This window comes from Chanodichthys erythropterus, chromosome 20, assembly GCF_024489055.1.
Source record: "Chanodichthys erythropterus isolate Z2021 chromosome 20, ASM2448905v1, whole genome shotgun sequence".
NCBI lineage: Eukaryota > Metazoa > Chordata > Actinopteri > Cypriniformes > Xenocyprididae > Chanodichthys > Chanodichthys erythropterus.
The window spans coordinates 36,484,529-36,547,291 of NC_090240.1; the positions used below are offsets into that span (position 1 = coordinate 36,484,529).

General features: G+C 40.4%; 1 protein-coding gene and 3 long non-coding RNA genes across 5 annotated transcripts; 3 read left to right on the forward strand and 1 right to left on the reverse strand.

Annotated features, from left to right (window-relative positions):
* Positions 1-10,891: 10,891 nt before the first annotated feature.
* LOC137009614 (E3 ubiquitin-protein ligase TRIM39-like) lies at positions 10,892-42,172 on the reverse strand. Of its 2 annotated transcripts, XM_067371957.1 has the most exons (10): positions 42,113-42,171; positions 40,904-40,945; positions 38,945-39,646; positions 35,295-35,845; positions 34,882-34,962; positions 34,446-34,568; positions 29,773-30,354; positions 29,579-29,696; positions 12,007-12,033; positions 10,894-11,896 (listed from the first exon to the last, which is right to left on the reverse strand). In XM_067371957.1, exons 1-10 carry the CDS (start codon positions 42,126-42,128, stop codon positions 11,358-11,360), a joined length of 2,781 nt encoding a protein of 926 aa, XP_067228058.1. In that variant the 5' UTR covers positions 42,129-42,171; the 3' UTR covers positions 10,894-11,357. The 2 variants fall into 2 exon arrangements, with proteins under 2 accessions (XP_067228060.1, XP_067228058.1); XM_067371959.1 differs by lacking the exon at positions 34,446-34,568 and having other exon boundaries at positions 10,892-11,896; positions 42,113-42,172.
* LOC137009615 (uncharacterized) lies at positions 26,263-29,542 on the forward strand. The gene is made up of 3 exons (XR_010892933.1): positions 26,263-26,310; positions 26,979-27,051; positions 27,435-29,542. It is a non-coding gene; the product is annotated as an uncharacterized lncRNA (long non-coding RNA).
* LOC137009616 (uncharacterized) lies at positions 39,671-42,194 on the forward strand. Its single transcript, XR_010892934.1, has 3 exons — positions 39,671-39,722; positions 41,097-41,130; positions 42,122-42,194. It is a non-coding gene; the product is annotated as an uncharacterized lncRNA (long non-coding RNA).
* Positions 42,195-49,610: 7,416 nt separating this feature from the next.
* On the forward strand, positions 49,611-59,978 carry LOC137009472 (uncharacterized). Its single transcript, XR_010892899.1, has 3 exons — positions 49,611-50,018; positions 50,186-50,256; positions 59,845-59,978. It is a non-coding gene; the product is annotated as an uncharacterized lncRNA (long non-coding RNA).
* Positions 59,979-62,763: the final 2,785 nt, after the last annotated feature.

The following is a 62,763-nucleotide window of genomic DNA, read 5'->3' on the forward strand; positions in this document are numbered from 1 at the left end:
CTCTCTTTTACAATTATAATTACAGAATTATGAATTAATTACACATACAGATTATCACACATTATATTTTTTTATATTATGTATGTGTGCAGGTATAATTATATATATATATATATATATATATATATATATATATATATATATATATATATATATATTATATATAAAATATAAATAATACATATATACACAATATATAAATAATATACACTATAATATATATATATATATATATATATATATATATATATATATATATATATATATATGTAATATTTATATGTAAATGATATAAATGATATATAAATACATACACATAAATTATATAATATATCTATATCTATATCTCTATATATCTATATATATATCTATATATATATATATATATATATATATATCTCACATGAAAATTCCTTCAAATCTTCTGAAATTTCACCCCCCGACTCTTAATGCATCGTGTTTCCTTCTGGAGCATCAGTGAATGTTTGAACCTTTTTTAATAGTTGAGTTTGAGTCCCTCAGTTGTCCTCAGTGTGAAAAGATGAATCTCAAAATCATTCAGTCACTGCTGGAAAGGGTTCAAATGCAAAAATGCTTGAAAACTGAAGAATCTGCAGGAGCTGGAGGATTTTTCTGAAGAACAGAGCTCAGTTTAACTGCTCAGGACAAACAAGAGACTCATGAACAACCATCACAAAACATAAAAACAGTCGTGGATCATCAGGTAACCACACACAGTATTGAGAATCAATGGTTCACATACTTATGAATGGGGTTATTTTAATAAATTCAGCTATTGTTTTGTCTTGTGAACTAAATGCAAACATCTTTTATGTAAAATATCTTACTCAGGACAGTACTAAACAAAAAATAACATGCATTTTGTATGATCTCTCTTGTTTTGTTAAAAATTCACATTTTCACAGATTCTGAAAGGGGTTCCCAAACTTTCGATCCCCACTGTAAGATATACTAAAAAAGGAAACTGATAGATTGATAGGAGTTTATACTGTACTTACCTTGGTCAAGTAATCAACAGGCAGGGGGGTTTTCATCACCTCTAAATTGAAAAGTAAAAATAAGAGTAGAATTATTTTTAAAACAGTGTTATTTGTGCTGTTCAAGAAATAAAGTGAAACCAATACCAACTCTCTCTACTCTTCTCTTTTTCTGTTCAAGGACTGCCCACCTGGGTATGTTGGTGATGGCAGAAGGGGAGTCCTGCGAGGATTTTATTCAGTTAAGGAAGTTGAGGGCTATTGCTCTGTTGACTGTTTTTTAATGATGGAGGGGAATTTCAGAAGATTTGAAGGAATTTTCATGTGAGATATATATATATATATATATATATATATATATATATAGAGAGAGAGAGAGAGAGAGAGAGAGATATAGATATATTATATAATTTATGTGTATGTATTTATATATCATTTATATCATTTACATATAAATATTACATATGTATATATATATATATTATAGTGTATATTATTTATATATTGTTTATATATTTTTTTTTTATATATATATATATATATATATATATATATATATATATATATTATACCCGCACACAAAAGAAAGTTATCACTGTTATCAGTTTGATTATTTTTTTGGTTTAGTTGGTAGAGACTGAAAATATACTTTATGTAGTCAGTTTAACTTCTAACTACTTCATTAGCATAAATGTTTTACATGCAGTATTGCCAAAGCGACAGAAACTGTCCAAAAATATAGTACACAAAAATAAACAACCATGACAGAGGAACTATTAAAATAAGTATATAAGGTGCCATTAATTAACATGCGTATTATATACAAGACGATACGTCATTCTTTGCGCATGCGCGGTAACACATACGTGACGTCAAAATACGTGACGTCATCGCGCTACAGTCTGCAGCGAGGAGTATTTGGACTGTTGACGCTCTCGCCGGCGGCGGTGTGAACGCAAGGAGGCGCTTTCGTCGCACATTTTAAATGCTGTTGTTTTTTTGTTGTTGTTGTTGTTGTTGTTTTTAAATAGACATTATTCAAATACAAACATTTAAAGCATATTTAACAATCATATGTCAAATCAAATGTTTCGTGTACAGCATTTAAAGAAAAACAGAACAAAAAAAGAGCAAGAAAAAGGGGGTGAGGGTTTTAATCAACATATACAAGTCCAAAGCCGAATGAAGTTTCAGGGCATTTCTGTCCATGATCCACTGAAGGGATTTTGCAAATAACTTAAAATAATTTTTCCATCCAGTGAAATGGGGTTTAACCTTTAAATACTTGCATCTGTGGATAAAGTGTTTTCCTAACACAATCAGTTTATTTATTAAAAAGTCTGTATTTTTATAATCTATAAACACTTTAATTGAGGTCATATTCAAAGGATGTGTCAATATACCTTTAGATTGTATCCAATTTTGAAATGAAAGCCAAAATTCATTTACAAATTCACACTGAAAGAAAATATGTTCTACCGTTTCAATGTCTTTCTCACAAAATCCACATGAATTGTTTTCCCAATTAAATCTTGTTGGAGTTGGATGGATAAATGTCATTTAAGATTTTGAATGTCACTTCTTTGGCCTTAGGAAGAATTGGGTATGATAAATATTGTTTCCTTATTTTTTTTTTCCCCACTAAAGTCTGGAAGAACATATTTTCTTTTCAGTTTATTAAGATAATACTGTTTAGATAAGACATATTTTATGCTGGTTGAACCCCCCAAAAAACACTCTGAACAATGAGTAGATTGTGCAAGCTGTGCCTTTTGTTTAACGATAGTTTGTTTATTTGTTTATTTATTTATTGTTCATCGCACCATATTTTATATTGTGTCTATTTAAAACATTTGAATGGACTGATAAAGGGAGCTGTAAAGTACTTTTGTTGAAGTACAATGTCGTTTTCACCATAATAATGTACCAAATCTAACTAGTAGTATTACAATAGGCTAGTATAGAAAAATACTATACATACATTTATAGGTAAAATCGAATTCCGAGCCTCCTGTACACATTCTGTGACGACAAACAACTTCCCTGTGCAAAGGATCATGGGGTCCGAAGTGTCCATCAGTTGTACCCTTCGAAATCCTTCATTGCGAAGAGCCCTTTGAAGTGGCCAGTTTTGAGCACTTCGGTTTGGAGAGACCCTTCAATATGGCGGCCATGATTGTTTTCACTCCGAAGTGCCCTTCTGAGAGCGATATATCCCGTTTGGAACGCACCGTGTGTGTCGAGAAGATTGAGAAGTTTGATGAAGGACAGTGTAGCCCTAATGACCCAACAAAAATATAAAATAAATAAATAACACCAGAAAATTTCAGTATTTTTCTTTTCTTAGCTGAACGTAACAGCAAAAACTGACAAAAATATTTGCTTGCTCGATGCGAAATACGGGGAGTTTAGGCTAATGTATATTTTAATGAATATGTCTCTTTATATTTATTTCTCTGACTGATATATCTTCAATTTGTAAAGTGTTATTTGGCTGCCATTACAGTGAGAATGGATCAATTCTGAGCAGTTGAAACACGCTAGAAAACCTCAAGTGCTTATTTGAGAACGTGTATTATTGCATAGAGCAAGAAAATAGATACGTTCATGCAGTGGAACCAGCTTGTCGTGATCACGGTTGGTGATCATTGTAGTGATATTAAGTCAGAATCATTTCTATGCACATGCTTGAATTCTGCTTATCTAACCATTACAGTTTCATCTGTATGGATGTGCTCACTATAAGAGGATTCTGCATCATAATCAATTAAACATCTAGACTTGTTACTCAGTTTTCATAAGAACAATGCATGTATTTACTTTTCTGGAAAGAGACAGTGTCATGCTGTGGTATGACAGGAACTATGAAACTATATATAAAAAATGCATCCATAATGTGGCTGATCTAATTAACTAAATGATAAACTCAAATGATTTATTCAGACATTCTGATTGTTTCAATGATTTTCCTCTCACAGGGAACACCTGGAGTCTGATGGCAATGAGCTCCCTCAGAGCCTGCAGGAGCTCAACACCAGAATCAAGAGGGGAAAGGGGGCGAAAAAAAAGTTGTGGGAGGAAATGGCCGGTAGGCTGACTGCAAAATTTGGCCTGGTTTTCTCTCCAGCCAAAGTGGCCCACAAATGGCAGACCCTTGTCGATGGCTACAAAGGTGTCAAGGACAACAATAATAGCACAGGGAGGGGGGTAGTTCGGTTTAAGTTTTTTGATCAGATGGATTCACTTCTAGGAGGGCAGCATGACATTGAATTCCCAGTTGTGGGAGATAATGAGGGTGGCCTAAATGTCTGTAGGCTAGAGGTGCTGAGTGCAGGGGGGGAACAGGGACAGCCATCAAGCGCAGGGGAGGTTTGTCCAGAGAATTGTGCAGGTACCAGCAGAGCAGGGGGTACATGGACACCAAACAGACGTAGACTGAGGGGGACTTGGTCACCGGCAAACCAACTTGTAGATGTTATCCAGGACTTAGAACAAGCTAGCCAGAGGAGACACTGTGAAATACTTGAGGAAATAAGAGCTCAGTGGATTTCGTTTGAGAATTTAATGAGAGAGTATCTCAGCAAGCAATAGATTGTCCCATTTGTCTCTTCTGTGGCTGTTCTGATTGCCTAGAAAGGTCCTCAATTACTTCACACATCCTCACATAAGCATTCTTCCTTTACACACCCCTCCTCTCCTCTCTTCCTCCCAAAAGGCTATTGTTCTTTGACTGCATTCAGTGCATTCAATTGTATTTTTCAAGCATTGTTCCACTTGTTTAAACATTTGAAATTGTTGTCCTTAATAAATATAGTTTTGTGTTCATATATTTGCAGTTATTGTCTATTTTGCTTTTTGATAAATGCACAATGCCCCATAATAATACTTGTATGTCCATGTGCCTTAACAGCCCCAAGCGTCATCCATGTGATGGTCAAGTAGACATTACAACAGTGATTACTCTTGCATCCATTGCTGCTAGAAGAACGATTAACAGAGACACACTACTGCAACACTGTATTCAATGGGTAAAATTTGAAAAATTTAATAACATCAAGTACAAAAGTACATCAAGAAGAGAAAAATAGTGAAAAAGGAACTGAAATTATCAACATGGTACAAGAAGTTAATATTTCATTAAATATTTAATTCTAAGAACAATTGCCTTGAATGTGCAGCAACAGGAAACTTGGAAAAAGTAGATCTATTTTTGAAAATTAACTCTAAATTAACTCAAATGTTCTCATCCTCATGACGAAGGCACCCAGTGGGATGGTCCTCACACATGTCTGTGGGTCCGGTGCAGAGATTGTGGAGCATGCAGGCTGATATGATCAGCATGACCACCACATCTAGCCTGGTGTTTTGCAGATCTCTTATTCTCCTCCACTTGCATTTAACCCTGTTAAAAGATTACAGTACACAAAGACAGCTCACACACCAGGAAACAGGAGATACTTACCTGCCAAAAGCTTGTTCCACCACAACACGTCCTTTGCAGATCTGCGTGTTTCTCAGCTGGTTCCCAACTGATGTAGGCGCTGTCGCCAAGTAGCATGTACCTTAAAATAAGAGGACAGATTCCCAAGGTGGGAAATTTACATTTTCAGAGCAGCTATGACATTTGAAGAAAGTGGGATTCTGGGTGTATTGTGAAGAGTTTTGACAGAAAGGTGGGTAAACTGACACACCAATTTCAGGATTAATTAGGACCTTTCTGTCAAGACTGCAGCTGTGCACAGAGCCTATACAGGGAGTAGTGCAAATGACATACTTCTATAACAAAATAATCTGTTTATTCTAGAAGACTGACATCGGTAGAAGAGGAGGGTTTAAGCAAAATGTTCTCATCCCAGCATATACAGGGTGTACTGAAAATTACATACTTGTAAACACATAGCATCAGTCTTCTCCAAGATGCTACAAAATACTCACCTCCCCATTTTTTTTCTGGCCATCTCGCAAAGAAGGTGGATTTCCTGGAGTCATGTACCCTGCCTGAATATCAGAAGTGGTTTACTGCTGTGTATGCTATGCCTCAAAGGAATGTGCTTGTGGTATATTGATGCATGACAGTTACAGGATTCAATATACAATTACCAGGTGCTCCTACAAAGATGTCCCGAAACCTCCCTTTTCCATCCACAATACCCTGGAGGACTACAGAATAGTAGCCTTTTCTATTGAGGTAGTCCCCTCCTCTGACAGGGGGCGCTGTAGCTTTATGTGACATCCATCTATGGCACCTGCAATACACAATAACAGTTTTTGACTCAGATATACAATTTGACTAGTGGTATTTTTTGATTGATTGATCCTACAATACAGTATATATTAATGCTCTGAGTATTTAGATCTTAAATATATTTATTTATTTATTTGGAAGGGACAGTGCGAGTTGATGAACCCAGCAGACGTTATGATTTAGACTCTTAGAGTGCTGCTTTGTGTGCCCTATATTGTGTGTGAGCATGTCTATAACAGAGTGCACTGACATGACATGTTTGTAATTTTGTTACCCTTTACAATGCTATGTCTTCTGTGTGTACCTTAAAATTTCCCTATCCCCAAGGGATGAATAAAAGCTATAATAATGATGCTGTCAATGCCACACATCGCCCTGAAGGCAGCAGAGGTTATCATTTTTTCACACTCGGTGAACCAGCTGACAAAAGTTGGAACCACAGTGCAAAAGGTTCTCAGCACTTCAACCACACATCTGTAAAATAGGATACAATAGAATAGCACTGAAAATTAATTTTTATGAGCATAACACAATCCATTATCAATCAGGATATTTCAAACAGTTTATTCTTCACATTCTAGCAGCAGTCTGTTAATCAGTTTTCTAGCAGCAATGTAACACCTAAACTTTCTACCTGTGTGCAGATGACTGGGACAAATTGAACTTGTCTGAAATTTCGTGAAAGCTATTCTGGTTTGCCATGTACCAGAGGAAGAGTGCAACCTGTAAACAGAGAATGTACACAGCAAAATCCCCAGAGTTAAATCAACTCTGCTCAGATTACATATGGTCCCTCTCTACTTAGTGTTAAAGTAACACTGAAGCAGAGTTAAAGTTAATGAGATAATTAAGTGATCAATTAAGTTATGATTGAGCATTAGTGATGAACGCCTGCTGTTAACAAGCAGAATCACTGAAGAAACACAAGAACTACAACTGACTTCAGCCACAGCCTTAGATGAAATCAACTGAAGATAAAAGACATTAAATCTCTCATGATCTGATTAAACAACTCCACAAACAGCATATTATCTCATTAACTTTAACTCTGCTTCAGTGTTATTTTAACTCTATGTAGAGAGGGACCATATGTTCTCTGAGCAGAGTTGATTTAACTCTGGAGATTTTGCTGTGTATCTCAGACACTCAACAAATTATCACAAAGGGAGGAACGTATTTGATGTATTTAACTGTGGTATGGCTATTAAAACGGCAGCATTTTCAAACAACCAGTCTTTAATCAGGGCATAGACTTACCTTTTGCTTGAGAGGAATCTCAACACCTCCATCATGCTGGTCCCCTTTCAGACCATGCTGTGTCAGGACCTCAATGAGGTAGACAAACTGTGAATGGCTGACCCGGAGATGGCGGTAAAATGTCTGCTCATCCATATGGAACAGAAGCTCCCATTCTACGCCAGTCTTCAAAATTGTTGTCTGTGTCAGGACAAAATGAGCAATTGCATTTCTGAAAAGTAAGATAAAACAGGCTTAATGAATGAATAGCAAAATCTTCATAATGGGATTCATCCTTTAGGAGCTAGGCCATTCACTTCACTGTAGGATATTGAATTTTTGGTCTCCACCTTATGTGCCGTTTTTTCTCCTCCATTTCCCTCAGATAAGCAAGCAATAGGCATCGTTGGCGATAGAAATGATTATAAATTAACATAAGCCGCGTACGGTCCGCCATGCTTTGTTTACATCTAGCTACCACAATTCCTTGTGCTCAGGCAGTTTGGTGTGACTTTGCCTGGAACGCTACAAAATGTCTGGTTGGGCCACTGAAGTTTTAAAAAGACACATGGGATTCAACATCTTCTGTGGCGCAGCAGTAGAGCGTAAGGCTTTTACCGTGATTGATGCAGGTTTGAATCCGCATATTTGTTGAGCTTGCATTTATTTTCAATAAAAATTAAAATAATGTTCTAAAAGTGGAAATAAACTGCGAATGAGTGTTTAATAATATTAAAAGTGTTTATTGGGTAGTGTTAGGAGAAGGTGTAGGGTTTTTATTCTCCCAATAAGGAAGCATCAATTTAATAATTTTAATAAATATAATCATTTACACTCTATGATATTATTGCATCCTGTTAATGTACAAAAATACTGATGTGCAAATAGTATCTGCCAATATAAAGTATAGATATCATCTAATTACTATTTACTCTTATTGCAAAGAACTGATACTTTTACATGGTGTAAATAGAATATATCACTATTTTCATGTAGTGTAAATGACAAATCTCTAAGAAAATGCTGCTATTGTCACTTAATGTAAATAGAATATATTGATATTTTCACTTGTACTGTAAATAGCTGCTGCCATTAAAAAAGGAGTGGGTGGATTTTTATCATTATAGGGTGGTTGTGTTCACACACTGCCAACACATCTATGTTCAAATACCATGTAAAAGTGAATTTTGCATAACAGGTGCCCTTTAATGTATTCTCTCATTCACTGACATAAAAACCACTGGAGTCATTGTAAACTTTTGAGGTTTTTGTACAGTTTTGTACAGTAATTCCTTCTGATGTATTTGGTAACACTTCAGTCATTTCTACTGGGTTCCCATGATCTTCACTTTTGAATACTGATCCAAACAAGCTGTAGTTCCTTTAGAATAATACAGTAACTCTTGAGTAATTACTATCCAATACTATCATCTTTTCCAAGTGACATTTAAATCACACATATTTCACTGTATCTGCTGTTTTTGACATCCATCAGCTCCTGCAGCAATAGTTCAGAAAAGTGTTTGGGACTGTGTGACTCTTGTTCTGCTTTCCAGTTCAGTTCCAGTTATGATTGGAGTTGTTTTACTTCATCTCCAAACATAAAATGATCTTATTGTGTTGGATTTATGGGTGTTTGCATGATTTTAATAAATATAATCATTTACACTCTATGATATTATTGCATCCTGTTAATGTACAAAAATACTGATGTGCAAATAGTATCTGCCAATATAAAGTATAGATATCATCTAATTACTATTTACTCTTATTGCAAAGAACTGATACTTTTACATGGTGTAAATAGAATATATCACTATTTTCATGTAGTGTAAATGACAAATCTCTAAGAAAATGCTGCTATTGTCACTTAATGTAAATAGAATATATTGATATTTTCACTTGTACTGTAAATAGCTGCTGCCATCCAGTTATGATTGGAGTTGTTTTACTTCATCTCCAAACATAAAATGATCTTATTGTGTTGGATTTATGGGTGTTTGCATGACAGAAAACATGGATATGAACAAAAACTAACTCTAATCTACACAATAACAGCACTTCAGCAGCTAAATTCTTATCATTCAGTCTTATAAACTGATATAACTTATGCATTTCCTCTTCAAAAACCTGAAATTCAATGTTTGTATCCATGCTCATGTTTTATATCAAACAAACACTCACTTTGAAAAACAAAAACAAAATACTGAATATCTCTCCTGCAGACAGCTGTCTTTATATAAAACTGATTCATGTTTGCTTTATTAAAAACACTCAAAGCTATTAAACTTTAAATCACTATTTTAAACCAGGAAACCATCAGGACTCTTTCACACAACTCTTTCATATAGCAAATCAGGAAAGTAAATCATTATAAACTTGTCTTCTTCAATCCTAAAACACTAGTGAACTTCTGCATGATTTACTCTAAAGTTACTAATGTTATAGATATCTAATTGAACAACATTAATTGGACAGTAAACATTTGATCATTTTACTAACCTTTTCAGTAAATAAAAGAGAGTCTTCAGTCGAACAGTGTTTACTGGAGATGTGCTGCAGTCGTCATGGCAACTCTGTCCTCATCTGTCACTCAGTGTTTTAGGAAATGCAGCTCCATTCACTTTTATTAATATACACTCATTATAATATATTAGAGTCATTAAAAAACTATATAAATACATGAACATAATAAAATATATACAATTAATTTAATGTTTTTGTGACCTTAGCTCCATGTAGGAAGGTCACACTCTCCCAGACAAATCTCCCAATTTTCTTAAAACACATTTTCTCTTTGATTACTCTTTTCTCAGTATTCACACACAGGGTAAGGTCTGGTTTGGCATTAAAGATTCAGATGGAGATGTGTATTAAGGAGGTGAGTATGTTGAGAGCAGCTGGTGATCCTGATTTAAACTGGATTATTCAGATGTGATCTTTCAACAGCTCGGTTTGTCATCTCTTCAGGTTCAACACATTCACTATCTGCACCATCATCATTATCCATGGCAAGATCTGATCCAGTGTTGGTTCTGTTCTCTGAACTCCTGGTTCCTCTCTGACTGGTGCTGATGAAGTTTGTTCCCACCGTCTCCGGCTCTCAGAAGCTCCTGGCATCGATGGACTGCCGTCAGCTCACTCAGGTTCACGGATTCACCGATATTGTGCTCAAACCAAAGTGAAAAACACTTTCATTGTGAAGCTTTCTAATGCTCTCACTTCTCTTGAAGAATATTTACTAGATTTAATGATCATCTACACTAAATAATAATTCAATATTTTCATTCACAACTGATGAAAGTCAATAAAGATCCTGTTTTATTCATATTCTGTCTGTTGTTTCTGTGAGCAGATGTTCATGAACTCAAATCATTCTCAAATGTGTATTTACATATTTATTAGCAAGTAATTTAGTTTACAATCAGTATCAGTTATAGAATTGAACTCTTGTCTTTATTCAGATATTACAATATAAACCAAAAATCACAATATTTCACAAGTAATTCAATATTAACAGCTGGAGAGGGGAGAGAAAATGGCTTCAGAGATTTCCTCACAAAATATCATGTAGAAACAATTTCATAGTAGATTTGAAAATCACAATATTAATGAAAGACAAAAGAAATATATAGATGTGTAACAAATTGGACATTTACATGTACATATAACTCACAAATATTTCATTATAGTTTTCTAAATGCCTGAATTTACATTTCTTTTTTGCACTTGTGTTACATTTTAATTTTCTTTATATTTGTAAGTAAAATCTACTTGATTGTGCAAATTCTTATTTGGATTTTATTTACATATTCTAAAAACATCACATCCATATTTCATCAGATTTTATGTTTTTTTTTTTTGTTTGTTTGTTTGTTTCAGTTGACAGGTGTGATGATCAGTGGCTTTGAGTTTTTACCTTTATCATTAAGGCATGGGCTGAAATATGGATAGAGTTTGTCAGTGAAAGTCTGACCAGTGAAAGAGTAGATATGAGATCTGGAGTCCACGTCATAAAAAGAGACCAGACCCTCCTCATAATCCACAAACACTCCCACCTTCTCAGGTTTCACTCTCTGAGATAAAGAGACAAGAGGATTACCACGAGCTGAATATTGATTCTCATTCCAATGAGTCACAGCCCAGTATCCATTCTCAGGACTCAGCCATGTATGCTTCTTCCTGTTAATGGATTCTCTGGCCACTCCTAAAGTCCACCCAGTCTTTCCCTTCACCTGCACCTCATAGTAAAATCTCCCTGAACTGAATCCCTGCTTTACCAGAACACAAAACCAGGCATCAAATCTCTTTGGGTTTTCTGGGACGTCCAGGTGAATGCCTCCATCACTGACTTGTTTTCCATCATCAGACAGGATGAGACGTGGATAAGCCGTATCAGGATCCAGAGTCACATCCACTGAGAGAGATCAGACATTATCAATCAACTTCAGAACAAACATTTTCATGTGTATAAAACACATTATGATCAAAAGTATTGTGAGTGTATTGATGTCAATCTCACTGTACCTGCAAACTTCTGCACAAACTTCAACTCTGTGAACACAGATGACAATATAATGATGAATTATTTATAGGAATAATCTCAGATTAACAGAGAGTTTCTCTCTATTAACAGCATCAGTTGAATGTAAATGCTGATCGTTCATCAGTTTGTAAAACAGAATGTGTTTAACATTAATGCACTTACAATGAAGGTCTATGAGACGATCATAACAGAGGGTTTAAAAGCAGAAATGTCAAGTCTGTGTTTTTATTAAAGCTGTAACAATAATTATTCAGTGTAAAAAATGTTATTTTTGCTGTTAAATTCTCCCTGTAGTTAATAATTTTATCCCTTTAACTCATCTTGATCACCAAAATGACATTTTTCTGTTTAAAAAACAGGCATGAATAGAGGAGGAACGAGACACAGACTGGAAACACCAGAACATGTTTCTTTTCCCGTCATTATCCTGTCAAACGTGCATTCGGTAAGCAACAAACTAGATGAACTTACGCTAAGAGCTGATCATGACTGTGAATTCAGAGCAAACTCATTTTCCCTACAGAAACTTGACTCGAAGATCATCATAAACCCCAGGCCTAACGAGACGAGCTCATTTCAATCCACTGGAGGAGCTGTGTGTGTTTGACAATAGCTGGTCACACAATACTGTGTTCAGGTGGAAGTGAGCACACTGGACTTTATATTTTAACTATTTCAGATCATTTGATCTCCTGCTGGAGTTCAGTCAGATCTGTCATATGTTCCCGGACCGAACGTTGATGCTGCAGCGGAGAGAATAGTGAAGAACAATGATGCTCTCACTCGCTCTGCAGATCAACCTGATTTAATTTCTTTAATTGATGTGATTTATCTGAATATCTGCATTATCTTCAGCAATAGATGGACTGTCCCACTCGTTTAAACTGGAATATTGATCGCTGTCAGGGGAATATTCCTGAAAATCTGACCACTATGTAATCAGGGATGTGATTATTCTGGATTAAACTGGAATTCCATTTTTTTCAGCCAAAAATCCTGAAAATGTGATTTATTTCGATCATTTAGTAACCAGCAGAACCCCCGGTGGTCAGAGTTATGTACTGTATGATGACTGAAATCGAGAAATGGCCTAAAACAATTAACTAACCCAGATAACAAATTTTATAAATGTATATTTATTCTATATTATTTTTACAGTTAAAAAGAAAGCACTGAATAAAAATAGTGAGACTGATGTAATATATCAAAAGCAAAGTGTTGGTATAAAAAATGGCCTTTGAGCATGATTTCAAATGCAATAAGGCGGCTGAATGTTTGCAAAAACAACAATAAAAAATAAGTTATAAAAGTTATTAATTAAGTTATAAAATTGACACAATTGTCCCACTATCACATGCAGGTGTAGCATTTTGCTGCCTTGAACGGGTCACTGAAACACAATAAGAGTTTTAAATTCATGATTTAATATTAATTAGATTTTATTTATAAGATAAATTTATAAGATTAATTATTTTTGTAATGTTTTAATTCTAGATGTTTATTTATGTAAATGCTGCATTTATTATGTGTTGATCATTCAAACCATATTTCAAGGTGATTCTGGCTCACGCTAAAGCCCCTGAAACATGCTATTGCTCTAGCCAGTTGCCAAGACAAAGGAATTAATTATTTGCACAAAACAAGATATAATAATTGAGCCAATTTTACTTAATGGACAAAATGTTAAGAGAATATAGAGAAATAGAGGAGATGGGGAGGAGGAGGGATGCTGGAAGAACTGTTGCTGGGATGACGCAGTGACTGCTGCTTATATACGCTCATAATCCAACTCCAACTTTATTTATAGAGCACATAATAAAACAACATAGTTGACCATAGTGCTGTAAAATAAAAATAAATGAAATAAATAAAATAAAAATGACAAAAATGAAAAACCACAACAAAAGCCTCACACCCAACATTCAGCTACAGCGACAATACCTCAATACTCATACCTGATCAAAAGCCAATAAAAAAAAAAAATGTTTTTAACTGTTTTTAACCCTCTGGAGTCTGAAGCTGATTTGGGGGTTGGAGAAGTTTTGACATGCCCTGACATTTGTGCTTTTTTTAGTTGTTCATAAACATATAAATGACAAAAGCGTCATTACACTGTATTCAGCACAAACTAGGCTACAATAATATATGAGGAACATGTATGTACATGTTTGTGTTTTTGAAGGAATAATGTTTATGCGTGGTTACTGAAAAAACAAAAAACTTAAGTCACTGAAATAAGGCCAAAAAAAGTATAGTAAATCTGTGTTCACAAGACTTTTGGGTATTGGAGGTTGTAGACTAGAGTTTTTGCTTCAGAATTATGTAAAACTTATGCTGCCTACTCCTTCATATAAAACAATATATTGATTTAGTTTTTGTAAGACACTTTTTGCCAAGAAACACAGTATGCGAGGAGGCGTGAATCACCACTGAAAATGGGCCATTCTCACCTGAGAAGACAAAAGAATTGGATAGTAATGAGCTGAAATGACTTGCATATTAATGAGGCATTTCAGTCAGGTAGGCTGTGAAAAAAACCTTCTGTGATGTCTCAAGCTCATTATGATATATGAAACATACAGAAAAATATTATTACAATATAAAGTAATGGTTTTATATTATACTTTAAAATATAATGTATTTCTGTGATGCAAAGAGTCTGAATATAGGCTTTTAGTTTAAAAGCATGCACATTTGGAGAAATATTGGATTCTCATATGTTTATGTCAATTTTCTATACAGAGGAGTTATATTTATTTAATATTCATTGTCATTACTATGAGCGCTGGTGTTTTCAATTCATCCTTGAAGTCGGAGGGCGCTCTGTGCATTTTTAGTCCACAAATTCATCTAAAAGAAGAAGAGGCTATTCCATGAATGGAGTTTCCAATTCATACTGCAGCCGGAGGGCGCTAAAGAAACAAAAACTCATCTAAAATTCATCTATAGAAGAAAAGAAAACAGGAACTAACTGCATGTCTTCTAGAGCTCCCTAACCATGACTTTTACATCCAGATAAACACTTTTCAAGACAATAAATACACGATTGAGACGATGAATGCATGTATTGCCTCTGAATTTGCGTCTGAATAGCGCTGGCTCCGTGGGCGTGGCCGCATTAGCGGATAATGAGCTGAATCACGGACTTCTGACATGGCTCTCTTTTCATACAGATTACATAAACACAGAAGGTTTGTTTTCGATTTGACTTACATAATTTAAAACCTGACATCTTAACGTTTTTTTAGACATAAGTTTAATTTTTCTGTGATTAGTATTCACTAAGTTACAGTTCATTTTCTGAGAACTATCAGATTGGACTTCGTTCAGAGGGAGAGGAGAGATCACGCATCATGTTAGTTTTCTTTATTTTACAAAAAGCACAACATTGTGTTTTTACTCTGAGTGTATACAAATAAAAGAAGACATTCCATAGTTTCAATTGATATATTACTTATGTCTCTATGACAAAAAATGACGGAGTATTTTAAGTCTGTTTTGCTGCAATGTGAAAAAAAACCTGCAAAACGCGCCGGCGCGTTTTCAGACCTCAGAGTGTTAAAATCATTTAGAGATGACAATTGTCTCAAATACACTGGTAAACTGTTGGATTTGGAGCATCTACCGCAAATGCACGGTCACCTCTGGACTTTAGTTTAGATCGAGGAACATGTAGGAGATTTTGTGCATTGGAATCGTCTCGGTTACAAAGGTAACCCTCGTTCCCTGAAGGAGGGAACGGAGACGTACGTCGAACAGACCGACGAATAGGAATCTCGCTAGAGAGGCCAAACTACTTCGAGTGTAACTAAAACGAGCCAATGCACATTGGTATGCAATCATATGCATCAGCTGCTCGCCTCGCAGCGCGGGTATATAATGAGCAGCAGGTGCGTTGCATCTTCAGGTTTTCGCTGAGGAGCCGAACCGGATAGGTGCAGGCTCACTACCTGGTCCCTGAAGGGAGTGGTAGGAACCTTGGGCACACAGCCAGGCCGGGGTCTCAGTACCACGTGGCTGTCACCCAGCCCGAACTCTAGGCACGATTCGTCGACCGAAAATGACTGCAGGTCCCCTGCCCTCTTGATGGAGGCCAATGCACCCAGCAGCAAAGTCTTCATAGACAGAATGTTTAAGTCTGCTGATTGCAAGGGCTCAAAGGGAGCAATCTGGAGTGCTCTTAGCACCAGAGCAAGGTCCCAAGAGGGTATGGAGGGAGGACAAGGAGGATTTAACCGACTCGCCCCCCTAAGGAGCCTGACGACCAGGTCGTGCTGACCAACAGACTTGCCATCTATGTGGTCGTGATATGCGGAGATAGCAGCAGTATGGACTTTGAGGGTGGAAGGGGACAGCCTATGCTCCAACCCTTGCTGCAAGAAGGAAAGCACGACTCCGATCAAGCATCTTCGGGGGTCTTCTCGGCGAGAAGAACCCCACTCGACGAACAGGTTCCACTTCGAGGCGTAAGCACGTCTCGTAGACTGTGCATGTGTCGAAGTGATGGTGTTAAGTACCTCGGGGGTTAAGTCACCTAGAACCTCCGCGTCCCGTCCAGGGACCAGACATGGAGTTTCCAGAGGTCTGGACGCGGGTGCCAAAGAGTGCCCCGTCTCTGAGAAAGAAGGTCCTTCCTCAGAGGAATGGGCCAGGGAGGGCTGTCGCAAGGAGTGAAAGTTCTGGGAACCAGGTCTGGTTGGGCCAATAGGGCACAACTAAGAGGACCTGCTCCTCGTCCTCCCTGACTTTGCACAGGGTCTGTGCAAGTAGGCTCACTGGGGGAAACGCATATTTGCGAAGGCCCCGGGGCCAGCTGAGTACCAGTGCGTCTGTCCCGAGTGTTCCCTCGGACAGGGAGTAAAACAACTGGCAGTGGGAGGTTTCCGGTGAGGCAAACAGGTCTACCTGAGCCTCTCCGAACTCTCTCCAGATCAGCTGGACCACCTGGGGGTGGAGTCGCCACTCTCCTGGCAGCTCAGCTCGTGATAGCTCGTCGGCCATATGGTTGAGCACACCAGGGACAAGAATGGCACGAAGTGACCTCAGACGCTTCTGACTCCAGAGGAGGAGATGGCGGGCGAGTTGCGACATGCGACGGGAGCGTAGACCACCTTGACGGTTGATGTACGCAACGGTCACAGTGTTGTCCGTACAGACCAGTACCAATGTAGATGGGGTCCCGTCCAAACCCCTGACACTGCATGCCCGTTGTACGTGGCACCCCAGCCGGTGGCAGAAGCATCTGTGAATACCACAGCATGCGGGGACACTTGTTCTAGGGGCACTCCTGCCCGGAGAAACAAAGGGTCCGACCACGGACTGAAGGCTAGGCGGCACTCCTGAGTGATTGGCACCCGGAACGTGCTGCATTGCCACGCCCATCTCGGGACTCGGCCGTGAAGCCAGTGTTGAAGCGGTCTCATATGAAGCAGACCGAGCGGGGTTACTGCCGCCGCGGCCGCCATATGCCCCAGGAGCCTCTGAAAGAATTTCAGTGGGACCGCTGTCCTGCCATTGAACGTATTCAGGCAGTTCAACACCGACTGAACGTTCCTCTGTGAGGCGTGCTATCTGTTCGACCGAATCCAGCTCCATACCGAGAAAAGAGATCCTCTGCACAGGGGAGAGTTTGCTCTTTTCCCAGTTGACCTGAAGACCCAACTGGCTGAGGTGTCTGAGCACCAAATCCCTGTGTTCGCACAACTGACCCCGGGACTGTGCTAGAATGAGCCAGTCGTCGAGGTAGTTGAGAATGCGAACACCCTGTTCTCTCATGGGAACAAGGGCTCCCTCTACGACTTTCGTAAAGACGCGGGGAGACAGGGCCAGCCCGAAGGGTAGGATTCTGTACTGATATGCTCGACCTTCGAACGCAAAGCGCAGGAATGGCCTGTGTCGCGGAAGAATCGAGACATGGAAGTACGCGTCCTTCAGGTCGATCGCTGCAAACCAATCTCGGGGACGGATGCACTCAAAAATGCGCTTCTGCGTAAGCATTTTGAACGGTAGCTTGTACAGGCTCCGATTCAAAACTTGCAGGTCCAAGATCGGTCGTAACCCACCGCTCTTCTTGGGTACAATGAAGTAGGGACTGTAGAACCCTGACCTCATATCGGCTGGAGGGGCCGTCTCTATCGCGTCCTTCGCCAGTAGGACTGCGATCTCCGCACGCAAGACAGGGGCAACGACATCACTGTAGTGAAGAGGACGCCCCTGAACTTGGGGGGACGCCGGGCGAACTGAATCGCATAGCTGAGCCTGATGGTCCGAATGAGCCAGCGAGACGCACTGGGGAGAGCTAACCAGGCTCGCAGAGACCGTACAAGCGGGAACAAAGGGACCACCGGCGTACCCGCAGCGGGGCAGCGAGGTGGAACACAGGGACGCGGCTTGGGGGCTCTCTTTGTGAGGCGGCCCGAAGCGGCGTAACAGTGTGCTAGGCAACACTTACCTGGTTCCACGGATGGACAGAGGGAGCAGTCGAGGCTTTGGCTGCCCGCTGCTCGCTGCTGTCCGCTGGCGACAGAAGAGGGGGATGTGAGTGGTGAGGTTTTTCTCCTCCCACTGCTCTCCAAACCCTCTTCAGACCTGGAAATGGAGGAACTGCTCTTTTTTTTTTAAATTTGGGTACCGCTGCCTCTTGGGTCAGTGGCGGAACAGAAACAAACCCAATAAAAGGATTTACCACCCGGCCCTCCTCCAGGGGTGGAAAGAGCAGCCCCACCCATCTCTGGGTCGCCCGTCTCAGGGGTGATTCTCACCAACCACTTAAACAGCTGCAGAGACGGCATGCTGGGTCGGAGTTTCTTGCAGGGGACGACACCCTTGGCGATGAGCAGACTGAGGGGCGGCCCAAGAGGAACTCAATGGTTTGTCATGGGAAGCTCCCCGATCTGCTACTAACTGAGGAGAACCGCTGGGCTCAGTCCTCGACAGTGTCACCGAAAAGGCCACCTCGTAAGATGGGAGCATTGAGAAAGCATTTAGCTTGACAACCTCTCGCACCTCACAAGGTAAGCCAGGGGGCACTTCTGGACCACTGAGGTGGACATCGTCTGGCTGAGGGCCTGCTCTATGACTTTTATCATGGTTAGTCAACAAGCGCAGCTCAACCCCAGCACAAAACTACCCTCATGCATAAAAAGTGCCTTGGCCTCACATGCAGGGTGGGTGTGGTCTGTGTACAGCCACCCCATCCAAGAGGGTAGTGAGAGAGGAAAAACTTATGCAGATTTTGGCACTTTTGGCATTCCATATTTATGGCACCAATATACCTCCATACTGCCAAGTTTTCCATGCACATCTGGAAGACCCAGGAAAGCATGGCTGTAAACTCTGAATCTGAGTCTGCATAAGCACACACCATTACAGTGGGCAGCGTCACCCTCATTTCCAGAGCATAACAGCACTCTCTCTGATGCTGCAATCGACGTCTGTCCCTCAGCTGGAGCTCTGAATGAAATGCTAGGTTCCCCTATGAGAAGGACCAGCAATCCAATCCAGAAACTGCACAGCTTGCAATGCGCTAGAGAGGGAGGGGCCCTAGGGGGTTGGTTCCCCGAAGGAACCCCTCAACCTCATGTCACCCAAGCCATATCAGCAAAGTAGACCTCTTCTGGTGCACCAGAGAGGGCGCTACAATGGAGATTAGGCAAGGGAACCACGCATCTAGAGCGCCGAGCGAGCGCTGGGTTGCCGTGACAACCCGCGCTGCAGCCCGGCAGCTCGACGGCACACGACACGCAAAGGAGCGAGAGGTTTGCTCTCGCTGATCTCCACGGTCTCCCAGAGTGTCGGGCAGACCCGCGGCTGTGCTTTTACACACAAGCGGCAGCTGGCCAGCAACAGAGGGGACTCAAGCTTCCCGGAGAAAGAAGAGTCACGACCGGCGTGTCGACGTGATCATGTTCTCATATGAAAACATGAAACACCCACGAACATCGTTTCAGCACGCGCCCAGACATGTGAAACAGTGATCGTGGCCGTCAGTGAGGACAGGAACGACCGCATCCAGAAACACAAGTAGGATGTCATCTTTAAAAAGACGCGAATCTACTTGTGTAAGCTCTTTCAGGGACTTTACTCTTTTAAAAGTGCTGAAGCACGCAGGGGAACGGCCGCCGCAACACAGACAGGGATTGTGTGCAGCCTGTCGTGTGCTCTCTCTCTCTCTCTTTAATGGCGCTCACTCTTACCAGCCATAAAAACGGCTTTTCAGCGCTCAAAAGCGCACCGTACCGGCCGTGAGAACAGCCTTCTGACACTGTCAAAACAGCTATTTGCTCAATAACGGCAAACGAAACAAAAAACAGAAAAAGAGAGGACTTCGACCCCGCTGCTGTGCTGTTCGCCCGCACTCGGAAAAAAAGAGAAGTTCAACCAAAAAGCTTGACTCATCTTCTAGCAGACACTCGCTTGCAGAGAACAGGAACAAAAATCGTTCGGCTCCGAAGCGAAAAGCTGAAGATGCAACGCACCTGCTGCTCATTATATACCCACGCTGCGAGGCGAGCAGCTGATGCATATGATTGCATGCCAATGTGCATTGGCTCGTTTTAGTTACACTCGAAGTAGATTGGCCTCTCTAGCGAGATTCCTATTCGTCGGTCTGTCCGATGTACGTCAAACGTGACCGACTGAATGGGAAGTAATGTTCTCTTTGACTCCTGAACATGAATTAGATCAGCAATGTATGGAGGGGCTGTGCCATGCTGAGATTTAAACACAAAAAGTAGAATCTTAAAATTAATTCTATAAGGTACAGGTAAACAATGCAATGCTCTCAAGACAGGAGCAATATGGTTGTTAAGACTTTTAGCTTGTTTATAAAAAAAAAAAAAAAAAATGTATATGCAAATAGATAAATGAGACGCAAATGGGAAATGAGTGATTTCTTAAGTTTGTTTACATGCTCAGATGTGTTACAGTATGTGCGCATGCGCAGCTTTACTAGAGACTTTAAAGTCATGGCAGCTGGTAATCACTTCATCACGGTCATGAGGGCTGTTTGTTGGGTCGGCGTGACTTTGAGCTCGGACATTCGGTGTGTGGAAAGATTCTACTCGTGCGCAAATGTACTCAACGAGTGGAGGTAGGTGATCAGTTGGTGTTTTGTGCTGGAAAAGTCCCTTTTTTTTTTTTTTTTTTTTTTTTTTTTAATAAGTAGGATTAATAATAATAGTTACATTAGTGTTGGGAAAGGAAGGGGATATTGAAGGCTCATGGCTTCTGGGATTGGAGGGGATGAGGGTGGTGGTGGGTGGCAGAAGGTGGTTAGGGAAAAGGGGAGATCTAAGAGGGAGGCATCGAGCGAAAGACCTGAAATGTCAGAAGATGAAGGAAATAAAGTTAGGAGAACTGGAAATACCGAAGAGTTAGTCGTGCTATTTAAAGTTAAGGGAGCTAATCAGGGTGATGCAGGATTCAGAGCAGTGAACCCATTAAAGGTTACTAATGCTTTGGAGAGTCAAATAGGCAAGGATTTTCAGGCCAAGATATTGTATAATGGAATGCTAAGAGTGTGCTGCAAAAATAAGAAACAGTATGATGACGCTAGAGGTGTAGGGAAGTTGGTGGTTAAGGTGGAAAGTTTGGTTCCTAGAGGAAGCAAGCAGGGAGTCAAGGGAGTGGTATATGGAGTGTTTGCTGGCTTGTCTGAGAAGGAAATCTTTGAAAACGTTAAGGGGGCTCAAGTAACTGATGTAATGAGATTTAAGCGTAGAGATGGAACTGGGGATGCGCCTGTCCTGCTAACGTTTAAAGATGGTACACTGCCACAGAGAGTGTTTCTTGGGAATATGGCATATAATGTGAAGGAGTACATTAAACCACCATTGCGATGCTATAATTGTCAGAAATTTGGACACGTTGCTGGGGTATGTCGGGGTAAAAGAAAGTGTGCTAAGTGTGGTGGAGATCATATAATACAAAATTGTAAAGCAGAGGCTCCTAAGTGCCCTAACTGTGATGGGGATCATGCAGCAGGGTTTCATGGCTGTGAGTGCTTTGGTCAAGCTAGACGGGTGCAGGTAGTGAAGGATCAGAATAAGGTGACGTACGCAGAAGCAGTTCAAAGAGTGGCTATAGAAAGTGGAAATGAAAGATCTGGGGATAGAGCGGTGCTAGGAAGCCAGCTAATTGTGCCAAATTTGGCGCATGTAACTCCATCTGACATGTTGATTTTTAATAAAGAATCATTTCTGTCTTTTGTTTCTGATGTTTTGGTGGGAGCTAAGAAAACAGCTAACCGGTCAGATGTTATCAAGTTAGTGGTGGGGGCAGCTGAAAGGTATCTGAATATTAAACAGTTGCCAGAAAAGTTACATCAACACATGATGGAGAGTCAGTGTATGGGGAGATCACAGTTGTTGAGGGCTAGCAGTATGGAGGATGTTAATGAGGTGGATGATGAGGAACCTAATTAACATTTTAATGTGGTATATTCTTCAATGGAATGCCCGGAGTCTGATTGGAAATGGTCAGGAGTTAAAGAAGTTTGTTGAGGAATTTAAAGAAGCACCAGAATTGATATGTATTCAAGAGACGTGGTTAAAGCCGTGTTTGGATTTTGTAATTCCAGGTTATGAATGTTTGAGATTAGATAGGCCTGATAGATCAGGTGGGGGTTGTGCAACCTTTGTCAAGACTGGGTTACAGTATAGAAAAGTTGAGATTAATTCTAATCTTGAATGCTTGGCTGTGGAGGTTTGGAGCAGTCTCAATTCTATTACTGTGATAAATTATTATAACCCCTGTCAATCTTTGCTATTGTCAGATTTTGATGATATAATGGAGAGGGTAAGGTATCCAGTTATATGGATTGGAGATTTTAATGCGCATAATCCAATATGGGGGAGTGATCACAGGGATAAAAATGCTATTGTTGTAGAAGAATTTCTAGATAAATATGAATTGGTAGTGTTAAATGATGGAAGGCCGACTAGGTATCATATTGTGAATAATACCTGCAGCCATATAAATTTATCAATTGCTTCATCAAATTTAGCTAGAATTGGTGAATGGAATGTTATAGATTTCTACACACTGGGTAGTGATCATTATCCAATTTTATGCAGGTTTGGTAGGGATTTGAGAAGAGAAGTTGAAAAGAAAGTCCCTAGATATAACTTTTCTCAGGCCAAATGGGATAAATTTCAGGAGAAAGCTCAAAGCTTAGTAGGAGAGGTTGATAGTGAGGGTTCTGTAGATAGCTGGAACACTTCCATTAGTCTCATGATGCACAAAGCTGCTTGTTATACCATTCCTATGAAACGGGAACTTAGGTCCCATATGATGGTTCCTTGGTGGAATAAAGAATGTGATGAAGCTGTAAGGAATAGGAATAAAGCATATAGAAGAGTAAGAAAGTATCCAATGTTGGTCAATGTAATGGAGTACAAGTGTCTAAGAGCAGTAGCAAGAAGAGTTATCAAGGATGCAAAGAGAAATAGTTGGAGGAAGTTCTGTGGTACGTTAGGTCCTGAGACTCCAGTAAGGCATTTGTGGTCAGCTGTACGTAGAATGTCAGGGGTGAATAAAAGAAGACCAATGCCAGTATTACAGAAGGGTGAAGTGGTAGCAGTTTCCAATAAGGAAAAAGCTGATATGTGTGTTCAGAGTTTTCAAGCAGTGCATAGATCAGAGAGAATGGGGATTGAGAGATGTAGGAAGAGGGCTGAGTTGTTGGCAGTTAATCAGTGGAAGTTGGAGAGGAGTTTAGAAAATGAAAATCCTATTAATTTGTTTTTTAATATTAAAGAATTGAAGGATGCAATTATGTCTGGGGCAAATACTACTCCGGGGAGAGATAGGCTGTCTTATGAGTTATTTAAACATCTGGATGATATTGTACTTGAAGAAATTTTAGCTTTGTTTAACACTGTGTGGGCAGAGGGTAATTTGCCCAAGGAGTGGAAACATGCAGTTGTGGTCCCTATATTGAAGCCAGGCAAAGAGGCATCTGACCCTAGCTCATATCGTCCTATAGCACTCACAGCAGTGATCTGTAAGATTATGGAGAGGATGGTAACTAATAGATTGGTATATTTTTTAGAATCTAGAGGACTCTTAGTTGATGTACAGAATGGCTTTAGGAATGGAAGATCTACAATGGAATCAATTGCAGTTTTAGATCAGGATATTAAAAGGGCATTTAGAAATAAGGAAATAGTAGTGAGTGTATTCCTAGATATTGAGAAGGCTTATGATTCTTTGTGGAAAGAGGGTTTAATGATTAAAATTTTTGACTTGGGAGTTAGGGGACGAATGTTTAATTGGATTAAGGATTTTTTAATGAAAAGAACAATTCAAGTGAAGGTTGGTAGTGATAGTTCAAAAACTGTGGAAATAGAGAATGGAACCCCACAGGGTAGTGTTATCAGTCCAGTTTTATTCAACATAATGATTAATGATATATTTGGTAATATAGAGAAAGGATTCGGGTTATCTTTATTTGCAGATGACAGGGCCATTTGGAAAAGAGGGCGAAATGTAAAGTTTGTTTTAAAAAAGATTCAAAGAGCATTAGTCACAGTAGAGGAATGGGGGGATACATGGGGCTTTAAAATCTCTGCTTCTAAGACTAAATATATGGTATTTGGTTTTAAAAGAAAGTTACCTAAATTGGGGCTGTGTATGTATGGGTCTCCATTGGAGAAGGTGAAGGTTTTTAAATTTTTAGGTATTTGGTTTGAAGAGCGCATGACTTGGGCTGTGCATGTAGGTAAAATTGTGTTGAAGTGTGAAAAGGTTTTGAATGTTATGAGAAGCCTGGCTGGGTGTGAATGGGGGGCAAATAGGGAGACGATGGTGTTAATTTTTCAGGCCATGATCAGATCTGTTCTGGATTATGGGTGCTTTGTGTATGGGTCTGCTTCTAAATCCGTTTTGGATAAGTTAGATGTGTTGCAGGCAAAGGCTTTGAGGCTTTGTTGTGGAGCTTTCAGAACTTCCCCAGTCCCTGCCCTGCTTATTGAAATGGGAGAAATGCCCTTATGGTTAAGGCGCATTAAGTTAGGGTTACAGTACTGGGTAAAACTTAGTGGGTGTAATCATACCTTCCCAGCAAGGTGTCTGTTACAAGAGTTTACAGGAGATAGTAAATACAATATATTTTTTGTCAAAGTAAACCAGTGGGCTAGGAAGATGAGCATGGAACAGGGAGGTATTGTAGAGCATGCAAGATGGTTACCTATGCCCTATTGGATGCTGCCCGAAATGAATATTGATTTTGCTTTCCTTCAGGAAAAAGATAAGTGGAAGGTTACACCAACAATAGTGGAATATCTTAATTTAATCAGTGAGAGTACTATGATTGTTTTTACAGATGGATCTAGAGATCCAGTTAGTGGGAGAGCAGGATTTGGGGTGTATGTGGAGCAGCTAGGGTTGAAGATTGGACGGCGCATTTCTAACGGAAGCTCTGTTCTCACTACTGAATTAATGGCCATTCTATGGGCTCTATGGTGGATTGAGGAAGTCAGACCTAGAGAAGTCATGATCTGCTCTGATTCTGCCACTGCCCTTGAAAATTTAAAAGCGGGAAGATCTAAAGCTCGTCCTGATATTGTAAATGATATCTTGAATGTGATTTTTAGAATTAGGTTTGCTTGCAATATCAGTTTCATCTGGGTTCCTGGGCATGGTGGGGTGAGAGGGAATGAGCAGGTGGATATCATCGCAAAGGAGAGCTTAGGAAGAGAAGTAGATGTTCATGTATTATTGGGGAGAGTGGAAATGAGAGGAAAAATTAAAGAAGACTTAATAAAAGAATGGCAAATTGGGTGGGAAAAGGAAATTAGGGGTAGACACTACTTTTCTATACAACCTGAAGTTAAGAAAATATGTTCCTGTGGTTTGAAGTCCCGCAGGAATTCAGTGAAACTGTGTAGATTGAGGTTGGGGCACTGTGGGTTAAATGACTCTTTATACATTGTAGGAAAACATGTTTCTGGCTTATGTGAATGTGGGAGTCTGGAAACAGTAAGGCATGTTTTCCTGGAATGTAGAAAATATAGGGCACAAAGGAATATATTTTTTATTAAATTAGCAGAACTTGGAGTTGAGGCTTTTTCTGTTTTATCTTTGTTTGGACACAGTAACAAGCATGAACTGGTCACCGAGGAAATTCTTCAGTTCTTGCATAACACAGGACTGTATGTAAGAATTTAGTTTAAATTTTGACCTGTGGAGGGCAGTAATACGCTTAGCAGCGTCTACACTGCCGGAATCCTACACAAGAAGAATCACTTCATCACAGACATTCAGCAGGAGCACACAGCCCGTTGGTATGTAACCGCTAACTTTTCACACAATCTAGTAACATTAAGGCAATTATATATGAATGCACTAAACGTTTACTTTATTATGTCTGTATTAATTGGATAAGAGTAACTTGTAGCGGTAGTTTAGCGTCCTGGATGTTGTAAAGCATTAGGCATCATTATTAGCCATTAGCTTTGTGCTGATTATTCAGAGCACTTTATTGGTTTCTTGTGGCGGTAGTGATAGCGGTGGTTTTAATCGGTGGTCTATGGTAGAGTGCATTTATGCGTGTACGAATCATTTGAACGAGGATTGTGGTAGCATGGGTTTTGTATACGGAGACAGCGTCCATAGCTACCAGTGACGGTAGAGTCACTGTGCGCATGCTCCTCTGGCGCTAGGCATTCTGGGTAATGTAGTCAATGTAGTTTTTAAGCTAGATTCGTCACATTTGATGGTGTTGCAGGCTTTTGATTTCATTATTTACATTATTGTTATATTATGTTATTTGATTAACTTATATGATGTATTTAAATAATATTTGCCATTGTTTAAATAATATTTTGTCATTATTTAAATAATATTTGCCATTGTTTAATATTTTGCCATTATTTAAATAATATTTTGCCATTATTTAAATAATATTTTGTCATTATTTAAATAATATTTGTTATTGTTTGTTGCATTTCAGGTTTATGACCTGTGGTCATTTGATTTAAATAAAATTGAAGACGAACACGAGTCATGACATTGTGTGCTTCCTGGTGAGTCTTTTCGGAGGGCTAAATAACTGAAAATCCGAACAATGGTCATATTTCCGAGTAGCCTTGGTCCAAAAGTTTCTTTGGGAACCATTATAAAATGAGTTGCAAAAATCTAGTCAGGAAAAAATAAAAACATTAATGATCTTCTCCAAGTCTGTATGTGTTAAGAAAGGCTTAATCTTAGCAATCATTCTAAGTTTATAAAAACTAGCTTTAACAACTTTGCTTATTTGAGAGTTACATTTTAAAGCACTGTCACAGATCATGCCTTAATTTTTTACTTGATGTTTCCTAAAAGGGCTCAATGTACCTAGATTAATTCCAGCTGTATCACTCATTTCGGAGAGCCTAAATATAATCACCTCTGTTTTCAATTCATTCAGACTCAAAAAGTTTGCAGTCATCCATGACTTCATCTCATCTATCAGGCCAACAAGTGCCCCAGGACACTGGAAGAATTTGGGATAAAGGACATAAAATTGAGCATCATCAGCGTCAGAATGAAATGACACACCGTATTTACACAAAATCACTCCTAATAGCAGCATATAAAGAGAAAAGAAAAAGGGTGCCGAGATCGAACCTTGCGGGATACCACATGTTAGGGGTGCTGAGGCTGATGCAAACTCTCCCATGCAGACCGAGAAACTCCTATTTTGAAAGTAAGACTTTGTCCATCTTAGGGCATTTCCACAAATACCCACATATGTTTCAAGACATGATATAAGAATCTGATTGTACAAACGCTGCTGTCTAAGAGTAAAAGTACTGTAAAATTACAATGGTCGGTCGCAAGAAAAACATTGCTAAAAACTCTCAGCAAAGCTGATTCCGTACTATGATGTTTTTAAAGCCAGATTGAAACACTTCACCAATCTTGTTTGCATCAATAAATGACTGAAGTTGAATGAGGACGCTCTTCTTCATAATTTTAGCCAAGAATGGAAGTTTCAAAATAGTCCTAAAATTAGATGACACACTCTTATCCAAGTTTGATTTCTTCAAAAGGGCTGAAATACTCCATGTTTACAGTAATCAGGCTCAACTCCTGAAAGCAAACTCTTGTTAATTATAGACTCTAAAAATGGGCCAACTGATTCAAAAACTTGCTTTAACAAATGGGTCGGAACAATATCCTGAGGAGAACTTGTGAACTTTAGTTTATGCACAATGTCCTCAAGGATAGAAAGAGAGATCGGCTCAAAATTGGAGAAAGTAACACCAGATATAGATTGCTGTACAACCGTATATGAACAATGACTAATGTTACTACATATATGATATTCAATTCATGAAAAAGTTAAAAAAAACTCTCACATAAATCAACAGTCATTTCTTCTGCCACCTCTAATTTAGGATGATAATCGAATCTTTCATCGAGAATTGAACACTAGGCTTATATCGATTTTTCTCAATCAGTTTTGCAAAGTGTCTCGATCTCGCAGTTCTTACAGCCCTCTGGAATTTAGACAGAGAATCTCTTCACATTTCAAACTAAACTTTTGTCTTTTTTCTATTTCATTCCCATCTTCTACAAACCTGTCTTAGGGAACGAATATTCTCATTAAACCATGGAGCTGATTTATGCTTTATGCTTTATATATGCTTATATAATGATGATGGACAGGACTGAATGTTTAGGCTCCTCCTGAACCTGCGTTTGGAGCTACATATAAATCTGTTAAGAGTCTTCTGACCTTTCATCTCCTTGCCTAGCTGGTATGGTCACATCAATTGTAGATTTGAGAAAAATCTTTATAGAATTGTGTCAATGGCAAGTAAAATAGTTGGTAAACCCCAGAAGTCCTTAACATGACTTTTCACAGAAAGGGCATGGAAGGAGGCAAGGAGTTTTCTAGAAAATCGCTCCCATCTTCTCTTCAGCCAGTTTGAGCTCCTGAAATCTAGGAGGCGCTAGAGTCCCTCGGGCAAATAATATTAATAGTTGTTGTTAATAATAATAATAAAAATGTGTTCAAGAAGTCCTTCATCCCAAATGCCATTAAAATTCAAAAATGACATTAACTGTACTTTTCTATGTAATATGAACTGATCTGTGTATTGTTTTATTATTGCCTGTTAGTTTCTCAGTAGATGTTTAGGTGTTGGAGAGCCAAAGACAAATTTCCACTCTGGTGAATAAAATTTGAGTTTGTACAGGGATAGTTACGTCATGTGCCTTACATCGCACTAAAGTTCACATTATACTTCTTTAAAGCTGCAGTCCATAACTTTTGGCGCTCTAGCGGTTGATAAACAGAACTGCATGCGTCTTGTGGAGGAACATTGGTTTGGAAAATGTATTCATGATGTACTCGTTTATTATATAAATTTGTAAATTTTGAACACACAAAAAAAAGTTAAGGACTGCAGCTTTAAATGATTATGACAAGAGTTGAACAAAACTTTTAGTGATTTTATAATGTGGTAATAAGCAACATCACAGAACCTTAAAATTAATTTAACACTTTTTTTCTTAGTATTTTTTTAGTGAATGACAAAAACACTGTATTTGATATTCACATACCAGTTTGAATGAGTTTTTCATTTAGTTGTTTATTCAGTAGATTCAGAGCTCTTTTCAGAGATTTCTCGTCCACATCAGAGTTCTTGTTGTGTAAAATAATGTTCAGGGATGAGTACATCTACAGCAGGAGAGAAAAGACTATTAAATATTAATTATATTCCACATTATCGCTGATGAGACAGATGTTCACAGACCTGTATGACATGGAGATGATCGTCAGTGTGTGAGATCTGCTCCAGCTCAGTGTTTCTACTTTTCAGCTCAGTGATTTCCTGCTGCAGCTCTTTATTGAGATCTTCAGCCTGTTTCTCTGCTGCTTTCTGCTGTTCCTCCATCATCTTCAGCTCTTTATTGAGATCTTCAGCCTGTTTCTCTGCTGCTTTCTGCTGTTCCTCCATCATCTTCAGCTCTTTATTGAGATCTTCAGCCTGTTTCTCTGCTGCTTTCTGCTGTTCCTCCATCTTCAGCTCTTTATTGAGATCTTCAGCCTGTTTCTCTGCTGCTTTCTGCTGTTCCTCCATCATCTTCAGCTCTTTATTGAGATCTTCAGCCTGTTTCTCTGCTGCTTTCTGCTGTTCCTCCATCATCTTCAGCTCTTTAATGAGATCTTCAGCCTGTTTCTCTGCTGCTTTCTGCTGTTCCTCCATCATCTTCAGCTCTTTAATGAGATCTTCAGCCTGTTTCTCTGCTGCTTTCTGCTGTTCCTCCATCATCTTCAGCTCTTTATTGAGATCTTCAGCCTGTTTCTTCATCTTAAGCTGCTCAGACTGATATCTCTAAATGGATTAGATCAGATCAGTGAAGAGTCAAAGACTATAGATACAGAAAAACAGTTCACTACTATTAGTTAGAGAGAGAATCATTCAAGCTACAAGGAGATCTGCGTACTGTAAGTGTTTTGTGTTGTTTCTAGTTTGATTTTTAGTTCTGTGTAGTTGCTAGGAAGTGTGTTTACAGTGTGGTCACGTTGCAAATCGCGTTTGTTCTCGTTTCACTCTGAGTCAGCAAGGCGTGGCCTGCTGAACTAATTAGCATTGTAACAGTTGGTATAACTGTGTAAGTCTACCGCGGCAGCCCTCTTGTGAAGCCCTCCTTGTGTGAAGACCGAAGAGTGTAAAGACGATCGACTCTACCTGTGCGACTCCACCGAGCAACGACACCGGCAAGGCACTTGAGTATTACACTTTTTTTTTTTTTCCTTTCCTCTTTATACAGTGTGTTCTTGTCTGTCTGTCTTTTGCCCTGTCTTCGATATGTGCTTTCAAATTCCCACTATTACTAACACTCGTAAATCGCGTGCTACACGTTGGAGGCAGTGTAACCATAATAACTTGCGTAGTTTACCCATGTCACCTAGTACATTATTTTCTATTTCTATTGGGCTCTGGAATTGTCAGTCTGCTGTAAACAAAGCAGACTTCATTAATGCTATTGCTACTTATTCAGATCTCCATCTCATGGCTCTGTCTGAGACATGGATCAAAACAGAGGACACTGCTACACCAGCAGCCCTCTCCTCTAATTTCACTTTCTCTCACACCTCACGCCAGATTGGGAGGGGTGGTGGTACTGGTTTGCTTATGTCCAGTGAATGGAAGTTCAATCCTTTACCATCTCTCTGTGACAATGGCTCATTTGAATCGCATGCAATTACCATCACCTACCCTACTAAAATCCATGTTGTAGTTGTTTATCATCCCCCAGGTCAGCTAGGGAACTTCTTGGAGGAGTTGGATGTGTTACTCTCATCCTTCCCTGAGGATGGAACTCCTCTGCTAGTACTTGGAGATTTCAACATCCATCTAGACAAACCTCAGGCTGCTGACTTCCACACTCTACTTGCCTCATTTGATCTCAAGCGAGTGGCCACTTCAGCTACCCACAAATCAGGTAACCAATTGGACCTCATCTACACACGCTGTGGCTCCACCGTCAATGCACTGGTTACTCCACTACACACCTCAGACCACTTTCTCATCACTTTTAATCTCAACCTGACCCCTAACTCAACACACACTCCATCACGTTACTTTTCGGCGAAACCTACGCTCTCTCTCACCATCTCAACTGTCCTCTTTGGTCTCATCCACACTTCCTCCCCCTAACCAGTTCTCATCACTGGACACTAACAATGCTACTGACACTCTTTGCACCACTCTAACATCTTGCTTAGATGACTTCTGCCCCCTTTTAACCAGACCAGCCCGCGCCACCCCCTCTGCCCCCTGGCTCTCTGATGCCCTCCGTGAGCATCGGTCGAGACTCAGGGCTGCAGAGAGGAAGTGGCGCAAATCTAAAGATCCTACTGACCTTAGCTTATATCAGTCACTCCTTTTTTCTTTCTCTACTGATGTCTCTAATGCTAAAACCACATACTATCACACTAAAATTAACAATTCGACTGATTCCCGCACACTTTTCAAAACCTTTTCTTCTCTTCTTTGCCCTCCTCCCCTCCCTCCCTCATCAGCTCTTACAGCTGATGACTTTGCCACATTCTTCACACATAAAATAACAACCATCAGCGGCCAATTCTCCACACCACACACTGACAATAACATCTTAACGGAAAACGCACAAACCCTCTCCTCCTTCTCCATGCTCTCCGAGGCAGATGTTTCAAAACTCATCCTCTCCAATCACCCTACTACCTGTCCCCTAGACCCTATCCCCACTCCTCTTCTTCAGGACATCTCCTCCTCAATTCTACCTGCACTCACTCACATAATCAATTCTTCCCTTCACACTGGAACATTTCCCACAGCTTTTAAGCAGGCTAGAATTGCCCCACTGCTTAAAAAACCCACTCTGAATCCAGCACTCACAAAACTACAGACCAGTATCCCTTCTTCCTTTCATTGCGAAGACACTGGAGAGAGTTGTATTCAGCCAACTGTCTACTTATCTCACACAGAACAACCTCCTTGATGACCACCAGTCTGGTTTCAAGAGTGGCCACTCAACTGAGACTGCCTTGCTCTCAGTCACTGAAGCCCTGAGACTCGCACGAGCGACTTCAAAATCATCAGTACTCATCTTGCTGGATCTGTCTGCTGCTTTTGACACCGTTAACCACCAGATCCTCCTGTCAACACTCATGTCGAAGGGCATCTCGGGAACTGCACTCCAGTGGTTCAAGTCTTACCTCTCAGGTAGGTCCTTCAGGGTACCTTGGAGAGGTGAGGTGTCCAAGTCACATCATCTTGCTACTGGGGTACCTCAGGGCTCAGTGCTTGGACCACTTCTCTTCTCCATCTACATGTCATCACTAGGATCTGTCATTCAGGATCATGGTTTCTCCTATCACTGTTATGCTGATGACACACAACTCTACCTCTCATTCCAACCAGATGATCCGACGGTTGCTGGTCGTATTGCAGGCTGCCTGACAGCCATTTCTGCCTGGATGAAGGACCACCACCTTCAACTCAACCTTGCAAAAACGGAACTGCTGGTGGTCGGTGCCAACCCAACACTTCGTCATAACCTTTCAATTCAACTTGGGTCGTCAACCATTACTCCTTCCAGGACAGCCAGGAACCTTGGAGTGGTGATAGATGACTGTTTAAGCTTCACAGATCATGTTGCTACAACGGCCTGGTCCTGCAGATTTGCCTTGTACAACATCAGGAAGATTAGACCCTTCCTATCGGAGCATTCCACACAAATTCTTGTCCAAGCTCTTGTTCTATCCAGACTGAACTATTGTAATGCTCTTTTGGCTGGACTTCCAGCATGCACTGTCAAGCCTCTTCAATTGATCCAGAATGCTGCAGCAAGACTGGTCTTCAACGAGCCGAAGAGAGCGCACGTCACTCCTCTCTTCATCAGTCTGCATTGGCTGCCAGTAGCTGCTCGCATCCAATTCAAGGCTCTGATGTTTGCCTACAGAACGACCGCTGGCTCTGCACCGCTATACCTTAACTCGCTACTTCAGACTTATGCGTCCTCCAGAAACTTGCGTTCTGCAAGTGAACGGCGGCTTGTGGTGCCATCACAAAGGGGCACAAAATCACTCTCACGAACCTTCTCCGGGTCTGTTCTTGGCTGGTGGAATGACCTGCCACGCTCTATCCGAGCAGCTGAATCTTTAGCCACTTTCAAAAAAAATGCTAAAGACGTATCTTTTTCGTCAGCACTTGACCCAGTAATAGTTGCACTTACCTTGATTTCTATTTTCATTCCATCTATTTGTGTATCAATTTAAAAAAAAAAAAAAAAAAAAAAAAAAAAAAAAATCCTTGCTACGAGCACTTTACTGTCATAACTGTGACTTCACACAGCACTTACATACTGTTGTTCTCATGTTGATTTGATTGATTCTACTGTTCTCATTTGTAAGTCGCTTTGGATAAAAGCGTCTGCTAAATGACTAAATGTAAATGTAAATGTAGTTATGAATGGAAGAAACAGCAACGCGCAATATGGTGGAATAGGTCCAGCCTTCTAAGTAAAAGAGCCAATTGCTGATTGATAAATTCATTGCGTCACTGCAGTTATAGGCTCTGGTTCCCATAGAAATCTGAGACTCATGCATGACTGCACATGAGCATTGGCTCGTCTAGCCTGAAAAATAAGCTTTTTTTAATGCTATTTGAGCATAAGAAACAACATTTCTTTGTTTGGACTGCCCACTCTGTGTTTTGAACTCTTTGCCTGTCTATGGTTTATGATTGTGGATTACCCTTCAATAAATACACTGCATTTGGATCCTCTGCCATTCATGTCTTGGAGCAGTCATTACACCTGAACTGCTGAGACCATTGCATCACAAACACCTTACCACCCCACACTCCTAAACCAATGCACTCGCACACACACTCACTCACACACACACACACACACTCACACTCACACTCACACTCACAGTGTATTGTGTAGGTAAGATGATCAACACTGCTATCAACAGGACACCCAGACCAATAATCATCCCGTTTGAAATGTGGACGGTTCGAGATGAAGTAAGGAAACCATCATTGGAGGCGAGAGTCTGTAAAAAGAGAAAGATTCAGTTCAAGTAACACTTCTCAAAGCCTTCTCCTATGATTGCAATACGAAAGCAGGGACCATTCCCTGTCTCCCATCCAATCCTAGCAGAGCCTTGTTCCTTATATGGAAATGGTTCCGGTACATAAAGAAAATCATATGTTATAACATATACAGCTTCAACAGAGGACAAAAGACCCTCTGTCCACTTTCCTTCAATGCTGAGACCAACATAAAATCTTTCAGTCACAAAGCTTGTCCAAAGCTGTGGCCCAAAGTACAAGAAGCTAAATGATTTTAATCATTTTTTCACTCACTTTTCTCAGCTTTACTGAGTGTTTGATCTCTTGAATCTTCTTCATTCTCTTCTGGATCATCTGCTGCTCGTCTGTCTGTGTCTGAACCAGATGATGAAACATACAGAGAAAAACACACACATCACTGAATTTATTGTTCGATCTTCTGACCAAAAAAAAAAAAAAAAAAAAAAAAAATATTATTAGAATAATGAATGTAAATCAGAATTAAAAATGTTTTAGTCCATGTCTGTCAGCTCTGAAGGTAACATTTTCAAATTCACAAAAGTTGACAAAATTAACTTTTAGGTGATTAATTAAAAAAAAAGAAAAAGAAAAAAAAGTGACAAGCCAATATGACCTGCACCAACATCAACACACATGAAAACTGCATTTCACAGTGAGTTTAAAGTGTTTTGTCTGTAACTCTTTACCTTCTTCTCTCGACTCTCCTCCTCTATAGGAACAGTGTTGTGAGTCCTGTGTTCTCCTTCAGTGCAGGACAGACAAACACACATCTGATCATCTCTGCAGAACATCTCCAGAGGTCTCTCGTGTTTCTGGCATATATAATCCTCCAGATTTTCCACAGCGTTGATCAGTGTGTGTTTCTTTAGACGTGGGACTCTGAGATGAGGCTCCAGATGAGAGACACAGTAAGAGCTTTGACACGTCAGGCAGGACTTCACAGCTTTCTGCTTTCTTTCATCACAGAAGTCACAGAACACTTTAGATTCTTGATTAAGCTTATTAAAGTGTTGCACAAGCTTTCCGAGTGTTGAATTAATCTTGAAATCAAGTCTTTTGCTGAATTCTTTTTTACAGAGTGGACAGAAGCCGATCTTTCTGTTTGTCCAGCACGTGCTCAGGCAGGTTCTGCAGAAGTTGTGTCCACATGGAGTGGTGACTGGATCAGTGAACACTTCCAGACAGATGGAGCACTGGAGCTCCTCATTTAGTGCTGGAACACTGGAGGATGCCATGACTGAAAAGAAAAGTAACGACAATTTAACATCTACATTGCTGAAGAGAGCAACTTTCATGAAAAGGTATGTACACTGAGTAATTTAGTTTATGTTCTAAAATGGATGTTGCATTATTTGAAGTGCCGTTTTGAAAAGGTGATAACGTCTAGGTTACGTATGTAATCCTCGTTCCCTGAAGGAGGGAACGGAGACGTTACGTCAGAACAGACTGATGAATGGGGGGTCTCGCCCCGAGAGCCCAATCACCTTCGAGTGTTAACAAAACAAGCCAATGGTACGCTGGGTACCTTGGTCTGCAATATTTGCATCGCGAACTCCACCATCACAGTGTGGGTATATAAGGAGCAGCGCGAGCAACTCGCATTCAAGTCTTTGCTGAGGAGCCGAGCCAATGACCCGGTATTTCAGTGGAACAGCAATTGTGGCAAAGGGATGTAATTTCTCTGTTTCCTCCTTCAGGGAACGAGGGTTACATGCGTAACCTAGACGTTCCCTTTCAGTCGGTCACGTTCAATGTTACATCAGAACAGACTGACGAATGGGGTCCCTTACAAAACACCACAATAGCTGTCTTCCAGTGACCTGTAAAAGTGATAGCACCCTGATGTGAGACTCAGCACGAGCGAAGGACTACACTAAATACAGAATACACTGGGAAGCATACCCCAACAGGAATATGCTAACAAACTGCCTGCTCAAGGAGGTCTTACAAGGAATCAACCAGCATAACGGTGATAGGGAGAACTCTGAGGTATCCAGCCCGCAGGGTGGGATTACACATCAGAGATGGCGAGTGGCTTGCCAAGGGAAGACACATGCACCCGAAGAAGACTTACTTTGAAACACGTAGGATTACCCAGGGAGGAGAATCAACACACGGCGGCACCTAGTCCAACACAGGGGCTGACCGAAGGGACATGCAAGTGTAGACATCAACAGTGCTGGAGGAACCCAGGGTTCTAGCTGTGGAACTCACCTGAGCAAAAAAGCGCATGCATCCAGTGATCAATAGAGTGGAATGGCGCAGCAAGCAATGACACCGAGCAGGTCCTACTACTGGCCCGAAGAGGCGAGTACCCGAGAGGACACAGGCTCTACACAAAGATTATAGAATCGCGTGAATGTGTTAGGTGTCGTCCAGCCCGCAGCTCTACAGATGTCTGTCAGCGAGGCGCCATGCATCAGTGCCCAGGAGGAAGCCACACTCCGAGTAGACAACTTGAGCTCTACTGAAAGCAAGGGTTTGAAGGGAGCCCTCTGCAATGCAGATAAAACCACTGCGAGGTCCCAAGAGGATTAAGGTGGATTAAGCCTCCTAGCCGCAATAGCAGCCACATAGACCTTAAGGGTGTAAGGTGACAGCCTTCGTTCCAACCCTTCTTGAAGAAAGGAGAGCACTGACCCGACCGGGCAGGAGCAGGGGTCTTCTTGATGAGCAGAACATAAAGAGACGAAGAGGTCCCACTTCAGGGTATAGGCCTATCTAGTAGACAAGGCTCTAGCCTAAGTGATGGTTGCAATCACCTGAGGTGGCAAGGTACCTAACCTTTTCGTGACCTGTCCACTCATGCAGGTTCCAAAGATCAGGATGTGGGTGCCAGAGGGTGCCCAGTCTCTGAGAGAGAAGGCCCTTCCTCATAGGGATAGTTTGGAGAACCAGGTCCGGCCAGGCCAATACGGCACAACCAAAAGGACCTGCTCCTCGTCCTCCCTGATCTTCACCCTCCTACCTCGGTCAGGGAGTAAAACAACTGGCAATGAGAATTGACTGGGGAGGCAAACAGGTCTATCTGAGCGTCCCCGAAGTGTTCCCAAATCAGCTGATCCGACTAGGGATGGAGGGATGTCTCTACTCCCCAGGGTGAGACTGTTGCCGAGAAAGCTTGTTGGCCGCAAAATTGAGTCTGCCCGGGTTATGAATGGCATGAAGTGACCTAGATGCGGGCGAGTTGAGACATGCGACGGCAGTGTAGACCTCCTTGACAGATGATGTACACTACGGTCGCAGTGTTGTCCATACGGACCAGGATGTGCTTGTCTCTCAGCAAGACCCTGAAGTGGTGCAGAGCAAGCCGAACTGCTAGCAACTTGAGGCAATTGACATGCCACTGAAGTCGGGGTCCTGTCCATCAGACTCGTGCAACGCTGTCATCCCAGAGGAAGGCAACGCAGGTGAATCCTCATCTCCCGAGGACTCAAGGCCGCTCTGTGATGCGGGAATCGACATTTGGTCGTCCTCCGGAGCCCTGAATGAAACACTGGGTCCCTGAGTAGGAGGCTCAGGAATTTCAACCGGAAGTGAGGGGGGTGTGGCCCAAGGAGGCTGACTCGTCGGGGAAGCCCACACCGTGACCCTCAGATCACCCTGGCCACCAGCCAAAGTAGTCCTCTCATGAGAAGAGGAACTAGATTGGGGTGTGACAGAGGAGGCTCTACACTGTTTCTAGTCGAGTCTCGATCTCAACATCGCAACGGTCCTGTTCCCACAGAGAGAACATGAACCATTCACAAACGCTGCCTCAGCGCTGGGTAGTTTCACATCGCTTTCTCTCATCCACTTAAACTTGACACGCATAGATAACGACACATTTTGAAGAAAAGTGGGTAACTTCTGTCCACCTCGTCTATAAGCAGTGACTAAAATAAAGAAATTTAATTGAATTAATATTGATTCTGGAATAAAAAAAAATCTTTAAAATCTTAAAAAAAAAAAAAAAAAAAAAAGCGATAGGTGAATCAATATTTTTCTCCAAGTCCTAATGTTTATTACTTTCAAGTTGTAGTTTATTTTATGATTAAACTTTACTTTGATCGTTCGCTGGTTCCCACTTCTTTCTTCCTTTAACATTGTTACAGTTATAATGTTTATTATCAGTTTATTTTTTACCAAATCTCCACAAATTGATAGTCAGTCACATAAAAAACAATGTTTTTAATCTGTAAGTTTACTGAGTTTGCAGTAGACATAAAATGATAATACTGTTTAATATCATTTATCATTATAAACATTTGTTTTTTTATTATCTTAAATTAGTCTTTCTCTTAAAAAGAGTGGTGTATGTGTGGGTTAAACTAACTTTCTTGCCAACAAAACTTACACAATGTTTCCCTCTGGACAGCGACTTCCTTTTTCTCTTTGTTTCTCTGTTTGATTTTTCCATCATCTTCATGATCAAAATCTCCCTCTTCTTCTGCTGTGACTGAACCTCCAGATCTCCTCTTCTCTCCATCTTCTGGTGTTTCTTCTCCTTCTTCCTCACACAAGTCAGAGATAAGAAATTGGACCTGGTTTTCTTTGAGTATCTTCTCCACTCTTTCAAGTATCTCAGAGTGTAAACCTGATTTTCTTTCATCAAACTGAAGATGTTCACCTCCACACTCCTTTATTAATTGATGAATACAGTTACTGTTTATCTCTCTCTCATCAGTCAACACTAAAGTGTGTTTAAGAGCCTCCTTACTGAATTCATTCAGCACATGTTTCACTCTATGTCTGTCATTGTCACTGAAGTCGTTCTGCTGCAGCACAAGTATGATCACATGAGGTCCAGGAGCAGACAGATTCACACACTCTTTCACTCGCTGTGTGATCTGAGTGATTGACAGGTTTGGCCTCAGCAGGTGAGGAGTGTTGATGACTGTGACGTCTCTGTCCTTCAGTTTTCCTCTGTGTTTCTCAATGTTCAGCTCTACATCAGCAGGTGCTTCACTCTCAAACGCTGCTCTTCCTAAGATGAAGTTTCCCACTCTGTTGTTTTCTGTTATATTCTTCCCCAGCAGAACAATCCTCAAATCACTCACTGGAACACAGAACACAAATAACAGTAACACTCGACCCGTGATCCACGAACAGAGATGTCAGATTTCAGATTGAAGGTACTGGACCAGATCAACAACTGCCATTGAGATGAGTGGAGATCTTAAAGGGTTAGTTCACCCAAAAATGAAAATAATGTAATTTATTTCTCACCCTCATGTCGTTTCACACCCGTAAGACCTTCGTTCATCTTCAGAACACAAATTAAGATATTTTTGTTGAAATCTGATGGCTAAGTGAGGCCTGCATAGGGAGCAATGGCATTTCCTCTTTCAAGATCCATTAATGTACTAAAAACATATTTAAATCAGTTCATGTGTGTACAGTGGTTCAATATTAATATTATAAAGCCACGAGAATATTTTTGGTGCGCCAAAAAACAAAATAACTACTTATATAGTGATGGCCGATTTCAAAACACTGCTTCAGGAAGCTTCGGAGCGTTATGAATCAATGTGTCGAATCATGATTCGGATCTTGTGTCAAACCGACAAACTGCTGAAATCACGTGACTTTGGCGCTCCGAACAGCTGATTCGACACGCTGATTCATTATGCTCTGAAGCTTCCTGAAGCAGTGTTTTGAAATCGTTAATTTAAAAAAAAAATTATATATATATATATATATATATATTCTTGTCGCTTTATAATATTAATATTGAACCACTCTACTCACATGTACTGATTTAAATATGTTTTTAGTACATTAATGGAGCTTGAGAGAGGAAATGTCATTGCTGGCTATGCAGGCCTCACTGAGTTATCAGATTTCAACAAAAATGTCTTAATTTGTGTTCTGAAGATGAACGAAGGTCTTATGAGTGTGGAACGACGTGAGGGTGAGTAATAAATGACAGAATTTTTCATTTTTGGGTGAACTAACCCTTTAACACAATCTGAAGGATTTCTGAAGGATCATGTGACACTGAAGACTGGAGTAATGATGCTGAAAACTTTGATCACAGGAATAAATTACATTTTAAAATATATTCAAATAGAAAACAGTTATTAATTTAAATTGTTAAAATATTTCACAATATTACTGATTTTACTGTATAATTGATCAAATAAATGAAGCCTTGGTGAGCAGAAGAGACTTCTTTTAAAAACATAAAAAAATCTTAGTTCAACAACTTTTAACCAGTAGTGTATATATAAACCTCCCTTTAGACACACAGTTTCTCAAGGATTTTGATATTTGCAGTACTGAATATTATGAATTATCATATTTGTTGACTTACTATTAGGTCGCTCAAGAGATAGACTTCCACATCCTCTTTGAACTGCAAATAAAATAACATTGAATTTAAAATTTGGCAAATTCTTTTTTACCAGATTGTGTTATCATCTTTATTTATTAAAGAATTAATTCACACAAAAGAACAATTTACCAACATTTATTATTCCACCTCAGTATTATATTCTTTCTTTCAGAATGCACAAACGTTTATTGCCTGCATGAGGATAAGTAAATAACATTTTTTTTCATTTTTTCAATACTATTTACATCTGCACAATCTTTTTTTATTTGTTTGTTTGTTTTGTTTTTACCACCAGTCATGTTAGTGGCTTCCTTGTGGGGATGATCTTTGCACTGTCTTTACAGATTTCTATTCAATTCAATTCACATTTATTTGTATAGCGCTTTTCACAATACATATTGTCTTTGCTGACTTCTGTTTCCTGCAGATAAAATAAAGTTAAATTAAGTACAATATTGAGAAGTAAAAAATTCTATCAGTATATTTTTATTTTCCCTCTCATTGCATCAGATTTATTTAGGCTCTTGTCTGGAATGGCTGCAGTATATGACCATATCTATCTTCTGAAGGCAATGTGTGTTGAAGATTAGTTTCATATTGATCGTTAAATATGGTCTTTTTTATTTATTTCTCACTTATTTCTATTCAAAATGCTTTTTTGCAGTGCATGGGTAAATCTTCATAATGTTTTATTCTGACAAACATACTCAAAACTTTTAAAAATGAATCTGCTTCTTCTTCTTCTTTTTTTTTTTTACAATATAAGCAAAATAATGCAGTAACCCTATATGAGTGTTGAGAAATGCCAAAAGTGAATAAAATAAAATAGTACACCATTTGAGGAAGTGGTTAATATAATGAGATGTTACTGAAAACTGCTGCTTTATGATTTCATATGGTGACAAACTTTGCCTTATTATTATTATTATGATAGGATCACATTTATATGACTCTTTTTCTTACTATTCTGCCTTCCTAAAAAGAAAACGTACTCGATCAAACCGCGCACTGGATTACAGTGAAAGAAAAGCGCGTTTACTTGTAGTCCTACCGATATATTTTCAAGCATTTATTAGATATTTACTGTAGGCTATTATTTAATAAATATAATAAAATAATACTTGCCATTAGGTATATACAGTATTTTACCTTGTTAAACATATTTATTTGGTCTGATTTGATTCTTACCTGAACTAGACGCCATTCCACATGCTCGTGACAGAAACTGAAAGCGAAAGTCTGTTCGGGAGACGGAAGGTGAGAGGAGAACACACCTGTTGCCCGTGGGCGTCGCTAGGACTAATCATTCGGGGCTCGAGATTTAAATCTATCTACGAATGTTTTTGGCCTGGAACAGGCACCTGGGCTTAAGGCAAGGCAAGGCAATTTTATTTGTATAGCACATTTCATACACACTGGTAATTCATACACAATAGTAATTCAAAGTGCTTTACATAAAGAAGAATAATAAAAATAGAACATAAGGAATAAAAATAACAGTAAAAACTGAGAATTTTGCTATGTGGATGGATGAGCTAGGAAGTCTTAGTGAATTTTTTTTTGTTATTGTTGTTGTTGTTGTTGTTGTCCGTCAGAGTGGATCTAAACGGATCTATCCATCAGAGCAATGTGCGTTCAAGTCATGTAGGAAAGATCGTATTTACGAGCAGAACCGACATGAACGCCACCACAATGTCGTAAATACCAGTGGGAAGCTCGTAATTTTCTTTAAGCTCCGATCTGTACGAGTTGGGGGCGTGTCAGTGAGAAACATAGCCAAATAGCAGATGGGAGTTTTACTTACTCAAACATGTTCTAAGGGCAGAAAGGAAAAAGATTGGTTTACAGATTCAACCAATTTTTTTTTTTTTTTTTTTTTTTTTAATTTGGTGGGATTCTATAGAGACGTTATCGACGCTTGATAGAAGATAGCGTGTTTTGTAGAGGTAAGTGAATTTCCAATATATTTTGTTGAAATTCTGAGATAAACGGCCTCTAAAGTGTACTAAGATAATCAGGGGAACATTGAACATGCACAGAACTATCATCGTCTAATATCGGATCATTTGTATTTTGATTCGACTGCTAACTCCACTGCACCTAAGCTGCTAATGGTCTAAATCTGGGGTTAAACATGATTTTCAGCTGTCTGTAAAGCCGATATATGCGAACACAGAACCGAAATAATTTCATATTGATGTTATTTTTGGTCTACTATGCTGCTCTTAAAGCAGGAGTTACACCGTGTGTACACCAGACGCGATCTTTTATCGCGGCGCGGCGACAGATGTCTACACTGAACGCAACAAGACGACGAATAACACAGTAAAATGAATCTATTGAGTACTGCAGCCCTGAGAGCAGCGACTCAAATTCCCGACCGAAAACGGATTCCCCGTTCTATTTCTGTCCACCTGCTTTGCAACGGTCGTCTTGTTGCGTTCAGTGTAGACATCTGTCGCCGCGCCGCGATAAAAGATCGCGTCTGGTGTACACACGGTGTAACTCCTGCTTTAAGAGCAGCATAGTAGACCAAAAATAACATCAATATGAAATTATTTCGGTTCTGTGTTCGCATATATCGGATATATATATATAGCTGAAAATCATGTTTAACCCCAGATTTAGACCATTAGCAGCTTAGGTGCAGTGGAGTTAGCAGTCGAATAAAAATACAAATTATCCGATATTAGACGATGATAGTTCTGTGCATGTTCAATGTTCCCCTGATTATCTTAGTACACTTTAGAGGCCGTTTATCTCAGAATTTCAACAAAATATATTGGAAATTCACTTACCTCTACAAAACACGCTATCTTCTATCAAGCGTCGATAACGTCTCTATAGAATCCCACCAAATTTAAAAAAAAAAAAAAAAAAAAAACTTGATCCCGCCTCTGCTTCAATTTCATTGGTTGAATCTGTAAACCAATCATTTTCCTTTCTGCCCTTAGAACATGTTTGAGTAAGTAAAACTCCCATCTGCTTAATGCAGAGAAGGCACACCGCCATCATACTCTGACGAAAGTGACTTGAACGCACCTACCGTCGTAAACACTTCCCACCTCGTAAATACAAACTTCCCAGGAGGACTTGAATGCACCAAGATCTACATGGATCTTCCTCACACGGCAGGACTGCTACCTGTTAAGGCACTTCATACTGATAAACAAAGCTTCGATCACCCCTTTTACCAAGACACCTCAAACTGCACCACACAGCCCTAATCCCCCTTCCGGAGATATCTTATCTATGCAACGCAGTTTAAATTTCCCCTTTGGAAAGTGTCCTGACTGTAATCCAGAGATATCTTAACCATGCACCACAGCTCAAATTTCCCGCATGGTTTGTCCCCCAAATTTTAACCTAATCACCTTCTTCCTAATTCTCCCAGCTCTTTCAACCAGACAGCAATATTTAAAATGCATTAAAAGTCAGAAATAACAAGATGATACATAAAAGATATAAAATATTTTAAAATGAAATAAAAACAGGAAAAGGAATTAAAAGAATAAAAAGATAATACGTATAAAGTAAGATGCAAACAGTTCGGACACAGCACAGTACCCAATCAGCAAATGCATAGATAAAAAGATGTGTTTTGAGTCTGGATTTGAATGTGGCTACTGTTGGAGCACATCTGATCTCTTCTGGAAGCTGGTTCCAGTTGCGGCTGGCGTAACAGCTATGGAAAATATTATGTGAATTAAGTAAATATTGCACTCAAAAAAAAAAAAAAAAAAAAAAACTTTGAACGAACATAAAAAAATCATGGAAAGGATTTCCACATGATTAAGTTGCTTTATTTCAGCATTATGCAATTCTGTTATTCCAATTTAATGTACCTAACATTAAAGGTTTATTTTTACTCTATGCAAAATCCTTGAGTTGTGACAAAACAACTGACTAAGGAAGAATCTGTAAAATAGTTATGTCCAACTTACTCAATTCAGTCATGGACAGTAGTTCCACATGATTGAGACAAGTAAAATCCAATAGAATCAACCATGTTAAATTAACTAGAATAAATTGTGTTCATTTAAAATAAAATAAATAAAAAGCAATAAATAAATAAACAAAAAAATAAATTGTTTTCATATACATTGATTTTTACAATTAATTCTTGTTTAATTTTGTGATTTACATAACTTTTGTGATGTTCTGTGTTAGAAATCTAGATGTGACACTGGATTCATCCTAAATTGCCTTAACCAAAAACATTGTAAAGCCTAAATTGATCATAAGTCCATTGGTGGTAATGGTTTTACAATCAACATAGGCTTACAATGCTTTTGGGAATTGCAACCCAGAGCACTACCACAGTGATTACTGTCTTATTAAAATAATTTGAAAGTTTGTTAGCAGGTCCTCAACCCAAGCACAAGTGCAACACTTCACCACAATGGTAACCCTAAAACTATTAATTAACAGAAACTTTTAAATACCAACATAATAGAACAGTAAACATTAAAAAGTCTTTCCATTTTCTCATCTTCCTAAAAACTGCTTAAAATAACACTTTATTTCCACATTTACACTCCTAGTTCAGCCCCTTTGCAAAGCATGATGGGAAGTGAAAATCCTGTTTGATTGAGTCCTGGTTGGGTTTACTTGATTGAAACATGTTATTTCAATATGAAAACATCAAGTTCAGTCAAAGAGTAATCGTTTCAAGTCAATTTAACATGAATCAATCACATTTAAACCAGAAACCTGATACAATGTGCACACATAGCCCGTGTTCCATTCGGAAGGGCTCATCCCTATGCACTAATCCCTTCAAAGGGTTTACCCTCCAGAGTGAGAGCTTTGAAGGCACTCGATTGAATGGGCGTTATCAGTGGTTATCAGCTCATAGATATGGGCCAGAAGGGGCCTAATGCGCCTATACTGGTAGGCTCAGATGGCTGTTATCATCCATCTACATGGTTAATCACCGATACAAATACAAGAGACGATTCCAGATCCAATCAAATCGGACGTCCACTGGATGACGTGGCATCGTTGCGGTATTTCCCGCCGGTTTATATTTTTCAGGTAAGACATGATAAAACCGAGCATTTAAACTTTAATTAATTAGTCAATAATCGAAAACAATACAGAAAATGTGTTTTAAGGTGGCGTACATGAGATAACCGTGTTATATATTACTTGCTTTATGTGAGCATTAACGTTGCTAATTAGCATGTTTTACGTGTCTAATGGGGTAATTTAGTTTAATAGTTCAACATTATTGTTTAATTGTTTTATTATGTAATGTTTATAAATATAATAGAGTCGTTAGTCTGAGATCGATTCGTTAATCTGAGATCGATTGCTTTGCTTATGTCACGCTCTCTCACACGGTATTGCGAGAGTTTCTCCATGCGGACGAACGTTATGAAGTAAGATCGCGAGAGTTGGCTCATACGAGTAAACGCCATCACTGAGAGCATCATTCATCATCTCGTGTTATCATTTTCCCTGTTTATTTCTCAGGTAACGGATCAATAATTTATTAATAAATTAATATAATGCATTTAGAAAACGAGTTTGAATGTTAATAACGTGTATGTAATAGTAAAACTTTTACTCTTTTTTTTTTTTTTACTAAGTGTGTTTGTGCATGTTTATGCACCGAGCACATGGTAGTTGGGCCTTGCGTAATGTTAAAGGGTCATGAAACCCCAAAACACTTTTTTTGAGATGTAAACAGATATGTATAGGCTGCACATCATTGAAAAAACTAAAGGTACTCAATGTTATTCATAAGTGAAAAATAGTTATTTTTGTGTTTTTCAGAGCGATTTCTGTCTTCCGGTTTGAAAAGCTGAGTCGGACAAACGTCACAAAATCTGACGTCATAGTGTACTTTCGGCCCAAGCATGGGCATGGTCGAACATGCTGACGTAGACCGTTTTGAGCGATTCTCGACATATATTCATGACATAAAGCTCATTCAATCCAATCACTGCACTGTAGTATGCATACGATATGAGGAAGTGTCTCTTGTCATTCAGAGACGTATCGTTGGTGTTCGTTTCCTCAGTGCTACAACACAATGTGTTTTCCTGCGACGCGACCAGAGCAGAGGTTTGTGTGCATGTGGATTGTTATGCTGTAATCTACCAGAACAAATGGAAAATATGTTCGCGTGAGATCACATTACAGCGGAGAATTCAAATGTCACAAAAGTGCGGCTCATTCACCTCTGCCTGCTCTAGCTGCGTTCAAACACGCGAGCCGTAGGCTGTTTCCCTCAGCACAGCAGCACATGAGTGTTGTTTGTATTTTGCTCGCAATGCGGTCAGAACTGGAGTTTGAATACGAACACATGAAAAATATGATTGTTTTTATGATATACAGGCGGAGCGCGCATATGATTGGTTTCAGCGCGGAGCTCCGCGATGAGTTTAATAACACTAGCCACGTGGCACATAGCTCATACAGAAAAGTATCCGTGTTTAAAGTTTTTATTTCACACATTCTCCTGCAACGAACATTAACCAGCACGGTGTAGTTATGCACACATATTTCATCAAGTCTTCTTCAAATGGAATATGAATTATATAAAATGAATTATACTTTATTAAATAATAAACTGGACACTGATACAGTGGTGTAGCCTATCTGAATGCAACGACACGATTATTCTAATAGACAAAAGACTGATTTTGAGACTGCAGTGCTTGTAAACGTAATCAAAGTAACCTATTATTAGCCCTATTAAATATTATTTCGAGAGAGCTAAGCCCTTACTGTTGCTAATCAAGAAGCATTAGGCAAGTGTGATGGTATGATCTGTAACACTGTCTTTTTATTATTGATTATTGATTTATTACTGACTAGCTTTTCCTTTCTTTTTTGTCATTCAACAAGAGAGAACTCGCATTAATGATGAGCAGAAAGAAACCCTGAAAACATTTTTTAAAGATGGCATGACCCGAGTTGGGTCAGAATTAATTCCCAGAGCGTTTGGACACCAGTGTCATAGAAGTAAGGTTTACTTTAGTGCCACACTAACAATCAACATGTCAAATAAATGTTTCATTCTGCTGTACTGCCTGTATAAATTTAGTGTTTCATTAACATTCAGTTTAATTGGTGTAATACTCTTTCATTATTTTTTGTTTTTCTATTTCAGAACTGGATTGGTAATTACAAAAGGAAAGCTTCTTCTGAGCCTCGGCCATCAAAGGCCAAAGTACATATCAGAGAGCTTTCACCATATAATCTCTTTTGTAGAGACATACTGTCAAACAAAGGTGAGAGACAATATTTAACGGATGCTTTTGTTATACTAAATGGTTTGTTGTTGTACATAGTTGCCCCGTTTACATCAGGGGTTTACAGGGGTCGTGAAACAGATTTTCAAAGTATTATTTGGCAAGTACTTCACTCACGCAAGTTGCATTCATCAGTTTAAGACTGCAGTGTGTCTTAAAGAATCATCAGGTCATCTACTTTACACGTTATCTTGTTTTTACAGAGAAATGGGTTTACAAGCCAAGTAAACCAGTGTGTTGGACAGATTGTCGTTGTATGAATTTACTTTAAAAAAAGAGATGCTGACTCTAAAATGTTACGTTTTCTGTGCATCTATTTTTTTCCTCAGGCACAATGAATGACATCAAGGGTAGGTGGGCCACATTGGGGGAAGATGCAAAGAAGATATACACTGAAGAGTCAGCAGCACTGAAGGCACATGGGCAGGCCCTTAGCCCTGCAATGAGGGATGCCCGTATTAAAATGTACCTGAAGAAGCTAAAGTTAGAGGTTTGGAAAGAGGCTTCATTTGCTAGGCACTAGTGGTATTATTATAGTATTAGATGGGAAGATGATCGACAGCAGTTGTGATGTGAGCACATGTGAACATTGTGACAGACAACTGGATTGTTTATCTGTAGATGTTCTCATTTCAAACGAATTCATCCCAATTATATATTCCAGCTGATTTTTGTTTACAGGGCTATCAACATCAAATAATCTTACACTGAAGAAATTGTCAAAGGCTCATACCACCCTCTCAAACTAAATTCCTACTGGTTGGGCTAGTCTATTCAGATCAAGGTGGTAAATTTAAGCATTAGTAGTCACAAATGGCTGTGAGTCAAATTATTAGTTGGATATAGGACTCAATGTAAACACAGCTAATGTATTGATAGTTTTCACATGATGTCACGCCCTGAGGGGAACGCCCCAATGGCGGGCAAATAAGGCTTTCCTCCATTTAACCGCCAGTCATTTTTACCAGGTTTGTAGTAAGATATAATGTAGTAAGACTGATATTAAAAGACCAAATTCAATATATACCTAATTGATTAATGCAACACAACGTTTCTCATTAAGCGTTTTTTTCCAAGCGTTTTTTCCAACAGCTGGACTCCAGCAGAGAAACATGGATTTGCAGTTATCATTTTGTGTCAAATTGTTGGATTGTGAGGTAAAATCATACCGCATATATTGTGTTGACAACTCGTCAATTACATATTTCCCATCTTATATTCTGCATAATTGGGTGTTTTTAAATAAACAACACTAACAAAAACTATACTATAAAACTATATATGTTTTAGGGCTGGACAGATGACGATATATATATCATTGATATAAGAGATTACATGGATTTAAACCTACCTATATTGAAGTTATATAAAATATTCACAGGCAGATTTGCTTTATGTATTTTCCTGGCGTCGAAATCAGGCACATATAAATGTCAGGAAACACGACTCCTGGCTGCATGTGTAACTGGTGTGAAAAATTTATTGATTTAATCTGACTTGTTTTGTTTATTTCCTTCTGTATTTGTATTATTTTTATCTTTTTTTTTCTTCTCTTAAATTGGTTTATAAATGCTTATATTTTTCTACATTTGTAAAAAATTGGTATAGTGAACTTCACGAAATTTTGTTTCTATATTATCGTTCACAAGTTATGTGAAAATAACGCTAAAGTAGCGGAACTTTTCTTTGGGGATTTGTTGGGGAAGGGAACGTTATCAGTGGAACACACCTGCGGGGTTTCCTCTTGCACGACATGCGATTACGTCAGTCTACTTGTGTATGAAGCTGATGACGCATGTGATTTTCGCTTGTCCCCGAAAAATATCTTGGTAAGATGATGTTTCTTGTTTAAAACATATATTTGATGCTGGAAGAATGTGATTAACTTATAGTAACATTTAATTATGTTAGCTATGATGAAAATGTATCGTTTAATGTGTTATTTGATTTAAATGATGTATATCATGACGCTAACTAATTAGCATCGTATGCTTAGTATGCTCTAGTATACCAGAGAGGGAGAAGCTGTCGCCCCGTTGCTCCACTGATTATTTCCATTAATTACAGGTATGTTAGATCAATCAGTTCTGTTTCAAAAAGAAAAGAGATTTAGTTGACTGATAATGAATATATATTGTACAGAGAGTGTGTTACGAGAGAGAGAATCGTATTTAATTGTTTATGCTGTCTGTGACGCACTTTGTGCGGCCTGTACATGGTACGTTGCTGAATATATCCCATGTTTTATTCTATTTTTGATACATAATGTGTGAAATATGGGTTTATATATAACCAATGGTATTATAATTGTTTATATGTTATTATAGGATGTTATATTGTATAAATATTTGAATTAATGCATATGTTAATAATGTAATATAGATAATGTATTTAATATACTATTGTAATATACTAATTATTTTATATTATACACTACTGTGATATATTTATTGTAATAGAATAAGAATACTGACCTGATGTACAAGAAAAACAAGATATTTATTTATAAGCAGTATAATTGATTTACATTTATATAATTTTTTTCCATTATTGTATAATATCAGTCTACTTGTGTATGAAGCCGATGACGCATGTGCTTTTTGCTTCTCCCCGAAAAATATCCTGTAAGCTCTTCCTCATAGTAGACCTGGCCAAGACTAGCAGCAGCATGAATTAAAAATACAGTTTCAACAGATTGCAATACTACAATAAGAACAGATATGAGAACAGAAGCATTTTGGATATAACAGCATTTGACTAGATTCACTTTTAAGTCTTTCAAAGGGCAGTTTCCAGGCAGAATGTGCAGGATACATAAACAGCCTTTTTTCCAAACTCTGTGAAGTATAAAAACATCTTGAGAGTGCAAAGGTTGTTGTCCAGTACATTTCTTTACAATACAAACACAGAGAGAGGTGGTGAGCTCACCAACAATTGCTTTTTAAATGATAATGTACCCGTGTACAAGCCTATGGGTGGCTACAGCAGGCTGACTTACGACTATGAGTTATGGCCTTACAATTTGTCGGAAAGTCTTTTATTTCCTGTCATTTTATTTGAAACTGTAGTGATGTCATTTCTTTTCCGAGCGCATCACATCCTCATTCCAGACTCCGCATTCTGTGGGATGGTGGCTCGCGTGTGCGTAACCTAATCGAAAGTAAGTTTCATCCTGCACTAAAATGCAAATATTGCCATCGGATTTGTTTAGATGTTGTATACTTTTACCTGTTTTCATGTTAAGTATATTATACGCATGGTTTGATACCTCTGTGTGTATTCCTTTAGTTAATAGGTATCACGTGAACATGTTATAAGCCTTGTTGACATGGAGATTGTTTCCTTTACATTATTTCAGCTTTAAGCTGTATTCTCGAGTGCTATATTTCAGTTCTTATGCCCTTTAGTCCTACTGCTAAATCGTGTTTAGCCTCTGTGTCGCTGTCAGACGCACCTAGAGTGTAGTTCGACACTCCCTGGCCATGCGCCCCTCATGTGCTGGGCGAATGGGGTGCAGTTGCGCCCGCTTCCACTAGAGGGAAGCGAAGACCACCAAATCTATTTAGTATTCCTACTTTGCCTCATTAACCTTTCGTATGCCTGTATATTGTTTATGACTCCTTTCAGGTTATTTGACCAAATTATTATATTTCAGTATTCTGATTCAATGTTTATTATTACATTGGATATTGCTGTATACCTTTGTACATATTTTTTATACTTTGTACATTGTGATTAATATTATTTCATTCTTTGTTTCTTTTATAGACCACACACACACATACACACACCCCACATATATACCTCTTTGTACATCAATGCTTGTACCCAAACTACAATATTAAAGTTTGCTGGAATAATTTCTCCGTGCCCTTCTCTCTGACCGGAGCCCTGTCAAAGGAAACTGCCAGACCAGTATTATCCCCTTCAGAGTGTCTGACTCTATCACATGGTCCTTCGAGCCGGATCTGACAGCTTTCTGGAGACAATATGGAGCCAGGACAACCATCTGCAGATTCAGCAGTGCGTTCTCGACCCCAGCGGGAGATACAGTTACCAGCATCCTTTGCAAACTTTGAAGTTGGGTACACACCGAGAGTCACAGTACTCACTTCCACCGAAGCTGGGGAACTTGGAGCAGCAGCCCCAGCTCACGACATCCCAATCCCTGATCCACTTTCACTGCCATCTGTGAGAGCAGTCATGTCGATCCTGGGTATCTTCTCATCGTAGCAGACCAAGATCTCGAGCCAGTGCTGCCTCATCAACCAAGAGGTCCATTGCAGACGGGCTATCCGAGCTACAAAGTGCCATGTTGGAGGAACAGGTCAAGCGGATGGAATTAGCAGAAGTGCAGCGGCAGATCATGGAGCAGACGCTAGTGGACGAGCAGTGTAATCTTCTAGACAAAGAAGCCAAAGACACCCTCTATGAGAAGGAGGAACTTCTCAGAGAACAAGAACGGCAGAGACGTCGACTGGAGGAGAAAGCAGAGATGGCATACAAGAGTAAAGAGGCTATCACCAGGCATTAGATGTTGCGACGGCGACAGAAAGAGAAAGAGATGGAATTGGCACAAGCAGCTCTTATCACGTCTTTCCTGAAGGGAGAAGGAATTGAGAGTTCCCGTTCCTCCAGGCCCCGCAGTGAATGTGAGTACAACCTAAGGTCCTCATTAGAAGTACAGCCTCTCCTACTCCACTCACAAGATGGACATGAACTGCTCCATTCTACTCCATCTATTCATGTTATGCCACCAGTCTCCAGTACAGTAATAAATCCACCTGTCTCGACCAGTCTTACATCAGTCCAGCCCGCTCCTCAAGTGAGTACTTATACTACTACTAGTGTACTCGCTCAGCCGCAGCCTACGTATCTTACCATGCTTCCTCCTCCAGCAATCATCAACCCAGCTTCGCAGTCGGCTTCCAGATCAGCCGGGAGTGCCGTTACCTCATGTGCTCAGCCACTGTCAGTAGAACAGTATATGGCCCCACTTCGCCAGCCACCGATGGTCTATAGCCAAGCCCAGGTCCAATATGTGCCTCCACCTGTTACACCTCTACAGCCAGTGCTATCAGCTGTTAACACGCTGTCCCATCCTTACCCCGCCATACCACCTTCTCCACGACAGGGCACAGTGCCTCTAGATTACAGGGCAACGCCGGGTACAGACCTCATGGAGCTCCTAGTTGCCACATCTTATGGCCTGCCTAGACCTACTCTACCTCACTTCACCTCAGGTAAAGAGTCAGACTTTGCCCTGCTCAAGATGGCTTTGGACAATCTGCTCAATACGCATGCACACCTCACAGAGCAGTTCAAATATCAAGTCCTCCTCGATCACTTGAAACTGCCAAGCGCCTACAAGCTAGCCCAAGCCTACATGTACCATCCAAAGCCGTACACCTCAGCCCTCCAGGCTCTCCAAGATAAATATGGGCAACCGCGTCAGCTCGTGCAGAGTGAGCTGGGTGCCATCTTAAACTCACCTCACGTAAGATCTGGAGATCCAGAGGCATTTGATAACTTTGCCCTATCAGTACAAGGTCTAGTTGGCATGCTCCGCTCCCTCGAGGGTGAGAACGGCTACGAACTGCGATGCGGCTCCCACGTCGACAGGCTGCTCAGCAAACTGCCTACTAACTATCGAGATGCGTTTGTGGAGTACAGCATAACCCGAGGCATCCTGAGGACTGGCACTGATCAGACCTACACGCTTGAAGACTTCTCTGTTTGGCTTCAGTTAAAGTCACAAGCAAAGCGCATTTCATCTCGAGCAGCTCTGATGTTCCAAGACCAGCCTACGCCAGTTAAGGGCAAAAAGAAATCCCAGGGTCCTTCATCCAACGTATTTTACAACACTGAGAGTCAAGCTAAGGTAGCCTCTCCAGATCCTGCTCGCAGCACAAAGTCACCCAAAGGTAAACCCAGTGTGAAGCCTTACTGCCCGTACTGCGACGCCCGTGAGCATTACCTCAGCTTATGCCCCAAATTCAAAATGCTCACTCCATCAGAGATTTCCGCCTGGATTAAAGACAGAGGCTGTTGGAGGTGTGGCAGGAACCATAAACCTGAGGCATGCACTCTCAAGAAGCCTTGTCAAGTGTGCAAACAGCAACACCTGACCGTGCTCCACGAAGTGTGTTCCCAAGAGGCTAAGAAAGTGTTAATGGTCAGTGCTGTTCCCGATACCATATATGTTGACCGTCCTAGTCGTCCGCAGAGAGTCATGTTGAAGCTGGTTAAGGTGCGCCTGTACAATGCCGAGCACACTCTGGAAGGTTTCGCTATTCTGGACGACGGATCGGAGAGAACCCTCATCCTTCCCTCAGCAGTCCAGCATCTCCATTTAGCTAAAGAGCCTGAAAGCTTGCCTTTACGTACTGTACGCCATGAGCTGATCCGTCTACAAGGAGCCGCTGTCTCCCCAGCTCATTCTCCCAAACAAAGGTACCGCATCTTTCATGCCTTCACCGCTGGTGAACTGAGCCTGTCTGAGCATAGCTATCCTGTCAAGTCACTCATGCGCAGATACTCCCACCTGCAAGGTCTCCCTCTGCCGAAGGTTGACAAGGTCCAGCCACTTCTGTTGATAGGCTCGGACTTTCCACATCTGCTGCTTCCTAAACAACCGGTCCGAGCAGGTCCTCCTGGGAGTCCTGTAGCTGTGCGTACTGCTCTTGGTTGGACATTGCAAGGCCCAGCCAACCTTAACCTCACTGGTGAGCACTCTCACTGCTACTTCACCATGTCTACTAACTCAGAGCTGCAACGGCACGTTGAACGACTGTGGGAAGTTGACATAATCCCGTATGCCAAAGCCAAGACTGTAATCCGCTCCAAAGAAGATCAGCAGGCCCTAGAACTGCTGGAACAGCGCACAGTTAAGGCAGAAGTGGATGGAGTAACAAGGTATGCTACTCCACTACTGAGGCGCAAAGTAAGCCTCACACTCTGGGCTCCAAAGCACACATTGCTCCCACAGCTACGAAGCACAGAACGCCGTCTAGCCAAAGATAATGCTCTAGCCAACACCTACTGTCAAGAAATACAGAAACTTGAACAGTTGGGCTACGCCAAACCTCTACCTCCTGACACAGTAGACAGCTCCACAGAGTCCTGGTATCTGCCACACCACGTTGTCCACCACAACGGTAAGGCGAGGATTATCTACAACTGTTCCTACCAGCACAACGGTCAAAGTCTCAACAGCCAACTGTTGCCCGGTCCGACTTTAGGTCCTACTCTCCTCGGTGTACTTCTTCGGTTCCCAGAACATATTGTGGCTATCAGTGGTGACATCAAAGCGATGTTTCATCAAGTTCGCCTGCTACCCGAAGACAAGCCCCTTCTCCGTTTTCTCTGGAGAGGTATGAAGAGGGAGGAGGAACCAACGGTGTATGAGTGGCAGGTTTTGCCATTCGCGACGACATGCAGTCCTTGCTGTGCCACATACGCCCTTCAGTGGCATGTGAAGGATAACTGCAGCGGTTATGAGGATATCCTACACCTTGTGGAGACTGCCTTCTATGTCGACAACTGTTTGACCAGTGTCAGGAACGCTGATGAAGCCAAGAACATTATCAACCGGATGCGTAAACTGCTCTCAGCTGGAGGCTTTGACATCAGGCAGTGGGCCAGTAACACCCCCACCGTTGTTGAGCATCTTCCATTGGAAGCGAAAGCAGCAAGCACAGAGTTGTGGCTCTCTCAGTCTCGACAAGATCCCGAAGAGCCAGCCTTAGGCCTTCGCTGGAACTGCCTTACCGATCGCCTTGGGTACCGCCACAGACCAGTAGAATATTCACAGCCAACTCTGAGGAACGTCTACAAGGTGATGGCAACACAATATGATCCCCTCGGATACCTAATTCCATTCACCACACGAGCGAAGATCCTGATTCAAGACCTGTGGAGAGTGGGAGTTGGCTGGGATGAACCGATCAGACCAGAGGCTCTACTGGATATCTGGACACAATGGGAGAGTGAACTAGTCCATCTTCCACAAGTGGAGATCCCCCGATGCTATGTCCCATCAGTAGCAGACACTGGGGCACCCAGACGAGAGGCACACATCTTCTGCGACGCCTCTGAAAGAGCCTATGGGGCCGTCGCTTACCTCCGCACCCAAGACAATCAAGGTGAAGTCCACATTGCATTTGTGATGGCTCGGTCACGAGTGAGCCCTCGCAAACAATTATCCATGCCACGCCTCGAACTGTGTGCTGCTTTAGCTGGAGCCCAGCTGGCTAAAGTCATTATGACAGAACTGTCACTCCCTTCCCAGCAAGTCACACTCTGGACTGACGCGATGGCAGTTTTAACGTGGCTCAATTCCGACTCGTGTCGCTACAAGGTCTTTGTAGGAACTAGAGTCGCAGAAATTCAAGAGCTCACTGAAAACTCGACCTGGCGGTATGTCCGCACCACTGGCAATCCAGCCGATGACCTTACTCGCGGCAAACCCTTGCTCGAACTCAGCCAGCCGAACCGGTGGAGCCAAGGTCCACCATTCCTCCGACAACATCCAGACTCCTGGCCAGTGCTTCAGTTAATAGAAGCCCAAGAAGCTGACGAGGATGAACTTCGGAAGACGTTGTTCTGTGGAGCCACCACCTGCTCTCCGACCACGACACTCAGGTCCGATATAGACAACTGGGACAGTCTTCTCAAGGCTACCCATGAGAGCTTTCACGGGGCGGCTGATGACCAGAGTAGCCCCACCATGACAGCAGCTGACGTCCAAACAGCAGAGCTACATGTCCTCAGACAAGCCCAGAGAGAGTCCTTCCCTGAAGAAGTGGAAGCTCTTGCTGCCGGTAAGTCCATCTCGAGACTGAGTCGCCTGCTCATGCTTGCTCCAGAGTATGATGCTGTTGGTCTGGTGAGAGTGGGAGGTAGACTACGCAGAGCAGAAGATATTGACCCAGATGCGATGCATCCTATCATCCTCGATCCCAAATCTTATGTCACGAAGCTGCTCATTAAGAAATATGATAGTGAACTGCTACATCCAGGTCCCGAGCGGGTTTTCGCCGAGATGAGGAGAAGATATTGGATCCTCCGGGAAAGAGAGTCCATCAAGCATCATCAGCACGGCTGTGTTGAATGTCAGAAATGGCGCGCTACTCCAGTGGTCCCTCGGATGGCAGACTTACCCCCTGCCAGACTCCGCTTATACAAGCCCCCTTTCTGGTCGACTGGAGTCGATTGTTTCGGTCCCTACAATGTCAAGGTGGGCCGGCGCACAGAAAAGCGGTGGGGTCTGATTTTCAAGTGCATGACGACAAGCTGTGTGCATCTTGACCTACTGGAGAGCATAGACACTGATGCTTTTCTGATGTCTCTCCGCCGCTTCATCGCCCGCCGCGGAAAGCCATTTGAGATCCTGGCTGACAGAGGAACCAACTTCCGAGGTGGAGCTGCGGAGCTGCAAGCCAGTTTTGCCGCTTTAGAAGTTCCTCTTCAAGAACAGCTGGCCAGACAGCAAATCGAGTTCCGTTTCAACCCCCCTGGCTCTCCACACTTTGGGGGGACGTGGGAACGCGAGATCAAGTCGATTAAGTCAGCTCTCCAAGTCATCCTTCAGGACCACACCGTCGCTGAACCTGTGCTGCAAACTGTGCTGATTGAAGTGCAGGGAATACTCAATGCTAAACCGCTTGGGTACCTCTCCTCCGATGCTGCGGATCCGGATCCCGTCACACCAAATCTACTGTTGATGGGACGCCGCGACGCATCACTCCCACAGGCTGTTTATGCATCTAGTGACCTTCTCAGCAGAAGAAGATGGCGCCACAGCCAGATCCTGGCGGACCATTTCTGGTCCAACTTTATCCGTCGCCATCTCCCTGACCTTCAGAAGCGGTCGAAGTGGCACAAGGACACAGACAATATGGCTGCTGGCCAGGTAGTGATGGTGGTTGATTCGCAGCTACCCAGAGCTCAGTGGCCCATCGGGAGAGTGGTGAAGACCTGTTCCGGTTCGGATGGACGAGTCAGGGCAGCTGAAGTTAAGATCAAGGGACAGACCTACCTACGGCCAGTCGTGCGCCTTGTGCGGCTGCCAGCCTGGGAGGATGAAGATGACGCCAACTAAGTAGACTTTCCTTTGGGATTCAAATTTATTGCTAAATTTGGGGGCGGCTATGTCGGAAAGTCTTTGATTTCCTGTCATTTTATTTGAAACTGTAGTGATGTCATTTCTTTTCCGAGCGCATCACATCCTCATTCCCGACTCCGCATTCTGTGGGATGGTGGCTCGCGTGTGCGTAACCTAATCGAAAGTAAGTTTCATCCTGCACTAAAATGCAAATATTGCCATCGGATTTGTTTAGATGTTGTATACTCTTACCTGTTTTCATGTTAAGTATATTATACGCATGGTTTGATACCTCCGTGTGTATTTCTTTTAGTTAATAGGTATCACGTGAACATGTTATAAGCCTTGTTGACATGGAGATTGTTTCCTTTACATTATTTCAGCTTTAAGCTGTATTCTCGAGTGCTATATTTCAGTTCTTATGCCCTTTAGTCCTACTGCTAAATCGTGTTTAGCCTCTGTGTCGCTGTCAGACTCACCTAGAGTGTAGTTCGACACTCCCTGGCCATGCGCCCCTCATGTGCTGGGCGAATGGGGTGCAGTTGCGCCCGCTTCCACTAGAGGGAAGCGAAGACCACCAAATCTATTTAGTATTCCTACTTTGCCTCATTAACCTTTCGTATGCCTGTATATTAGTTGTTTATGACTCCTTTCAGGTTATTTGACCAAATTATTATATTTCAGTATTCTGATTCAATGTTTATTATTACATTGGATATTGCTGTATACCTTTGTACATATTTTTTATACTTTGTACATTGTGATTAATATTATTTCATTCTTTGTTTCTTTTATAGACCACACACACACATACACACACCCCACATATATACCTCTTTGTACATCAATGCTTGTACCCAAACTACAATATTAAAGTTTGCTGGAATAATTTCTCCGTGCCCTTCTCTCTGACCGGAGCCCTGTCAAAGGAAACTGCCAGACCAGTATTATCCCCTTCAGAGTGTCTGACTCTATCACACAATTAGTAATAAACCTGCATCAATGTGAAGTTGAGCTCTGGAAGCAGCTGAAGAACAAATGTGGTGATGAGATTTCTGAAATTAAAATTGAGTTACCCCTCTGTCTCAGGTTACCCCTCTGTCTGCCTGGTCCATTTTGATGACAAGAAGAAGAACGCTACAAAGAAGTGGCGTTCATGGTCACAGTGCACAGTGTGCCAATCGTAGTCACATACTGCATGTGGTTTTAAAAAGAGCATGTGCCTTCACTGCCAGTGTCAAAACACTATGCAAACACCCTGAACCACTGCATCAGTGTTAGAAAATGTGCTACTTACTGCATTCTAAGATGCATCTTGTTACTTGTTTTAGTTGTTTTTACTTTGATGGCCCCCATCCCTACAAATACACACACATGCGCGCACACTCTTACAGAATACATTTTAAAACACGTATGCATGTATTAAGTGTTTTTTCATCTTTTTCATTAAAATATACTTTTGTTATGAACCTTGCTGCAAATGTATTGTAATGATTACACTTCACTTGTGAGAAGAAATCTGATCCCCTTCTTTTTCATCATTGGTTCAGCAGGGCTCCGGGTGCTGGCAAAACAGTGGGTCACAGTATTATGATTTTCAAACTAAGGTTTATTGTCAGGTTTTGCGTGGGAGGAGTGGGCATGTTCCACGTGGATATGGACTACCTTCCAATTCAAAGTGCTGCTGATCCTGACCGGTCCTGTAGTGTCTGGATCAATGAAGTTATGCTGCTGTGCCTCGTGCATAAATGTGTACACATGCACACACACATGGACACTCATTCCTGTTACCAAGTGTTTATTCTGTTACTAAATTTTTCTTAAAAAATAACAAAACTGCTAAAAACAGTTTAACTTTTGGTCCATCATTTATACAATTGTTAACCCTCTGGCCCTCTTCGTTTAGGAGTCACACTTGCCTTCTTTACGGTCAAAAGTGACCGAAGCCTTTAAAAGTTACTTTTTTATTTTTCAGGAAAACCAATGTGTAATATATTTTTGTTCAATATTTTTGATTATTATATAAAATTGAGGGTATTTTATGATACTATGCAATATTTATACAATTTTTTTTATTAGCTATTTTTCCCCATTGAAAATAATACACAATTTTTTTTCTAATGTTTTTAAATTTATTTTTCAATTAAATCAATATTCCTATATAGTTCTATATGAAGTGGCTTATAAATTCTCTTGTTTGTAGACAAATACTTATTTTTATTAAATTTTGCATTTGGATTTATACTTGGACATTCTCAAAGACTGCTCTTTGTCAAGGTTTAGATTTTTTTTTGGATTGAAATATTGATTTAAAGTGTCGGTTTTTGCATTAATTTTACTACAGTCAAACCTGAACACAGAGGGGGACATTTTGTTACACATAACATCAAAAGTAAATAAAAATATAACAAAAATGAAAAAGTGTGTTTTATAACGGCTTAATAAATCTGGGTCTGATCTGATTTCATCCTCTTCTTTGAGTTTTGCCTCAATTTTACCATATTGTTACAGCCACACTGATTCATTTGTGTGTGTGTAATGGTGTGTTGTGTGTGTGTGTGTTTGTCTGTGAATGTGTGTGTTTGAGTGTTTCTGTTTTGTACTCTCGATTCTTTAGAGTGTAACCTCTTTCTTGCTGTTCATTTTTTTTTTACTGCTTTGTGACTGAATTTGATTTTCTTTCAGACATTTGCATAAACTTGCTCTGTGTTATAGTCACACCAGTTCATATAAATGTGTGTGTGGGGAGGAAATTTCCCATTCATTTCCTATGTAGGTCATTTTTGACCGAAAAGACTGCAAGTGTGACTATTTTTTTTTACGACCCTTTAACATGTCCAAATCATGTCCTTGATTTTGTGTGTGCTCATATTGCTAATGCGACAAAAGTCACCAAGTGTCATCTTATTCTGATAACATTTCAAAATATAACATTTTTCAAAATATAAATTATTATTATTTATTTATTTTTTTATCACTTTCTTTAGCTGACTTCAAAGGAATTAATTGACATGCTTTTAAACATGAGTTTTGGTAACAGGACTGAGAAAACATGCATACATCTTCTGCTTTGAAAGCTTGTAAAAACTTATATAAAGTTGCTTGAGATTGACCAATACACATTTTGAATAGTTAAATATGGATAGTATTAGAAAAATTTGCTTAATTTTGATGAGATAAAACAAGCAAATGTCACCCATTGGGTGGAATGGCCCATGTATAATGTAGCCTACTCTTGATTTTGACTTCCAATAGCCCTAATAATAGTCTACAAGTAGCCTACAAGAGGAAATAACTATGTAGACGATGGTCTTATTCATTAATGGTATGTTTTTTAACCATCATAGCAGCATTAACATAAATAGATAGCCTATGTATATAAACCATGTGTGTCCTAAACAGAAATGCAGTGTGTGTGTGTGTGTGTGTGGACCAGGTCTTCCTCATGTTCCGGGGTCGTAAATCTGTTTACACAGTCAGAAACAAACAAACAAATAAAAAGCATAATTTTATATAGGCTATGCCTATTGAGCCTTCAAAGTGCTCTCTAAAACTACACCCGAGATGGCTTGTGTACGTGAAATGAGAAAATTAAAACTTTGTTGTAGAGCTAAACCAAATACATCGTTAGAAAGGAGAGTAACAAAAATAAGAATGAAGATTCTACATGGCTCCTGTTTTGAAATACTGACCTTTGAAACATCAACTTGGTACATGTTTGAAGGCTTATAATTAAGCAATAAAAGGGGCTACAGACATGGGACCAACTGTTATAGAGAGCTCTTGTCCTCAGTTATCATGTGAATATAGTCAACAACTTGGGTCACTGTATATTTGAGAACAAGTATGGTTAAAATTAATTTTAACCCATTTAAAAATTAGACATTTGAAATCTGATTACATAGATGTTTACAGTCCCCCTAAAGTCATCACTGTACTCTCAACTCACTATTTACAACCTCCAATTCTAAGAAAAACACTAATGTTTTAAAAACTACAATTCCCTATAACTATGTAATACAGCTTGATACAAATCAGCACTACAGTTGTAGTTTTTCTGGTTTGCAAATTAGGGTTTTAAAAAGATATATCTATTGGATATATCAAATATCTAGTTCAGCCAAACTATTAATGTAGTAGTGTTAAAGTTCGTGTGTGGGAAGGAAGCGGTCGGGGACGGCGAACAACTGCTGACTGAGCTTTTATTGAGAACAAAGTTCAACAGAAAGACTGTGCAACGCACAACGACAGCAACACAAATAATCCACAAAGGGCTTCACTCCAAGACTCGGTAGACACAATCCACAAGAGCTTCACTCCATGCAACGCGCTGTGCCTCAGTCAGCAGTTCCCCTCTCTCTCACACACTCCTGCTTCTCACAGCGTTTTAACCTGTCTTCGCGCCAATCACTAGAACGAGAAACAGGTGTTCGTGATTTGCATTCAACTCACTCACTTACCAAGCGTCT

Excerpts from the sequence above, each read along its gene's own strand:
- LOC137009614 (XM_067371957.1), bottom strand. Across the intron at positions 34,963-35,294 it reads AGGAGAGTCGAGAGAAGAAG|ACACAGACAGACGAGCAGCA; the intron begins GTAAAGAGTTAC and ends CATCTGGTTCAG. Across the intron at positions 29,697-29,772 it reads ATCATCTCCATGTCATACAG|ATGTACTCATCCCTGAACAT; the intron begins GTCTGTGAACAT and ends CTCCTGCTGTAG.